Source organism: Setaria viridis, chromosome 9 (assembly GCF_005286985.2).
Source record: "Setaria viridis chromosome 9, Setaria_viridis_v4.0, whole genome shotgun sequence".
Lineage (NCBI taxonomy): Eukaryota > Viridiplantae > Streptophyta > Magnoliopsida > Poales > Poaceae > Setaria > Setaria viridis.
The window spans coordinates 14,026,429-14,096,740 of record NC_048271.2 but is presented as its reverse complement, the minus strand read 5'-3'; the positions used below and the strand labels follow the sequence as shown (position 1 = coordinate 14,096,740).

At 47.2% G+C, this 70,312-nt stretch overlaps 6 protein-coding genes and 4 pseudogenes across 7 annotated transcripts in view; 6 read left to right on the top strand and 4 right to left on the bottom strand.

The window, feature by feature from the left end:
• LOC140221098 (uncharacterized) overlaps positions 1-162 on the top strand; it is an 858-nt gene extending 696 nt beyond the window's left edge. Inside the window, exon 2 of the mRNA XM_072290423.1 lies at positions 1-162. This exon is cut by the window's left edge and continues 411 nt beyond it. Within this exon, the coding sequence (XP_072146524.1) occupies positions 1-162 (162 nt within the window).
• Positions 163-9,913: 9,751 nt separating this feature from the next.
• On the bottom strand, positions 9,914-11,128 carry LOC140221097 (uncharacterized; annotated as a pseudogene).
• A 193-nt stretch (positions 11,129-11,321) lies between these two features.
• On the bottom strand, positions 11,322-13,202 carry LOC140221096 (uncharacterized; annotated as a pseudogene).
• A 4,566-nt stretch (positions 13,203-17,768) lies between these two features.
• LOC117835306 (non-specific lipid-transfer protein 2G) lies at positions 17,769-18,427 on the bottom strand. Its single transcript, XM_034714665.2, has one exon. The coding sequence runs from the start codon at positions 18,312-18,314 to the stop codon at positions 18,012-18,014; it is 303 nt and encodes a 100-aa protein (XP_034570556.1). The 5' UTR covers positions 18,315-18,427; the 3' UTR covers positions 17,769-18,011.
• A 14,573-nt stretch (positions 18,428-33,000) lies between these two features.
• Positions 33,001-40,256, top strand: LOC117835305 (uncharacterized). The gene is made up of 3 exons (XM_034714664.1): positions 33,001-33,132; positions 39,274-39,621; positions 39,711-40,256. Exons 1-3 carry the CDS (start codon positions 33,001-33,003, stop codon positions 40,254-40,256), a joined length of 1,026 nt encoding a protein of 341 aa, XP_034570555.1.
• A 1,198-nt stretch (positions 40,257-41,454) lies between these two features.
• LOC117835304 (1-aminocyclopropane-1-carboxylate oxidase 1-like) lies at positions 41,455-42,589 on the top strand (annotated as a pseudogene).
• A 2,760-nt stretch (positions 42,590-45,349) lies between these two features.
• On the top strand, positions 45,350-47,997 carry LOC117840155 (uncharacterized). The gene is made up of 5 exons (XM_034720615.2): positions 45,350-45,697; positions 45,814-46,107; positions 46,204-46,383; positions 46,475-47,515; positions 47,638-47,997. The coding sequence occupies exons 1-5, from the start codon at positions 45,634-45,636 to the stop codon at positions 47,727-47,729; spliced, it is 1,671 nt and encodes a 556-aa protein (XP_034576506.1). The 5' UTR covers positions 45,350-45,633; the 3' UTR covers positions 47,730-47,997.
• Positions 47,998-52,587: 4,590 nt separating this feature from the next.
• Positions 52,588-54,556, top strand: LOC117840572 (uncharacterized). The gene has a single exon (XM_034721089.2). It carries the CDS (start codon positions 52,791-52,793, stop codon positions 54,291-54,293), a length of 1,503 nt encoding a protein of 500 aa, XP_034576980.1. The 5' UTR covers positions 52,588-52,790; the 3' UTR covers positions 54,294-54,556.
• An 837-nt stretch (positions 54,557-55,393) lies between these two features.
• LOC117840573 (heavy metal-associated isoprenylated plant protein 39) lies at positions 55,394-56,839 on the bottom strand. 2 transcript variants are annotated; one of them, XM_034721091.2, is made up of 3 exons: positions 56,623-56,839; positions 56,462-56,540; positions 55,394-55,805 (listed from the first exon to the last, which is right to left on the bottom strand). In XM_034721091.2, the coding sequence occupies exons 1-3, from the start codon at positions 56,629-56,631 to the stop codon at positions 55,564-55,566; spliced, it is 330 nt and encodes a 109-aa protein (XP_034576982.1). In that variant the 5' UTR covers positions 56,632-56,839; the 3' UTR covers positions 55,394-55,563. The 2 variants fall into 2 exon arrangements, with proteins under 2 accessions (XP_034576982.1, XP_034576981.1); XM_034721090.2 differs by having other exon boundaries at positions 56,462-56,543; positions 56,623-56,829.
• Positions 56,840-68,370: 11,531 nt separating this feature from the next.
• On the top strand, positions 68,371-69,559 carry LOC140221095 (uncharacterized; annotated as a pseudogene).
• The last annotated feature ends 753 nt before the right edge of the window (positions 69,560-70,312 follow it).

Below are 70,312 nucleotides of genomic sequence, written 5' to 3'. Positions count from 1 at the left end.
GGCGACTCCAACACAGAAAAGAAGAAGATGTATTGGTTTCGGAAAGGGCTTCACTGGGGCATAGAGATTCACTTGTCCGCTCACGACTGTCCTACTCTGCACGCTCTAGTGGGCAAGGCACTTCAAGTGGAGAAGTTGAGACTAGAGTACGAGGAGGTCTGAGGGCACAAGAGGAAGTGCTAGGACCAATTTGGACGCTCAGGGCCATCTCAGAGGTTGAGGATAGGACCGCCACAGTTCTAGCAGTAGAAACCTCGCAACTACCCTTCTCAGCCGCAGCAATACAGAAACACCAGTGGAGAAAGTGGAAGTTCTAGGACTTGGAAGCTGAGACCCCAGCAGCCTGCTGCTCCTGAGGGTGCAAAGTCGATTGTCTGCTACATGTTTCGTCAGCCCGGGCACAAACCATTCAAGTGTCCGCAGAAGGCTCAGGAAGGAGGATAGAACCGCACCAACCTATACGAGACACCATCTAAGACACCAGCACCAGGAGGACCCCAGCAGAGGAACCCAGCAAGGACCGCACCGCCACCTACCCAAGGATGCCTAAACCACCTGACCGCCAAGGACGCTGCAACAGCCCCAAATGTTGCTATTGGTGAGTTCCTTGTTGATTCAGTCAAAGCTATAGTTTTGTTTGATACTGGTGCCAAATTTTCTTATGTTTCAAGCAAGTTTGTGGAAGAATGGTCTCTCCCCACTATGCCTCGACCAAGGCCTATTATAACTAGTTCTCCCCTAGGAGAGGTTGAGAAGCAATAGTTCCAAGCATATCTAACAGTACTGAAGTCCTTAGGCATTGCTGTGATTTTGGGAATGGATTGGTTGGCTAAGCACAAAGGACCGGTCTCGTGTAACCCCCGTTTTGTCAGGTTGGAACACCCAAGTGGAGTTCAAGTACAGTTTGAGCCGTTATATCCCAAGATAGCCCCTATGTTATGCTACTTGAACCCCAAAACCATGAAGAGGTACCCGTGGTGAGTTAGTTTCCATATGTGTTTCCAGAAGAGCTGACAGAACTACCCCCAGACCGGGATGTGGAGTTTGTGATTGAGCTTATGCCTGGCGCAGGACCGGTAGCACAGAGGTCGTACTGGATGTCGGCCGACGAGCTGGATGTACTCAAGAAGCAGTTGAAGAAGTTGCTAGAACAAGGGTTCATTCGACCGAGTGCTTCACCCTGGGGTTCGCCCGTTCTGTTTGTGAGAAAGAAATATGGGTCGATGAGAATGTGTGTGGATTACCGAACACTCAACTCCATGACCATCAAGAATAAGTACCCGTTGCCACGGATTGATGATCTGCTTGACTAGCTCAAAAAAGCTATTTACTTCTCCAAGATTGACTTGAGGTCGGGTTACCACCAGATGAAGATTCGAGAAAGTGACATATCCAAGACCGTCTTCACCACCCTGTATGGTTGTTTGAGTTCACAATGGTTTCTTTCAGCTTGACCAACGTACCAGCTTACTTCATGAACATGATGAATAATTCTTTATGGAGGAGTTGGACAAGTTTGTGGTGGTGTTCATTGCAACATTCTGATCTACTCTTAGACAGCAGAAGAGCACAAGGAGCACCTTCGGATCATGCTAGAGAGGTTATGCCAACACCAGCTTTACGCTAAGTTCGGCAAGTGTGAGTTTTGGATGGAGGAAGTTGCCTTCCTAGGGCACGTGTTGTTAGCAAAGGGAGTAGCCGTGGACCCTGCTAAGATTGAGGCAGTTATAGAGTGGGAGCAATCTCGCATCATGACAAAGATCAGGAGCTTTCTTGGTTTGGCAAACCGGAGGTTTATTGAGAACTTTTCCAATATTGCCAAGCCCATGACCGAGCTGTTGAAGAACAATGTGAAGTTTATATGGTCAGAAGCTTGTGAAAATAGCTTTCAAGAACTTAAGTCGAGACTTACCACCACCCAGTGCTGACCCTACCTAATAGCAAGAAGGACTTTGTGGTGTACTGTGATGCTTCCAAGCAAGGATTGGGATGTGTGTTAATGCAAGAAGGAAAGGTCATGTCCTATGCATCTAGAAAGTTAAAAGGAGCATGAGGAGAACTATCCGACACACGATCTGGAATTGGTAGCTGTAGTGCATACTCTCAAAATTTGGAGACACTACTTGATTAGCAACAAGTGTGAGATCTACACGAACCACAAGAGCTTGAAGTACTTTTTCACATAGTCCGAGCTGAACATGAGGCAAATGAGATGGATGGAGCTAATCAAGGATTACGAGTTCGAGATTCACTACCACCCCGGAAAAGCCAACATAGTGGCCGATGCTCTGAGCAGGAAAGCCTATTGCAACAATTTGATGGTGAAAGAAGAGCAACCTGACCTATGTGAAGAGATGGAGAAACTTAAGCTGGAAATCGTTGATCATGGACAGCTATGTGAACTATAACTCACCTAGGACCCGGAAGATTGAATCAAACAAGCACAAGCCCGATGTTCAGAAATTGAAACCCTTCGAGAGCAGATGAAAAGAGGCAAGGCAACTGACTACCGAATGGATGACAAAGGCACTGTTTGTCTGAAGGACAGGATTTGTGTACCCAAGGATCAAGCTATACAAGAGTCCATCCTAAAGGAAGCCTACGACTTGAAGTACTCTATTCACTCAGGATGCACCAAGATTTGAAGGAAAGGTTTTGGTGCAAAGATATGAAAGTGGTCATAGCCAACCACGTCGCCTGTTGTGATACTTGCAAACGAGTGAAGGCTGAGCACCAGAGACCGGCAGGACTGCTTAAACCACTTGAGGTACCAGTTTGGAAGTGGGAAGACATCTCTATGGACTTCATTGTGGGTTTGCCCAAGACTTAGAAGGGAAATGACTTAATTTGAGTGATTGTGGACAAGCTCACCAAGGTCGCTCACTTTATACCGGTGAAGTGTAACTACAGAATTGAAAAGCTCACAGATCTGTATGTGGACAACATCTTGAGGCTACATGGAGCACCTAAGATTATTGTGTCCGACAGAGGTTCACAGTTTGTTGCCAAGTTTTGGAGAAGCTTTCACAGGGCTATGAGTACTACCTTGGAGTACAACATAGCATTTTACCCACAGATCGATGGGCAGAGTAAAAGAGTAAAATAAATCTTGGAAGATATGCTGAGAGCTTGTGTACTTACCTACGGTACCGATTGGGAGAGCAGCTTGTCTTTTGCTAAGTTTTCCTACAACAACGGATACCAAGCTAGTTTTCAGATGCCACCTTTTGAGGCTCTCTACGGGAACAACGGATACCAAGCTAGTTTTCAGATGCCACCTTTTGAGGCTCTCTATGGGAGGAAGTGCAGGACACCTCTGATGTGGTCCGAGGTTGAGAGAGGACTCTCTTTGGGCCAGCAACTATCAAAGAGGCTAAAGAGAAATGTGACCAGGGTTAGAGAGAATCTAAAGATTGCTCAGAGTCGCCAGAAGAGCTACGCAAACAAGAGGAGGAGAGACTTATCCTTTGAAGTTAGAGATCACGTTTACCAAAAAGTCTAACTACTTCGTGGAACCAAGAGGTTCCTGATTAAGGAAAGTTTGCGCCGAGATTTGTGGGACCTTACAGGTGGTTAAGTGAATTGGAGATCTCGCTTATAAGGTTGCCCTACCGGAAAGCATGACTGGAGTGCACATGGTGTTTCATGTCTCACAGTTGAGGAAGTGTCTAAGAGTTCCCAAGGAGGAGATTCACATTGAAGCACTAGACCTACAGGACACCTTGGAGTATGCAGAACACCTAGTCAAGATCTTGGCTCATGCAAAGAAGGCAACAAGGAGGACATCCGTTCCATACTGTAAAGTTCTCTGGAGCAACCACTCTGGGAGAAAGGCAACTTGGGAGAAAGAGTTTGATCTGAGAAAAGAGTTTCTGCACCTGTTTGAGGAGGAGGTCGAAGCTTAATCTCGTGGATGAGATTCCCATAGGGGGGAGACTATAATATTCCAAAAATTTGTAATATTTATTTCAGTGAAATTTGCAAAAATTTAGAATTTTTGTTTGAATTGTGTGCTTGTTTGAAAATGATAGATAAATTTTGTCCTCATCCCAAGGATTCCATTTCAAAACCTGTGTGGATTCATTTGGATCTTTTTGGATTTCTATTTGGATTTCATATTTGAGTGTGTGTTTGAATTTTGAATCTAATTAAAACTAAATATAAATCTAAATCTAAAAATGAACAAAACTTACCTAACCTAACTTACCAAACCAGGCCGATGTAGCCCACCAGCCTGACCCCCTAAACCCTTTGACCTGGCCCGCTAACGCCGCCCCCGCTCCGGCCCAGCTAGCCAGCCTGGCCGCTAACCGCAGCGCGCCCGCATAGCCCAGTGACCAGCCAGCCCCGCAGGCCGCTTCGCCGGCCCAGCCCGTGCCCCACTCATGCCCCGCTCTCCCTCTCTCTTTCTCTCGCCGACACCCCGGCCCCGCCTATCAGCCGCGCCCCTGTTTCCTTTTCTTTTTCCTCCCGCTCGTACGCTCTCGTGCCCAGCGCGTGCGCTTGCGGAGGGGATGGGCACGCCGTGTTGGTGCGCACTACTGCAGCCCTGCACGCACCTGTGACCCCTTCGAGGGCCTTCTGCTAGGGGGAATTGCCTCCTTTACCCCCACCCGCGCCCCCGAACCCTAGGACCCAAGCCGCCTGATGGCTGCCACACCATCCCGCGAGCATGGACGCCGAGGATGGCCGGCGAGCCAAGCTTTGCCCTTGTACCACCTCGCCGCACCTATAAATAGGGCTACTCGGAGCTTTCCCTAGCCGTCCACCCGGGCTCCGCTCGAGCGCCACCGTTCACCCGAGTGAGGAAGGGGGAAAGAGCAGAAGGGAAGGAAGGAGGAGGAGAAGAAGAGGAAAGGGAAGAAGGAGGAGAAGAAGAAGGGGAGGCCACCCGAAGGAGGAGCTAGAGCTGCCCAAGGGAGAGCAGCCGCCCGACACCACCTGACGTTGCCGCCTCTTCTACCTCTCCCCACCATGAGCATTGCCGCCTTTCCCCTTGCCATGTGCCCAGCCTTCGAGCGGCATACAAGAGCAGCGCTGGTTATCCTCACCACCAGCCACCCCGGACACAGGCTACTGTTGCTCTACTTGCCTCCGCGAGCGGGGGCAACCCCGTGACCGCATGCACGCGCACGCCTCGCTTGCCGTGCCCACACCAGAGCACGCACCTTGCTGCGCCATGCTCGCCCGCCGTGCGCTGGCTGCGCCGCACCGTGACGTCGCATTGCGCCGCGATGTCGTGGGCGCGGTCACATGGCTGCAATGTGGCGCTGACGTGTCCAAGGCCTGAGCCCACTGGTGGGGCCCACTAACAGTCTAACAGGCCCACTTACCCGTGGGGCCCACTGACCTATGGGCCCACCGCTGACCGGTGGGACCTAGTTGACATTGATTGGTCAACGTGGATCAGGTCAACGCTGACCGTTGACCGGGTCAACATGATGTCAGCAGACACGTGGCGCACCCTCATACTACCACTTGGCCCAATCATACGCTGACACATGTCACCAGTATAATATATATTTTTGAAATTATTTAAATAAATAAATAAATTCTTTAATGTTTAAAAATTCATAACTAATTCATTTTAACTCAAAAAATATGAAACCAGTTGCATTAAATTCGTAAAATCGAGCCCGTGCTGTTTATTGCTAGTTTGGTGTTATTTGGATCTTCTAAATTTAGCTTTCTTGGAGTTTTTTCCTAGTTGTAATGTCGTTTAATTTACTTTTTGTCGTATCTCGTTGTGTTCAGACCCGAGCTACGACCCGGAAGACTCTCAAGACCTCGACTACGCTGTGAAAGATCCAAACGACTATGGACAAGGTGTCATGTCACTAATAATCATATAGATCCTATGCATGGTTAGTTGCTAGCGGTTTATTTATGTTGCTTGATGATGATGGATTGCATAGCCAATATTTTTAGCCATGCCTTGATAATTGTTCATCCTGTTTTTCTTGTTTACCTATTTTGGGGACTAACTACAGACCCTTAGCTAGTCCACCGTTCTTACATCCATATACATGCTTTTGAGTTATGGATGGACATTTGCTATGATTTTGGTGATGGGAGTCCTTGAACACTCTCGCATGTGTTTTGGGTAAGTGAGACTCCTTGATGTGTTTTGGCGGGAGTGAGCCATGGTTGGTATTGAGGAGTGCCTTGCCAGGAGGGAGCATTCTGGACTCTCTATCTATTCCCTGTACCTGTGGTGGGTACCTTGTTTGTTACTAAGGACCAAGTGATGTACTTGTACGTTGCAGGTGCTTCGGCACATACTTGTTGGTAGAGTACTCGCTCTCAGCCGCTTGAGGACCGAGACAATTTACCACTAGTCACGACAGCTATTTTTGTACTTACCGCTCGCTTACGTTATGGGCGGGGTTCGGTCCGAGACTAGTGGTGGATAGTGCTCTACCTGTAAGCAGATTGGAGGAACATGTAAGGAGTTCAAGGTGTTGCCCTACTCTGACAAGATTGCACCCCGACGCGGGTAGGTTTCACAGCTTCGAGGTCCTCTCTGGTGACGGCGTGCCCTACAGCTGAGGACGGTTCCAGATGCGAGGAAACAGGAGAGAGCTATCCACCTACTAGGGCTCCGGCTGTTAGGTGGAGTTTGGACAGATCGCTACCATTCAGGCTCCATCCGTGCGGGTGCAGTTGTTCAACCTCTCCAGAGTGTATAAAGCTATAGCTATAGTCCGTGTCCACTTGTTATGGACAGTGCTGTTGGCTACCGCTACTTCTGACTAGACTCTTCTTGTTCTTCTACCCTCCTTTTTGAGATAGGCCGGCGTTTGCCGTTGAGATGTGAGGGGATGGAGCTCTCACCTCGCCTAGTGTGTTTTGGGTGCTGGACCCTTGGGTGAAGAATCTGGTGATTTTTTGGCGACTTCCTTGTTTGAGGTGTTGACCTCGGAGATGCTATTGCTTTGCTGCTTCCTTGATTGCTGCTGGTGCTGCTGCATAAACCTCTATAGCCATGTATAGGTTTTACTCATGTATATAGTATAATTTCCCCATTTCCTTAGTTTGCTGCTTTTGAGAGTTGACATGGCCTACCCGCTTCTCGGGTAGATGGTGGCTTTTTAGGGTCGGAGCCCAACAATGATGGATTGGAAGATTAGGGATGGTTCTTCGCTCGAGTTGCCTCTGGAGATGGAGTTCGCCATAGCTTATGTTTCCGCTGCGTAGATGTTTTACCTTTGTTGATTCAGTCATGATGGACTTGTACTAGCATGTGCCGATGAGATGTACTCATTACTCATGTTGTTAATGATATTCGTACTCTGTTATTGCGTTATATTTCTGTATTGGTATGGATTTGTACTATTGAGATAGGAGTTCGCTTGTGATAGCCTTCCTGGGACTATCATCGAGGTGTGTAGACTTGAATTCTCAGAAATGGGAATTCAAGTCCATTTCAATGTGAATCATGCCCAACACTTTCCTTTTCGCATGTTGTCACTACACGAGGGTACTCAAATATTCAACGATAAGAACATGGCTTGATGATCATTCTAGGTAAGCAAATAAGCAACGCAAAGTAGCGCTGGCCGACCATTACATGAAAGAGCATCATCAAGATATGATAAATAACAAATAGATCTTAAATAAGAGGTTCAACGATTACAAATCAAGATCTCCATACAACCCTAAGGACAAATAGAGACTTTACCCCTTGATCTTACACATGTTGATAGAATTCTGGGTAATAATCGCTCTGTAGATCAATTGGACTGAAGTCGACAATGAACAGGGGTAGAAAAACCCCAGGCCGATTGGCCTGGGCACCTCCAAGCCGATTGGCTTGGAAGGTTTCTTCCTCCTCTAGTGCTCCTCTTCGTGTGGCTTCTTGTAGATCCAATCTTCTCTCAGTTTTTCCTCCTTGTGGCGGTGGTGGATGGTGTTTACGTGGTGTTTTTCTTCTTTCTCTCCCCTCTCTCTTCCTTGAAGTTCATGAGGGGGTATTTATAGTCTCCCATAGGTAGCGGCTCTGGGTCAATGTCGGTGAAAAAATCCTAGACATCATCGTAGACTTCACACTGAAGAAACGGGAGGTAAACGGGACCTTGAATGGGCTAGGCCGATCAATCAAGAGGGCCCAGGCTGATCGGCCTGGGCCCTTCCTTGCCATTCTGGACTTCTCCTTCCTCGTGCTGTCTTCCCTTGATGACCCATGTCCAAATATCCATTAAGCTCTTTATGCAAACCCCCTTGATTATCATGTATTTCCTGTCATATTGTAATATATTCCAAAATACTACACATATGCAATAATGGAGTTATTTCAGGTGCTAAGTGGTGGGTTAGTATAAGATTAAGTATGAAAATACTAGTTAAATAGCACTAAAAGTGTGTCAATAACGAGCGTCAACACTGACATCATCGATCAAGGTGGGGGGTTGGGGGCTTACGTACGCAAACGAAGGGCTGAGGGTGCGGCGGTGGAGCGGAGGTCAAAGCACGGGGTCCTAGCGGCGGCTGACAGTGGTGGAGGCTAGAGCGCGAAGTCTGCGATGAGGGCAGAGGCGGTCGGGCTAGGGGCGGCTGGCGCACGGCGAGGATGGGGAAGAAACGCGGTAGAGCACGACGAGCTTGGGGGGGCAGCTGACTAGGGCGGAGCGACGACCGGCATTGGGAAGCCTAAAATCCTGCGGGGCAGAGTGCGCCGCGGTGTTGGGGGAGCTCCGAGTGCGGTCGGACGTTGAGGATGTCGAGGAGGACCCCGGGCCGCGGCCGGCGAGGAAGGGGGCCGGTTGGCCGGGACGGCGGGCAGTGTGGATGTCGAGGAGGAGCGTGGAGTGCGGCATGGCAGAGTGCGCCGCGCTACCGAGGAGCGCCGGGTGCGGCCGGACATCGAGGAAGTCGAGGAGGAGCCGGGGCTACGATCGGCGGCAAAGGGTGCTGGTTGGTCGGGACGACGGATGGTGCGGACGTCGAGGAGGAGTACTCTGTGCGGTGGAGTAGAGTCGCCGCAATGCCATAGAGCACCAGGCATGGCCGGGTGTCGAGGAGGAGCCGGGGCGGTGGGTGATGGTGGACAAAGACGGTGGCAGCGGCGGAGTGGCAGCGGGATCGGGAGAGGAACGACTACATGGCTAAGTGTTGGAGAAGAAGATGGGTGGAGTTTTTGTAGGTTAGGCCAGATTAGTAGCGAGCGGAGGCTTTGCTCGGTACAAAATGACTTTTAGTACCGGGCAACGCTACTGCCCGGTACTAAATTGTTTCATTTAGTACCGGGCAAGGCCACTACCCGGTACTAATCTGGCCAAAAAGGCGGGATGCGAAACTGGAGGAATTTAGTGTCGGGCAAGGCCTCCACCCGGTACTAGTCTTCCCCCAGCGTTTTGTTTCCAGCCAGCACTGTATTTTCATTTGCTATTTTCTAAAATTGCTGCTATATTTGTTTATGCTTAATAAATGGAGTAAACTTAGGAAACAAAATTGAAAAAAGTTTCATACCTTACGGTTGACTATCTCTACACCATACAACAATTTATTATATAGTAAAATTAGAAAATTTTAATTACTAATAGGATATGAAATGTTTCCATACGGCTGTTAATCCAAGAAAAAGGAAAAAAACTACTATTTTGCACATGTAAAAATATTAAGAAATATTAGCTATACTAAATTTGACAATTATGCCATCAGTATATAATGTACTTGTGTAATTGCCTCTAATTTAATGTTTCAAGACTTTTGATGATCCAAAATAGTGCAAATATTTAATATTTTGATCATGCAAAAATAATTTTATCAATTTGTGTTTGTTTTATTTGATCCAAATTGTACTAATAGTCTCGTTAATCGATAGAAATACCACATAATTGTTGGAATTGCACAAAATACATTACATAGTTCATCACATGACCACATAATACCACATAATATTCAAATTCTAAAGCTACTCATCATTATTCAATGGAACATTGATAATCTTTTTCTTGACAAACGTCCCTTGGTCATGATCACTGTGTAAGTACGGAGCGTCTTCTTTGCATAATAGGATGCTAGGGTCAACCTCAACTAAGAATGGAGGAAGGTCATCAAACTGATCAAAATCTTCTAACTTGTCCAAAATGTCCTCAACTCTAATGATTTTTCTTTTCCCTGGCAGAACTATGTGGTGTTTTGGCTTATCTTTTGATTTTTTACCGGCCTTCGTCTTGGGTTTGCTTGACATTTCCTTCACATAGAAAACCAGACTCGCATCCTTGACTAGGATGAATGGTTCGTCTCTATATCCAATCTTGTTGAGATCCACTATTGTCATCCCATAACGGTCTTTCATTACACCTCCTCCAGCAACCCATTGGCAGCGAAACAGAGGGACCTTCAAAGGCCCATAATCACATTCCCATATCTCCTCTATGACACCATAGTAGCTGTCCTTATTCCCATTATTGTATATTGCAACTATACGTATACCACCATTTTGGTTGGTACTCTTTAGATCTTGGGCTGTTGTATAAAATGTATACCCATTTATCTCGTACCCTTGGTATTGCAATATCGAGATAGCCAACTATTGAAGTTGTTCATCAATCATCTCGTTACCCATGTGGTGTTGTCAGATCCATGTTGCGAAAGTATCTATGTGATGCGGTGTAATTCAGGCCTCAAACTTCCCTAGGTTTTTAGACTTATCCTTGTGCTCCTCCATATATGGAGCCACCAAGGATGAATTCTGCAGCACTGTAAAGTTTGCTTTGTGGATTTCAGTCTCATGTATGTTCATATTAGCTTTCTTTCCGAGTGTGCCCTTTCCCTTCACGTGACCCTCATGGCATGACACGGGGACCCCTATCGGACTAAGTTCATCAATAAAGTTAACACAAAACTCAATGATCTCATCTGCTCCATATGCCTTGGCGATGCTTCCTTCTGTACAGGCACGATTTCGAATGTACTTCTTTAGGACCGACATGAACCTCTCGAAAGGCCACATATTGTGTAGGTATACTGGACCCAGAATGGTTATCTCTTTAACAAGGTGAACCAAGAGATGAGTCATAATATTAAAGAAGAAAGGGGGAAAGACCATCTCAAAGCTAACAAGACATTGGACCACGTCATTCTATAGCTTTATTAGATTGTTCGGATCGATTGCTTTCTGCGAAATTTCATTGAGGAACGCACATAGCTTTACGGTTTCCAATCGCACATTCGCTGGTAGAATATCCCTCAGTGCAACCGGAAGCAATTGTGTCATCAGGATGTAGCAGTCACGTGACTTTAGATTTGTGAATTTCTTCTCTTTCACATTTATTATTCCCTATATATTAGAGGAGTACGCGGACAGGTTCGTCATACTATTCAAGCAAACAAACATGCTTTCTTTCTCCTCTTTGCTGAGAGTGTAGCTGGCAGGACATAAGTAGTGTTGTCCAATCTCTCTTTTCCAGATGTAGGTCCTCTTGTTGTTTCATACGTTTCAAGTCCTGCCTTGCTTCCAATATATCCTTTGGCATCCCATAAACACTGAGGAAGTCTAGCAGGTTCACACAAAGATTCTTTATCAGGTGCATCACATCAATTGCATTGCAGACCTCTAGAACTTCCCAATAAGGTAGCTCCTGGAATATAGACTTCTTCTTCCACATGGTTGCACATCCATTATTATCGTTAGGAATAGGTTGGCTACCGGAACCCTTACCAAAGAATACCTTCACATCCTTTATCATAGACAATACACACATTCCGTTACGGTGCAAAAGGCTTAACACGAGTGTTAGGTTCCCCTTTAAAATGCTTTCCTTTCTTCCTTAGAGGGTGATTCGTAAGAAGAAATCGACGATGGCCCATATACACTACCTTTCAACAGTGTTTCAAATACATGCTGTCGGTTTCATCTAGATAGTGGGTGCATGCCCGATATTCCTTGGTCGTCTATCTTGATAGGTTACTAAGTGTAGGCCAATCATTGATGGTTACAAAAAGCAATGCTCTGAGAATGAAAGTTTCCAGTTTGTCCTCATCCCAGACAGATACACCTTCTTCCTTCCAAAGCAGTAAAAGTTCATCAACCAATGATCTTAGGTACACGTTAATATCGTTGCCAGGTTATTTTGGGCCTTGGATAAGGACTGGCATCATGATGAACTTCCGCTTCATGCACAACTAAGAAAGAAGGTTGAAGATACATAGGGTCATACGCCATGTACTATGAGCACTACCGAACTCACCAAATGGATTCATTCCATCCGTGCTTAAATCAAACCTTATGTTCATTGCATCCTTCTCAAAGTCTGGGAATTCTCTGTCAATGTTTCTCCACTGGGAACCATCCACCGGGTGTCTTAACTTCTCATCTTGCTTATTTTTTTTTTGCCATCGCATCAACTTAGCATGCGTCTTGTTTCTGAACAAGCGCTTCAAACGTGGTATTACAGGAAAATACCACATCACCTTTGTTAGAACTCTCTTCTTCACAGGATGCATCTCAACATCACCAGGGTCATCTCGCCTGATCTTATACCGCAATGCCTCGCAAACAGGACAAGCATCCAATTTCTTATATTCCTCGCCGCGATAAAGGATACAATCATTAGGACATGAATGTATCCTCTGTACATACAATTCTAGAGGGCAAACAACATTTTTTTCTTCATATGTGGTTGAGGGTAGTTCGTTACCCTCAGGAAGCATGTTCTTTATGATTCTCAATAGGTCCCCAAATCCCTTATCGGTGATACCATTTGCTGTCTTCCACTCCATCAATTCCAGTGTGCTACCCAAATTTTTGTGGTCCTGTTTGCAATCGGGGTACAACAACTTTTTGTGATCCTCCAACATCTTCTCAAACTTCTTTGTCTCCTTCGCATTTTTGGAGTCTTTCTTTGCATCTAACAACACCTGACCTAGTTCGTTAGCTAGTTCATCTTCTACAAAATCTTCTTCAGCCTCGCCCATTTTAAAATCTGCAAAGACACCACCTTTAGCCCAATCAGCTGAAATGTTGTTATCATCATTTTCGTCACCGTCTTCAAATACAACTCATCTTTCGCCGTGCTTGGTCCAAATAATGTATTTATCCATGAAACTCAACGAAATATGTGGCTGTGTAGAGTTTTTCCATTAGAGTAATCATTGTTATTTTTGCACATTCTGCATGGACAACACATGAAACCCTTCAACGACTTGTTGGCCTCTGCCGTTTCGAGAAAAGTCTTTAGGCCATTAATGAACGACATGGAGCACAGTCACCGTACATCCATTGTCAGTCCATTTGCAAAAAGTTTTTAATTTAACTCTCCATTTGTAAAGCAACAAATGTAAAAAAAAACTTTCTCAAAAATATTGCTGACCTTTTATATATGGACCACTTTCGATGAGCAAATTAAATCCCTACAAATTTTATGGGGAATTTTGGCAGCAACTCTCTTTGTCCCAAATCGTCGTTAGTTTGAGCTCAACTATGTTATTAAAGCAACAAAATTAGTTGATTATTTTTGTTTCAACATTGTACTTATGTTATTTATGTAAAAAAACAAAAGTAATTAACACAACACATATTTGTCAACATTCAATATGAATTTCTCAATATCGAACAGACTTTCATAAGTAAAAAATTCTACATTCTACATTCTACATGCATGTATAAATTGAAAAACTCTCCATTCATCCTTACTCTACAAAAGCACAAATTTCTCTAGGTACAAAGCATAAAACATAGAATACTAATCATGAGAGGAGGGTGGATGAAGTTCCTAACCTTTAGAAAGTTGGAAGAGTGAAATCCCCCCAAATCGTGGGAAAAATGGGTAGCACCTCCCCTAGGTCACTATGGGAGTGAAAAAGCCCGAGCTCTCAATCAAATTGTTGAGCTCGGGCTCGGAGAGGAAGAAGTAGCTTATTTTATAGTTTGTATGTTAGTATCGGTTAGTGGCTCTAACCGGTACTAAATTGTGACATTTAGTGCCGGTTGAAGTTAACAACCGGTACACACGTGCGTGAACACCATTTAGTACCGGTTGAAGCTACCAGCTGGTACTTAAATGGCGTCGTCCCCATACCACCATTTAGTACCGGCTGAAGTTCCAAACCGGTACTACATGGTTCCGGTGACACTGTGCGTGATGACCGATACTAACGCGTTGGACGAATGCTCAGTTTTCCGACAGCGGTCGCCACCAGCCCACCACATCCCATTCCTTCTCGCCGCTCTCGGACCTCGCTCCTTCCGGCCTTCGTCGACGCCGTGTCCTGCTCTTGCACCGTCGTCCACCCCGCATTCACCTCATAATAAAGAGCTGTTCCTTTGTATTAGGCATAGAGATAATAAATGCGAGTACAAACAGCGTGCGGGGACACAGTGCTCACGGCAAAGGTTTGTAGTGCTACACGTAGTTGCTGTGACTTTCAAAATGCTAAACTGCAGATTGAGAATATGTTTTCCGCATCTAAGTACCTGCAACAATAATTGAATGAAAAGTGCTATAACTTTGATCTATTTCTCTACGGAGTTTTAGTCTAACCATTTTTTTGTTAGTCTTCACATATACATTAGCTTCCTTGCTATTTTACTCATATGGATCAGTTGTTGCATTTTTTTGCTACATATACAGTATCATTCTATCAAAATTGATCATATAATCTCCTTTATAACAGATTAGATCTTTGTTTTGTGGAAGGGATGTTGGATTACCGACTACAGAGACAACTACTGTGGAAGGGCAACATTATTCGACATTCCTTCTATTTCAAACATTGTTAACAGTTATATTCTTATCAGTTTGAGTGATTGCCTGTCTTTTACTGTGTACTTTCTGTGTTTGCAAAATAGGATGGTTGCACCTATCATATGTTTTCCAATCGATTTCCAAAACACAGCTATTGTCGTAATTTCTTATTCTTGATTCACTGCAACTGTAACCTGTTTAGTGGATTCTACTGTTTTATGAGGAAACCACCTATGTGTGCCCACGCACAGCGCGGGTTTCCAGCTAGTTCTAACTATGGCTTGCATAAGGCTAGTCCCAGTGCAAGGTTTTATTGCACTGTTTCCAAGGATGCCACATCATCCCATGAGGTGTATTTTCATGAATGAAACAGGGAGTCCCAGTGCACAATTTCATTTCATGATTTCATAGGATGCCCATGACATTTAATTGTGAGGCATGTGATTGGATATGGTTAGATGAAATGAAACTCTATAGCCCCCAATGCAAGTTTCAATAGGTTTCATAGTCTTGGAAACAGTGTATACACAGTTTCATCCTGATGAAACTCCTTCCCTCTCTCACTTCATAACTACCATGCCATGTCATCACATATGCTGATGTGTCACCGTATTTAATGTGCATGAAACCTCTATGAAACTCCCACTAGGATTAGCCTAAATGCTGTTAAGGGAAGCTGTTTGAGGATTGCTGCAGCACGTACAGCAGCAATAAATGAAGTAATTAAGCAGGATTGCAAAGGTCTAAGCGCAACTTATCATTGACAAATACTCCCTCCGTTCCAAAATGTAGGTCGTTTAAATTTTTCTAGATGCATATATGCACCTAAATATAGGGTTATGTCTAGATACGCAGTGAAATATATGTATTTAGAAAAATCAAAACGACATATATTTTGAAATGAAGGGAGTACTGCTTAGTGTTAGTCAGGCGTTTAGATATACGTGTTCCAGTTCATAAATGAAGGGAGTACTGCTTAGTGTTAGTCAGGCGTTTAGATATACGTGTTCCAGTTCATAGATGTGTAGACGGCACTTGTGACATTTTGATTCGCTCTAAGATACACCTGGCCTTCGTCCTAAAAGAAATGTTAATCTAGCTTTTGTCTCAAGTCGTACCGTATAAAAAATACTAATATTAGTTTATGATATCTAATAATTATCATTAGACTTATCATATAATAATTTATCTTGATTTAGAATAAACTGAGATGATATTCAGAGGAAGCAATCAATTCAATCAATGATGTACGCAATCTCACTGTGCCCATGACCAAACAACGGTTCAACGGCATGTGGCTCGAAGCAAAGTCAAATGTACCCTCAAATCTAGAGTACCCTCTCACGCAAGACCGCAAGAAGAGAAGCATTGCCTTGCAACACCGTGCATTTTGTCACTCCGGCAACTAGTAGCATATGTGGTACTCTGTAAATACTCTCTTCGTTTCAAATTATATGTTGTTTTACCTTTTTAAAATTCGTAACATTTACATATAAGAATATATCTAAGTGCAAAGTTAGAGGGTGTTTGGAAAGTAGGTGCTAAATTTTAGACACATCGGATGTTTGGACACTAATTAGGAGTATTAAACATAGCCTAATTACAAAATTAATTGCACAACCCCTAGACTAAATCGCGAGATGAATCTATTAAGCCTAATTAATCCATCATTAGCGAATGGTTACTGTAGCACCACATTATCAAATCATGGACTCATTAGGCTTAATAGATTCGTCTCGCGATTTAGCCTAGGGGTTGTGCAATTAGTTTTGTAATTAGGCTATGTTTAATACTCATAATTAGTGTCCAAACATCCGATGTGACAGGTGCTAAAATTTAGCACATACCTCCCAAACACCTCCTAGAATTATGTACTTACACGAGGATCTTGCTGGAGTTCTCGAGTCTAAAAGCTCACCGCCGCCGCAAGGCCGGTAAGATCCAGATCGAGTTCATCATTTCCGCCTCCAAGCAGACAACTTACGTCACAAGCTGCTCACATCACATCACACAGATGCCCGTTTCATGGGCCAACACCACTTCTTAGCCCAATTCGGCCCAGTAATGCGGACATTGGGCTTCTTGGCCCGCACAGGCTTCTCCCGAGACTTTGAGATTTCCATGTGAGCGTCGCGATGTCGGCATAGTGGGCTGCTTCTTTGAGATCTTAGGGGCCGCAGTCAATATTTGCCATAAACCTAGCTAGAAAGGCTGCTGACGCGGAGCCCACCGGCGGGGCCTTTTGCTGGCGTTCGCACCGGCCCGCCTGGGGCCCAGCAGCCCTGCGGCGCTATAACCGCCTCTCTCTTCACAATCCGGGTTTGTTCGCTTCAGCTTATTTAGCCGGCTTATCAGCCACCAAATAGTATTTTCCTCTCACAACAAATCAGCCGTTTCAACTTTTCAGCTGGCTTATAAGCTGAAGCGAACAGGCCGAGATCCGAAAAATTCTATTTTTATGTGCATCAAGGCTTCTTTTGTCCCGTACCGGTTATACAAACGACGTCTAACCTGTTGATAGGCTGCCTTCCGGACACGACGAACACCCATAAATTATTATTCAAGTGGTGTGGCTTCATGCAATCATGCCCCCGCCCCCCGCAGGTAACTTATATAAGTCCTAAACCAGCCATTACTACTGTGTGCCCTGACTTCCCGCTAACCAACCCGTTACTGATGGAAATCTTCAGGTTCTAACCAGTTGCTTCTGGTGCCTGGCTTTCCTTCTACGCTGGCTATAATAATCCAGTAAAGCACACGACAGGATGTGCTTAGCTTTTTTTTTAGTTTCGAGTTCTCTGAATAATTGATTCACTCAGCTTGTTGGAACACCGCATCACACCAGGCGGAGACCAAGCAATGCAAGGCCAAGATTGGTCGAACCTATTGATAAGCTGGTTTCAGTAAGTCCGGTCCCATGAACCGGCTAAGGCCACGGCGCAGGCTCAGTGTCAAGTTTTTACAGCTTAACGTTAGCTGATCTTTTGCCAGGAAGACGTTGCTTTGGTAAATGAAATGGTAATTTTTGGCCAGGAAGACGAGGTTGCACGCACGGTAACACTGGGAAAAAGTGAGAAGTAACTTAATATGTATAGTAGTAGTTCATCACTCTGTAGTAATCTCCATTTATCTCAAGCGCAAATACTATAAGACCGACCGATCGACATGCATATATAGTATATGCTCTCCCCGGGGGATCACCTGGTTCGCCCCATTTATTCAAATCCATTCGTCACATCACACAAGTACGTAGTAGTAGTTGTTGTATATAGATGCGAGGCAAATCGCACAGCCCGCACGCGCACGGCGCGGCGCGGGCGCCTAGCAGCTTGGGTAGGCGACCTTGCAGTAGGCGAGCGCGTTGCGGACGGTGGTGCTGGTGGTGAGGAAGCCGCTGTACTGCGGGTCGCGCGCGTACACGCAGAGGCACCCCTTCTGCTCCTCGCGCAGGCTGTCGCAGCACGACTTTAGGGGCGTCGTCCCAAACAAGAACGCGAACGCGCAGTCCGCCAGCCTCGTTGCGTCGCACTGCTGCGCCGGCGCCGGCGCCGGCGCCGCGTCCGCCACGCCCATCGCCGCCACCAGCAGCACCAGCGCCGCCAGCACCGCGACCGCCTTCGCCATGGCGCGCGGCCTCGTTCGTTCGCTGCACGAGTCGCGAATGCGGACGCAGGGTGAGGTGCTGTGTGTAATGTGTTAGTGTGTAGGCCGGTGGTGCATGGGATGGGAATGGAGCGCGTTCTGGCGTGGTATTTATAGGCACTTCGCGCGGAGAGGGGTCGGAGACGTCGACACGGCGTTGCAAGGCAATGCTGCTTCTTGCGTGAGAGGGGTACTCTAGCTACGTTTGAGGGTACATTTGACTTCGCTTTGAGCCACATGCTATTCGATCAACATTGTTTGGTCATGGTAAGATTGAGTACAACATTAATTGAATTGATTGGTACAAGCACCTAGGTACATATCATGTGGATATATCATCTTAGTTTTGTCATAAGTCAACAGATGTTAAGTGCAACCAAGCTCATAACATTATATTTATGATGCTAAATATATACGGTAGAAATTATTATATGAGAAGCCTAATGATAATTACTTAGTATCATAAATATTAGTATTTTTTATTTAAATTTGATTAAATTTAAGGTAGCACGACTTAAAGACAAAGCTAGATTAACATTTCTTTTGGGATGTATCTCGGGCGAATCAAAATGTTAACTCGAAACGAGAAACGCCGTCTACACATCTATGAACTGAAACGTGTAAATCTAACCACCTAGCTAGCTAATACCAGTAGTAGTTGTCAACGATAGCTGCGCTCAGACCTTGAAATCTTGCATAATTATTTTTGAGTATGCTTGAAATCAAACGTCGTGTGTACAACCAAAATAGTAGAGCTCAGCTGGGTTCAAGTTCTCGACTAAGCACATGTACTCGTATTTTTCTGAATTTATTTCAGGGTTTAACCGCCTAAACTCAGGCATTTTTCTGAATTTATATCATAATTTAATCAACACTATTATTTCAGTGGTGAGATATGGGTGCGCGTGAGCATTGCGCCTGTACTGTATAATTTGAAAAAAAAGAACAGCAGAATGGGTCATCGTTGCTTGCTTTTGTGAGAGAGCTCGACGAAATAATAGTACTGTAACGTACTCTGCCGCGCCGACATGCGGTGGACGTGCGCCTGGACCGAAGGGTTACGCTGACAGACTTTTCTGTTCCTTACTATTCGCTAAGTCGCTATAGACGGAGGACGTCCTGCAGATAGGCACTAGGCAGCCAGAGAGGCGAGAAGGAATTAGTACACACGCATGGGCATGGTGTGCTTCTTTGGCAGATCGATTGGCGGTTCTACGTTGCAGTGATCGGTCCTGAATTTAATGTACGATATACCATGACTGGCGGAGCTGTGTACGAAATGAAAGCTGATTTGAATTTAAAGACTGTTATTGTGGTTCTGATGGCTAGACTATTTGTCATTCAGCGAATGCCGCCACAGCAATTCGATCTGATCAGTGATCAACAGATAAGCTACTTGTTATATATAACGTATCTGATCTTGGACCTCACGTGTGGTTCAGTCACTCTTGTAGTACAATGGGCGCCATTTCTAAGCACGGTAAAACAGAACTGCACCGATCTGAAAGTATCGTGTTGTTGTTCTTGCTAACGATCCCTCCTACTGTAAACCAGCATCTCAGGCCCCGTTCGAATCAAAGGAATTCTTCAAGAATTATGCAACAATTGTCATAGAAAAGGTTATAAATGTACAATTAACCTAGCGTCGGCCGTGTTCAAATTTTGGAGGATACTGGCACAGTGGCACTGCCAGTGCCACCTGAGCATGCCAATGTAACTAGCACCGGGAGTGGTATCTCGAGTCGCATTTTAGTATTTCAACTTTTTTTCGAAAAGGGAGAGCTTTATTTATTAAGGGAGTTTAGAGTACACCAAAGACTGAGTACACTCCGGGACATCCGCGAAGGATACCCGACACTCGCTAGTGCGGATGGCTAGGTGAGCTAGCTCATGCGTAACCCTATTCTGCTCTCTCCTAATTTTGACAAAGCTCACTCCTTGTAGATGACTCGCATCTCCCCGGATATCAAGGATTATAGGCGCCACCAGGGACCTTTCTAAACCCTCCACTCGAAGCTTCCCTATAACAGTCGAACAGTCCGACTCCAGAATCACAGCGCGATCAGGCCACCGAGACGCCATTCTGATCCCTTCAAGGCATGCCAGGGCTTCCGCTTCCTCAGCGTCTCGGCACTGTCGCAGCCAGCGCCAGTCCGTTAGGAGAGGATGGCCTTCCCCGTACCTGACAATTACTCCCACAGCTGCCTTTCCTGTCTCCTTGATCAAAGCTCCATCAACATTGACTTTGATCGCCTGCCCTATCGGAGGGGTCCATTTGCTATCACTCCCCAATCTTCTGGTACTCGCACGCGCCAATCTGCCCGCCACCAGTTTCTGCTTCCCTCGAGCATCCCCTACTTCGTTCTGTTGTCGGATTTGGAGCAGTGCTTCAATATATCTTGTCAGGAACAGAACAGACTCAGCGATAGAAATTCCTTCTCCTGCCTGTAGGACATTATTCCTGACATTCCAGCACGTCCAGATTAGCATAAGGAAATTCGAACAAACTTCAACATCATACCTGTCCAGGATCATCAGGAGCCAGTCCGGGCCTACATTCCTCAGGTCCCTCTCCGTTGGGAGCACTACATGCTTCCTCAGGTCATGACGCAGTGCTGCTGCATGGGGACAAGTGATAACTGCATGGAAGCAATCTTCCACTGTGGAACCGCATAGCTCACAACTGCGCTCCTGGTCAAGATGTCAATACTCCTTATTCGCTCTCGTCGGCAGCCCAGGCATTTCCTGACGACCTTCCATGCGAAAACTCTCACCTTGGATGGAACAGCCGCACTCCATACCTTCTTCCAGATGCCTCGTTCCCCTTCTGCGCTTGAGCTGGATCCTGTGGCACCCATCTCATATTTATCTCTCATGGCGAGTCTATAAGCACTCCTGACCAAGAAAGATCCCAGTTTTCTCGTAGTTCCAAGCGATCCAGTCCGTGCACAGTGAAGACGGTAGCTTGATTTTCAGAATTTCATCCACATCACACGGGTGAAAGAATCTTCTCAACCTTTGCTTCATCCCACGTGTTGGACTCCTGATCCACGCTCCCGATTGGTTTCATACCACTAGTCCACCAACCCGTGCTCCCGCACGGGCTAATGTTTTTAGAAACTATTATATTTAAAAATTATTTAACTCTCTTATTTTTTTAATACTTCAACATAATACTTATATAGATATATACCTATCTTTGTTGTGATTGTTTTTAATTAATAATTACTTTATGCACTTTTTCATCCATATTCATACTTTTTCCATTTTGTATTGCACCTCCAATCCTCCATACATTATGTTTAGCATACAAATCAATATTTTTCATCGATTCCTCACATACATGTATAAATGGTCTACATGGTGGGATTCATCATGTGTATATACTTTAACTTAGTATTTTTATATTAACAATGATATAAATAGGTAATTTAGAATCATATATTAATTTACTTTTGGACATATGATGCACATGTTTAGGTTATTTTTAATAACGACGTACGTGGGTAACATAGATAAAATTTTAGAATGACAGTTTACGTTATGCTTTATAATGATTTATAATGATAAGTATTAGTAAATTGGATGAAGATTATGGGGTTACTTTAGATTATTTTTTATAATAGCTGAGCTCGATAATTTAGATATAGGTTTAGAGCTCATTATTTAATATTTTCACAATGATAGTGGTGGGTAATTTTTTAGAAAATGTAATAGATCAATGGCTATGATTATTAGAGTTTACATGATTGGTGTTTGATGTTTTTAATTTTTATGAGAATTTATCTCTTTTTTCTAGCTTGTCTCATGGGAACTAATAGGGAGCCTCCAATGGAAAAAAAATAAGACTACATTGCTACAAAACTATTACCATAAGCTACCTCTCGTTTGTTAAATATTCGAACACAATACTTATATAGATATATACTTGATATCTTCATCCAATTGTAATAGATTTTAGTTAGTAATTACTCTATAATATTTTCATCCACATTTATAATCTTTAACTTTTCACTTTGCATCGCAGGTATGCGCTTGAATTTATTTAATGAACCCTAAGTTTGAGATACAATTTTAACATAGAAATCTATATTCACATCACTTTAGATCTTTATAAATGGTGACACACATCATGCGTATAGACCTTAATTATTATATCGTATACCAATATCGCAAGATATATGATTTAGAATCATATATTGATGTATATTTTTAATTAAGGTTATTTGATTCAAATATAGGGTTACCTTATGTTATTTTTAATAATAGCATGCGTGGGTAATATAGATGCAAATTTAAGGGGTTCCTTTAAGTTTTTTAAGTAATAGTGGTGGGCAATTCAGTTGCAAATTAGGGGGTTATTTTAAATATTGTTTATAATGGCATAAGTGGGTAATTTTGATGAAGATTAGGGGTTGCTTTAGTTTATTTTATATAATGGCATAGGTGGGTAATTTATATATAGATTTAGGGGGTTACTTTAGGCTATTTTCATAATGGTATAGGTGGGTAATTTTTTAGAAAATATAATAGATCCAATGGCTATGATGATTTGAATCTATCAATTGATGGTCGGATATTTTGCTTTTTTGTGAGAATTTCTAGGATTTCTCTCTTTTTCTAGAGTGTCCACCTAGGAATCCTAGGTGGCTTCACCTGGAGGCTTTAAAAGGAGCCTCCAATTAGTAATAGTAAGATAAGATAGGGCCGCGGCAGCCAGTTATCTCTCCATATGCGTATGGACGTGCCATCACCCACCCTCAAATTCTATTGCCCTCCAAGTTTGTGATGCTTCCCCGGCAACCACAGTATAAAGCAAATTCCCTGCAGGGAAATATTTCGCTTTCAAGACCTTGGCACATAAGCTCTCTGGATAGACGATTAGGCGCCACGCCTGTTTAGCCAGAAAAGCTTGATTAAATAACATGAGATCCCTGAAGCCCATTCCACCCTGGTTCTTGGGCAAGATCATGGTCTTCCATGGAATCCACTGGAACTTACGCCGACCCCTTTCCGAACCCCACCAGTAGGCGCGGATTGCTTTCATGAGGTCCTCGCAGAGGCCGCCCGTTAATTTGAACACGCTCATAGTATAATTCGGAAGGGCCTGGGCCACTGATTTTATAAGCGTTTCTTTACCTGCCGCCGATAGTTCTTTCTCCTTCCACGCTGACATCCGCTTCATGAATCTCATTTCAAGAGGCTGGAAAACACCTCTCTTGAAGCGACCTTGGGGGGTAGGGAGACCCAAATATTTCTCCTCAAACTCTACTCGTTCCACTCGCAAAATATTTCGCACCTGTTGGACAGTCGCCTCATCTCTTCCTTCCCGGACTAACATGGAACATTTGCTTGGGCTTAACAGTTGACCGGTGTTCCGTTAAAAAATGGACAGGGCAGTCCTGACATGTTGCGCCTGCTCAGCGTTCGCTCGAAAGAAGGCGGCTATCATCAGCGAACAGCAGGTGGGATATGCTTGGCGCCGTTCGACACACCTTGATACCCTCTAGTCTTCCCAGGCTTTCGAAATGCTTTAGCAAAACAGAAACACCGTCAGCAACTAGAAGAAATAGATAGGACGAAAGTGGATCGCCTTGTCGTAGACCTCGCGACGGGGTAAAGGGTGCCAATGGCGCCCCATTGAAGCGAATAGTGTAGCATACAGAGGACACGCAAGTCATGATCCATTGTACCCACTGACTTTGAAAGTCTAGTTTCTCCAACAGATTCTCTAGAAAACCCCAGTCCACTTGGGCATACGCATTCGATAGATCCAACTTATACACACAAAATTCCTCCGTGTCACCAGCTCCCTTCTGTATTGCATGAATACATTCAAAAGCAATCACAGCATTGTCTGTGATCATACGCACAAAGGCACTTTGCTCTGGTGAAATGATTTCTCCCAGGATTGGTCTCAGCCTATTCACCATACATTTCGAGATCACTTTGTAGATAAGATCTCAAAAAAAAAGATCACTTTGTAGATAACATTGCACAAGCTAATGGGCTGGAAATCTTTCAGCTCTTCAGGATTGTTACCTTTTGGAATAAGCACAATAGCTGTATCATTAATCCCTGGGGGCATGATCCCATCCGTAAAGAAATTCTTGACTGCAACTATCACATCCTCTCGCAGCGTATCCCAGTGCTTCTGGAAAAAATGCGCTGGGAAGCCATCCGGCCTTGGCGCCTTTAGTGGTCCCATTTGAAAAAGTGCATCTGAAATTTCTTGATCTGTGAATTCCTTACATAGCTGCTGGTTCATCTCCTCCGTGACCTTGACTTCCGTTAGCTCCAATAGCTCCGTAGGGATAACTCCCAGATCGGCCTCATACAATTTCCTAAAGAAATCCACCGTCATATTCTTCAGGACATGTGGATCCTCCCACCAATTTCCTTCAGCATCTTTCAATTTCTTGATGCGATTCTTCCTTGACCGCCACACTGCTTGTCGGTGGAAATAGCTCGTATTTCTATCACCCTCCTTCAGCCATGCTACACGTGAGTGTTGCAGCCACATCATTTCTTCCCTATACAGCAATTCATCCATTCTATCTGTTATTTTCCGAATATCATACCTCCCGGCTGACGGGTCTGTTAGGAGCATGCCTAGGATCTCTAGATGCATATCTAGTCGGGATCACAATCAACATAAAGGTTCTTGGGGTTTCTGGTGTGTACCGAGAGCGAGCGAGAGAGAGAGAGATAGGAATACCTTCACCCCTAGGGGTGGTAGCAGCAGAGCTGCTGGCCATCTCATGTTCGCGTGGGGAAGTCTGCACAAGGCAGCGATGCGCAGTGCCGTGTCGAGTCGCCGGCGAGGTGGCGGTGGTGCTTCCCGCCGCTACTGCGCAAGACCTAGATCGGTAGGTGTGTCGGTGGGGCGGCTGGCTGCGGCGAACCTCATGAGCCGAGCCGTGGCCCCCACCCTATTTATATAGCGCAGCGCGATAGGGACCCACCACCCAATGCTAGGGTGGGCGCCCCCGATCAGGGCGCGGATTAGGATCCCGATGAGCCTTTGGGCCCATTAGGGAGGAGATCAATCTAACAGGGTCTCCTTTTAGCGCTTCCAGTTTAACTCTCAATTCTTCCAGCTCGGTTGTGACCGACCCAAAGTTCTTCTTACTCCAGGATTGTAGAGCCCCTTGAACCCGACGAAGGGCTGCCACCACTCCGCCCAGCCCTTCCTTGTTTGGGGCTGCACACCAAGCCTCTTTAATCTCATGCGCCAGCGACTCTAGTCGTCGTTCCCACATAATCTCATACTGGAAAATCCAAGTCTTATGTCGTTCCCAATTTTCCTTCCTGATCTCCAGCAGTAAAGGGTAGTGATCGGATTTGGAAGACACCAAGTGATGCACCGTGCCATCAGCAAATAAGTCTCGCCAATTAGTGTCCGCCACAGCTTTGTCAAGCCGCACCTTAACGTTAGCCGCCCCCTCTCTACCATTATCATAAGTAAAAGGGAGCTCGACGAAACCCAAATCCACAAGGTCACAGTCATTCAACGCATCCCTGAAAAGGGCCATTTGTCTCTCAAGTCTTTCGTATGAGGAAAAATGCTCAAAACCCCACATAGCTTCGTTAAAGTCACACAAAACTAGCCAAGGTAACTCCGACTGCGAGCGCAAGCGTCTAAGCGTTTCCCACATGTGATGACGGTTCTCCATCCTGGGCTCCCCATACACGAAGGTGACCCTGAACCAGGGGTCACTTGCACTAGCACGAGTAGAGACATCGATGTAACGAAAATTCTTCTCTAATAACTTGACCTCGATCAACTCATGCCAAAAAAGGGCTAAACCTCCACTCCTACCATCGTTATCGACTGCAATACAGCTCTTTAAACCTAACCTCCATCTCAAATTGGCTACTCTATTTTCCAAATTACGAGTTTCACATAAGAAAACCATACTCGGGCTTCTGGCTCTAACTAGAGCTGATAACTCTTGAACTGTCCGAGAGAGCCCGATCCCTTGACAGTTCCAGCATAGAGCATTCATTGCCCCTGTTGGGGCTCGCCTTGAGCACCTACTAGCAGGTTGTGAGTAGCCATTGTTGAAGATCTCGCCATGGGATCTTGAATCTCCTGCGCCTCCTCCTTCTCTTCCAAGCGCACACCATTCCTAGGACCTGCATGCAAACCCGCACCCCCTCAAAGGTGCAGAAAGGCCTTCTGGTAGCATCCCGCCATTACGCATCTCCTTCAAGGACTGGGCGATCGCCTCCGGCTTTAAAGCTTTCTTCTTCTTTTGCTTGTTAATATCTTTCACCACGCCCAGGCTCCTCACCAGCGACTTGAGCTCCTATGAACCCCCAGCTTTGGATTTGGCCAACAACAGCTGGTCATGGAGGCTAAGCGGGACGCCAGTCTCCAGCTTCTTCGCTGCCTCCTCCTGAGCGGCCAGAGAGCCCTCACTAGATCCCATATAGGAGTCGATGCCCAAAACCCTCTCCTAAACATCCACCGAGGTATCCTGTGCACTTGTGCATGGCAGCCGCCACAGGGGCAGCAGTTTGCCCAGGGTTGTCCACTGCCATTTGCTGTACTCTATGTGCTAGCTCAGCAGCAACATCAGGCATTACAGCCACATTGGCTATAGAGCTCGCCTCCACCTGGCCATCAATCCTTCCATGTTCTGTCTGCCTCTTGTCCCTCCCAATTGGAAGGTTTTGTTGCTGCTGCATCTTCCCCTGATGGCCCGCATTCAGAGATGACGAACCAGAGAAGGAAGTCACCCTCTCCTTCTGCGAGCCACTGAAGTTGAGACCCCTCCTTGCCGATTGAACCGACGACTGGAAGGAGAGCATCCTACCCACACTTTTCTTGAAAGGCAAAGTACACAGCTCCGTTCCAATCCTCACACCTCCTTCGTTTAACTTTTCATCCAGGCACTCCTGTTCCGCATGTCCGAGACGACCACACAGTAAAAGCAAAAGTACGGGACGTTCTCATATTTCACCAAGAACTCCATAAGCCCTCGGCCTCTGACTCTTATCTGCACATTATGCTAAGCATCACATAGTGCAAAACCAACTTGCACTCTCTTGAAGTCCTTCACAGCTTCACCCACTTCCAGCACTCATCCTACCTTTGCTCCCAAGGCTGTGACAAAACCTGTAGTCATTATAACCACAGGGATAGATTCAATGGTTACTTCAGAGAGCCTGGACAGGCCATCATAGCGAACAACAATAATTGAGAGAGTTCTCAGATGTGAACTCAAGCAAGTATATGTTGTCGCTCAAGTCCCTCGAGCTCATATTCTCCCACACATTGCTCAACTCTAAAAACAGCATTTTTTTTATTTGAAAGTACGACCAGAGTAGTACCTTGCCACCGCATACCACTTCATCCGCTCTCCTTCCACGGGTTGTTCTTCCTCGAAGCTGTACTCAAATTCTTTTGCCTCCAATTCTTCCCCAGCCGTGTTTTAGTATTTTAGGCTTAGAAGTTAGTGGTTGTCAGTTGGCGTCACGACTATATGTCGCATATGTGACAGATAACTATCCATCGTATATGCATGGGTCCCACCTGTCAGTGACAGTTCCGTGGGTCCCACCTATCAGCTCCTTCCTCTTCCTCCATCCGTGCGCCGCCCATCCACTCGCCCCCTCCCAAGCTGCTTCCTCCTCTCCCTGGAGATGAGCTCCCCAGCGGAGCCGGGTTAGGGCAGCGGAGGGTGGTGGTGGTGGATGTGGCGACGGGGATCGGAGAGGAGGAAGGCGGCACGGGGGAAAGCAGAGGAGAGGAGGTACGGTTAGGGTTTGGGGTTAGGGGCTCGCCGCTAGTAGGGTTAGCGTTCGGGATGGGGGGCTTTGGAGTTCAGGTTGCCGGGGTGGGTCTCCAGTGACCTCTGGATGTAGAGGGAGGGCCTCGGCGGTGGTGGACCAGCGGCGGCGACGGGTTGTGGGCGGGGCGGTGAGGCGGCAGGTGCTGCCAGCCGCGGGTGGCGGAGGATTGTCGGTGGGCGGCAGAGGAGGTGGGGGAGTGACAGCGAGCATCTCAGCGGAGCCGGGTTACGGCAACGACGAATCTGGCGGTGGGAGCCACCGGAGACGGTAGAGGAGGACGGCGTGGGGGTGACTGGAGAAGGGGAGCAACGACGCGTGGTCGAGCTCCACGAGAAAGATGACCTTCTCGTGGGCCGCTTTGGTGGGCCGGAGGTGGTGGCGGGCAGCGTGCTCAGTGAAGGCGACACCATCGCCTTCAGCGGTGCATCGGCAACGCCTAGACGCCCCCGTTAGTTGGGTCTAGTCGTAATGGCATACTCCACGAACAGCAAAGGGAAGGGTAAGGTACTGGTCTTAGGTGCCTTTGGCAGGGATTCTGGAATGGCTCCGGCACCGGCTTCTTGAGAAGCCCTGCCAAACGGTCATCCCAAAATGGGTTCGCCACAGAAGCTCCGGACAACGCGCTCTCTGGAGCAATTCGACGGCAGGAGAGCCAAAAAAATTGGCTCCCTACAGCTTCAACCTCTGCTACAGGGGCCATCTTACCCTTTTGCTCATCGAGCGACTGAATGGCACGGTGGATCACCATAGCCCGCGTGCATAGCACCTGCGTGGCGGAGTAGAGGCAGGCCACCACGGATGCGCCGAGAAGGTCGTTATACTCGTGGTAGCGGGAAAACTCTATCCAGTCCCCGTGGTGGCACGACGCGGCGAGCGTGATGCCTACAAACACTAGCAGCACCACGGCCGCGCACAATGCTAGCACCACGCCGTCGAGCGCCCGGCGTTCGCCCGACTTTGATGCAGCGAGTATCGGCGGGGTTAGGCAGATGTGGTGCAGGGCTAGAGTGACTGAGCATCGCGGTGGCAAGGAAGTGGCTCGGTGGTGGAGTAGCTCAACAGGGCCCGGGTAGAACAGAGTAGAGGGAAGCGGTAGGGCAAAGGCCGGAGTGTGGTGGCTGGGAGGAAAAAGACGGTGGATAAGGACCATAGAAGAAAGAAGATAAAGGAGCCGGACGGAAGGAAAAATATAAAAGAAAAGAAAATGGTTGATAAAAGGAAAAAAGTACAGATATTATTGACTACATAACAACCCACAAAATCATTGGGTAATCTATAATTTTATTTATTAGCTTTTGTAATTACAAGGCACACTAATCCCTTTAATTTTATTTTCATAATTTCTAATGAACTCAAATTATAAACTAATGTTAAACATTCAATTCATCTATTCAAACAATCAACATAGCCAAAGGCATATAGGACATTAACCTCTCACATCCATTCCTAAAAATACAGGAGAAGCCATTTTGCCAAACACTTTTCAGAACGGCTTCAGCTCCATCAGAGAAGCTGCTCCACCAAAGAAGCTGCAGCTGGAGTAGTTTTAGCCACAACCACAGCCCTGCCAAACAAGCTCTAAGTCTGAACGTCCATGCGTGTTGGTATAAGAATGGGGATGGCGTATGCCATTCCAATTACAGAGGCCAGTAGGTGTCGGTGTTTTATACCCGGCAACCTACCAAGGGTATTTCGAGGTAGTATATTAGTTGGTGGGGGATCGTCAGACCTGAAACTCAAAGGTAAAAGTGAGGACACAAAATACAGATTTATATAGGTTCGAGCCGCCAGAGTAGCGTAATACCCTACATCCTGTTTGAGATGTTGTATATTGTGCCTTGCGCTTGGGTGTTGTTTGGTGTTGCAGCATTTTTGAGTACTTTTTAGATCCTCGCCTAGTAGTTTTGGTGCTCTTCGAGTACTTTGTTTGGCTGAATCTTCAAAGTTCCTCAAAGCTGCCATGAGGCTATGGTGTGCTCAAGCCCTTGATCATCTTGATTTTGTAATCTTTATCTTTGGAATGTGATATGGAGGGCGGCGGAAGTAGCACTTCATATGGAGTAGCCCCCGAGCCTTAGATTGAATCGAAGAATTAGGCTGAGGGTCAATAAAATCTCAAATCTTCTTCTTTCATCTTGAAAAAAATCAACTGTTGGGTGACAGCCCCCGAGCCTTGGAATGATTAATTAATCAATTCGAGAGTCTTTAGTCTTCACAGTTCACACAAGTCATCATCCGAGTAGTTTTGGGGCGTCTAACCCCCGAGCTTATGCGCCAGGTGAGCCATAGGAGCCATGTTGAGTAGTTATTGGTGCTTAGCCCCCGAGTTTGAGAGCTAGCAGAGCTATTCGAGTAGTAATTGGTGCTTTAACCCCCGAGCATGGAAGCTAGCTGAACCACTAGAGATATTCCAAGTAGTAATTGGCATTTAGCCCCCGAGCCTGGGAGCTAGCGAAGCCATTATAGGTACGCTAAGCGTCTTGGAAAGTAGTCGCTGAAACTTGACCTAAAAAAAGAAATGCATACATTATGTAGCATATTTGTAGAATTTGGAACTATTGAAATTTACTCAGTGATGAATATAATGTCAATGTTATGTGTCATGCACTTGTTTTGGCCATATTTCTCCCGAGTAGTTAGCCTATTACATTTAGGCTCTCAGTCCCTATTTAGCCATTGCCACTGCATGTGAGATCTTTGTCTCGTGTACGCATACTGGCACTGTTGCTATGGAGATCTTTGTCTTGTGTCCTAGCATTTAGGCATGATAAAAGATCTGAGGCTTTTAGGAATTGAGGCGTGTTCTACTCGAGTAGATTAACAACCGCTAAGAGAAGACTTTTAAAATAAGTAGTTGGCATTGCAACAAAAAAACTACGCGATTGCACTTAAAATAGTCGTTGAGACTTTTCTGCCTTTAGGCGAAGAGAGTGCGTGTTACCGCGCAAAAGATTTATGCCTCCTTAGGGTGTAGCCGTTGTGATCCTCCAGCACTCAGTGCACCAAACCCGTGGCCGTAGCCTTCGAAATTCGATGTACCAAGTCTGTTGGCGGAGGAACTTAGTGCACAAAACCCATGGCTATAGCCTCCGTAATTCGGTGTACCAAGCCCATGGCTGTCGGTCAACATGCCCCAAGAATAATTGGTAAAGTGTAGCTCTGGAGGGTAATTTCTGTTGAGAGGCGTACACAAATTAGTAGTCGGCGTATTGCCCTACATGTGGAAAACAAGCTGAAAAAATTATATTAAATAAATTAAAAAAGTGACTTAACTTAATTCATGGACAATTGCCGATGAAGCCGCGGCGGTCGTCATGAAGCCACAACGGTTGTTGATGAAATCGCCTAGTCGGAGTTGATTCTGACTAATCGTCGATGTTGAGAAGTCTGCCCCCGATTAGTTTTCTTGTCGAGATGAGTAGTCGAAGTAGTCATCGGTGAGTTGATGTGGCCAGACGTCAGTGTAGTAGTGTTCGTGTACATCTTCTGTGTATGTTAGGCTATGATCTTGAGGTCTTGTGGTAGCCTTCCATGTGCATGTAGCACAAATCCCTCAAAATTGATTTTCATGAAGAGTAATCGGAGTTGATTATTTGCTTCAATCTGTGTGTGATTGTAACAGACCTTTGTCATCTTGGGAGTTATGATGTGGATCCCTCCGTCTGCTTGATCTTCCAACTCAAATCAGATTTGCCTCTGCCTTGATCGACGAGCCGCATGTAGCAGCCTGCGTCAGAAACCGACTTGATCTTCGACTGGAATGTGGAGCTTATCGATTCTGTCTCAACGTAGATTTGTCCGCTCGAAACTCTGACTCGGCGACTTGCTTCTTGTCGAGTAGATTGATCTTGATGATGAGATCCTTCGAGCTCGTTCGATGATCTCGACAATCTCCCTTACCTAGCGCGCCAGATGTCGGTGTTTTATACTCGGTAACCTATCAAGGGTATTCCGAGGTAGTAGATTAGTTGGTGGGGGATCACCGGACCTGGAACTCAAAGGTAAAAGTGAGGGCACAAGACATAGATTTATACAAGTTCTGGCTGCCAGAGTAACGTAATACCCTACGTCCTGTTTGGGGTGTTGTATATTGCACACTGCGCTCGGGTGTTGTTTGGTGTTGAGGATTTGATCCTCTGTTATGGTTCTATGAGGTCTTCGCCTACCGATCTAGGGACCCCTGCCCTCTTTTATATACTCAGGGGGCGGGATTACTAGTCGGTTACAAGGTATGAGTTCTAGTAGGATTACATGGTATGAGTCCTAGTAGGATTACAGAGGAATCCTAGTAGGATTCCGTCTTCTTCCTTTCCTTGCGGGTTCTAGGGATCTATCCCCGACAGTAGGGTAGTGGTGACTTGCGACTTGGGATCAGAGCAGCTCCAGTCCTTGTTCGACCATCAAAATCCATGGAAGACGAATGGAGGTATGGTTCAAAGGTTGCAGTGTAAACATCGAGCTGTAGGAACCGCATTCTCAGTAAATAATGTGCCAACTACCCATCCGTCCTCCCTCTGCATGGTTCGATTGAAACAGCCTCTCACTTTTTCACATCGCACTGGAGCTGCTCTCAAGAGAGAATGTTCACTGTAATAGTATATAGTACCTGACCAATCTGATCATTGAGCATGCTCAAGTGGTTGCTCTTTACGAGGCTACAGCTGGTAGAAGAACCAGATGGCAATTGCAGGCTGCACTTCACAAATCCAGCAGGCCGATGATGACATGCGTCGATGATCGATCGTGTTAAGCTACCGCACTCCACGGTGTATCGATTCACGCAACCTGTTCCTACACCGCATCGCACACGTGAGGAAAGCGAGGCGAAACCCCCCTGCACCACGTAGATTGGCAGCGCGGGGTGGCGATGCCGCAGGAGGCGAGCGCGCAGCAGGCCTCGACGGTCGACACTGCTGATGTTCCCGCGTTACGCTGGGTTGCTGCGCGCGTATTGGCAGTGGCAGAACCACAGAAGCACCCCTGCTGCGCGTGCAGGCAGGTGCAGCACGATGGCGTGGGAGCCATCTCGCTTCAGATCTGTTGTTCCTCCCTCACTTCCCATCTGATCTCTTGGTTGATCGACTTCCTGCTGTTGTTGCGGTACAGAAAGCACTAAGCCCTCCTCCTATCTCCTCTCACAAATCTTGTGGTCGCGCTTATATTATTGTGCGGTGCTCTGGATGCTATTTTTGTGATGAAAATATTGTTGGATTTGCCATATTCATGCATGATGGGAAAAGCTTATTCAGTGATGATTTGTTTGTTCTGTTAATTTGAGCATTTGTCCATGTCAGTGATGCCTTGTAATTCTGAGCATACTTGTCCATATCTATGATGCCTTAACTATTTAATCTGAGCATACTTATCCATGTCAGTGATGTTTTTTTCCTGATGAAATGAGCACTTGTCCATTCATGTGTGGTGCTTCATGTTAATCATAGCAATAGACCATTTTTTGTGCATACACTTAGGCTATGCTAGTTTTTCTCATTTATATAGATGGCTTGGGAAGACAAGAGGAAGCAGCTCATTGTTCATGCAGCTGCTCTAGTCATTGCTATGTATGCATTCTTCATGAGTAGGATTAGAATGGGTCAACTTTCACGACCTCGGATTACCTATGCCCCAATGAGTGCTATGGCTGAGGAAAGGCAAAAAAAACTTAGATAAAATTTATAACTGCAATGATGTAGAGTGTGTAAATGTGCTTCGCATGAGAAGCGCCCCTTTCTTTCATCAAGGCAACATGCTTTTGCAGCTCCATTGTTTGAACAAGGCATGCAACTTCAGAAAAAAGAAAGATCTGAGAAAGAGATTTCTCAAAACCCATGTGAGGATGAGTGTACACAGCCCCAAATTCCACAAATTGAGAGTGCTGAAACTTGTGAGTTGTGTGATTCCACTATATATGAGGCTGAGAGCATCCAATTTGAGATTATGAGAGAAGAAGATGAGAGGAAATATGATGATATTTCTGAAACTAATTTAATCTCTACTTCTAGTATTTCCTACTTTATGCAGGTTAATAAAAGTGGGGAGCTTGAGTTGTTCGAAACATAACCAACATCACTTGATGGGAAAATGCAGCAAGAAACGGTACAAAATTGTGAGTATATACCTGCTGCATTGAACTTGTATGAGCCTATGTGTAATGATTTAATTGATCCACATTCTGAACTACGAAAACAAATATGCTCATGTGGATATTATTGCTCATAAAGAAGTGCTTTCAAGAATACCCCCTGCTGATTCCATGTATTATATCATGCTTGACAAGCCTATGGAACTACCTTATATCATAGAACATGTTTATGAAATTAAAACCATGCAATCTTTGTCTTCTACCAACACCTGCAATTATAAATTTATTTTGATTGGGAAATATGGTGTACATGATAAGTTCTGTGTACAGAATATATATTGCAACAAATGTGAATATAATTGGAGGCCAAGCATTTGTAAACTGTTTTGAGTATAATGAGAATAATTTATATTCTATAAATTGCTGGTGGAAAAAAAGTATAATGATATCAGAGTAGCACAGTTGAAACATGGAAGGCATTTAATTACATTACCAGCATACAAAAGTCAAGGACGACTTTTCTTCAAGGGAAGGGGAATGATGAGGATAAATTGTATATATTTCCTGATTTAAAATATATGTATGATGGCTGTAAAAATGATGATGATTACATATACGATGCATATACGTTGTTCTCTTTCTCTAGTATATTTTCAGGCTATCAAAAGCCGAGGATGGTTTTTCTTGAAGAAAGGGAGGATGATGCGGATATTCCAAGGAATTCTATTGCATCAGATTTTGTGAATGCTTCAAGTACATCCATAGAGCATGAACTCTCCAAAAGAGCTGAAAAGTGTCAAAAGGTGACTTCTTTCCAAACTGAATATAAATATTTAATTCATAAGAATATGATACTACCTCATATTTGTTATGTTATATTGTTCATATCAGATGTTAAGGAATCTTGAGCATGCACATATAAATGGTGGGTCAGCGGGAGGCGAAGGAGGTACGACCGTGCATGCATAACACATGTAGCAGTTATGTCCATCAAGATGAATGTGAGTTCTGCATCAGCTCAAAAGATTCTATGATGCAAGGCTGGCATATTTGCAAAGGAAATTATGTCTTCTTTCCAACAAATCAAACGGTGCATGATTTGGATCATTCCACAAGGAGATATGACGATTTTGGCAGAAGATGTACAAGCTGTCCAGGGCAACGCGCGATGGTTCTTTATACGAGGAGTTCATGGTTTATAAGGCATGTCAAGTATATATCTACTAGCAAAATGCCCGTGCGTTGCTACGATAAAAGATCAATTATGTTTTTCAAACTAATGATATTTTTTATTTCCATCACTAAATTTTAATTCTACTTATTGGATGTCCACACATTTAATAGAAAACCAAAAGAATTTTGACTTAATTATTTCCTTCAACTCAAATACCCATTAAATCAAGCAAGAGAGTTAAATTAGCCTCCGATGGGGGCCTCTTTAGTCCTTCTGGCCATGTAATATCTTTTCACATGCACCGTATTTCATCAAATAGGAGACGGTGCGATCAAACTTTTTCCATCATGCACATCCCATTGTAGGTACAATGGCTTAGGTTAAACTTTATTTGGATGTGCTATAACTACCTTTTAAATAGTTAATTAGGGGGTGTTTGGCAACACTCCACTTCAAATTTTTTTTCTCCACTCCACCAACTCCACTCAACTTCAACTCCACTTTACCAACTCCAGAAAAATAATGGAGTTGTCCACATGTTTGGCAAGAAGCATGGATCAAACTCTATAAATAGGTGATCTTATTGTGAAAAGTCTATTATACCCTTGTGATTGGGACCCATGTATCAGTCTCCCTTTATTTCTTCCCTACTCATCGTTTGCACGTCTTGCAACAATTTGCTCGGACATGGATTGTAGTTTTTCTTGCACAAACCGCTCTAATCCCATCTGACCATAGTGTTCGACATCAATAAGGTTGGCCATAACCTTCTTTTGCTGACAAGCTTCACGACGTTGTTTTAGTAATTCATTCTTTTGCTCGTGAGACATTCGCGCATATCAATTTCTTTCTCGTTGCCTCTTATGTTCTTTAGGGTCAGTGAGTAGTGGCTGGTCGCTCAATATCATCGACCCTCCGCCCTTTCTTCTTCTATATAAGTAAAATGCTAAAATTGTAATAGTAAATCGTATAAACTATTTCCATTCGTGACAAATACATATAACTCATCTAGTTGTATCCTACTTTCCTAGTAACAAGATAATATTTCATAAGGCGTACTCATAATTTTATAAAATCATTTTGATTTCTCACTGTACGTAAAGGTAAATCTACCGCTTTGTACTAAAGCATATAGACCTCGCAAGACTGCAGGATGCTGTCCAAGTAGTTCTCTTATGCAGACTCGGTATATATTGGTTTGGATTCACATTCACATAATTACGATGGTGATAATTGGTGACAGCTATGAAATAGAAACATATCATATTATAGAACAATGTAAAATGTCATTAAGTCAATAAATCATAATGCAATCAGGTCACAGAAATTTAGACTGGGCTAAAAAAGGAGAATGAATCTAAGGCATGCAAAATTCTACTGAACCAAAGATTATGATTTCATAGATCATTGAAGTAACAAAAATGTCTGGAACAAGGCTCCAGCATTGAGAGTATGAGGCCCAGCTTTATGCTTGGTTTGTGTCTTTAATTGCTGGCATTAGTATGAATTCAAGCACATAGGGTTATGAAAATCAGCATGAGGCCTTACCTGTGCCTGATAATCCCAGATGCAGACACTCCCCTAGTAGAGGCTCAACAGAATCCGGCACAATGCAAAACCTCATAAAATTAGCAACAAGTAGAAGTAAATTAACACTGTAAGCACAAACAGTAGAAATGGCTGAAAATCAGTGAACGGGCCCAAATCAGAACCGAAACTTACCATGGCTCCGTGGGGTGAAGATCCACCGACTTGACCCTCTCGGACCGTTGCGCAAACTTCCGCTAATCAGCACCAGAAAACAAAATGAAACCGAAATTAGCACAAAATCAAAGCGACACGAACAATACTCCGGCGACGTGGGGGCCGAGATCCAGTGAGGTCTGGCAGACGCACCTTGATCTCCAACCTGAGCGGCTGCAGCAAACACAGGCAGGAAACAACATTGGTCAGATCTCTGCGCATACATCGCGAGCTGAGCTCCAGGAAAACCAGTGAATGGATTGGAGATTCGGGAGCGAGTAGGGTCAGATCCGCGTACCATGGTTGCGACGGCGAGGATGGTGCCGGGTCGAGCCGAGTGACTGGGCTAAACCCTAGAGATCCCTAGCACCGACGGGGTGGGCGAGCGGGCGGTGCGGGCGGCCGGGGCCGAGACCAAGACCGAGGAGAAGCATTTTTCCCTTAACCCCCTCCCTTAGATTCTTTTTCCATCTGGGCCCTCTCTCTTCAGAATTTGGACTGCGGGTTTATTTCATGAAAGTCTGAGGGTTTTTTTTGCAAAACGAGCGAGACGGACAAAAATTGCTGGCAGAGACGTTACTCGCTTTAATAATAGGTATAGATATGTTCTAGGTCCTTCCTAGGATGTGGGAGGCCTCCTTGGCATGTTCAACTTGGATTCATGGTGATCAAATCACGGGGAAAGAAGATAAGGGAAGTTGAAATCAACACGGACTCGCTTTGGTGCAGCCAAACAGACCCGCACAAAAACATGCATAAGTTCCTCATATGGAATCGGTTTAGGCTGTATAAGTACTCGTTGGAAAGCTTATCCCATCTCTTTTCCAATGGATCTGGACCTGCTATCACATTCCTACCGAGTCGGCTTCAATCATCGAAGCAAAATGTCGGATGTAACTTAGGTTTCTGTTTTGTAACGTAGTCAAGTCCAAGTCGGCCCAAACTATTGTGGGGTCATATATACGCATGTACATGACCTAACAGGTCAGACCACATTTATTATTCATCAAAACTTGTAGCATATGCTCTTATTCTCATCTAGGGTTTAGCATCTTGCAAACCGATAATTAGATAGGGAATTGGGAGTTCTTGCCATAAGATTGTTCTTGCTTTTCCGCTGGGAATTGAGGGGGCAATTCAATTCACTCCTGCGTGGTCGAGTGGATTGCCTATCAACTGTGTGGTTTTGCGAATTCGAGGTGAAAGGTGTGTTGCACGGGCAGCATGTTGTTCACCCAATTCGTCGGATTTCACGGTATATCTAGATTCTACTTCGAGAAGGTCAGGCACCTCGTATCACCTTCTTTGTCTGCTCATTCTAACATGAAGAACACACCTCTAGAGGCCATTAGAGCTCTCCCCACTCCCTCTTTGTGAGTTCTCTTGAGAAATCTTGTGAGTTGGATTAAGAGGGTGAAAGATTGGGTGATTGGAAGCATGAGTGAGCCATTCCCATCCTTGAGCACTTGTGCACTTCATTAAGTAGTTCGTGAAGCATTTGTTACTCTTGGAGGTGAAGTCTCCTAGATGGCTAGGCGTTGCCCATGAGCTTCCAACCTTTGTGGTCAGCTACGGGAAGTTTGTGAAGGCGTCGATCTCGCCTCCGCAAGGGGAGAGATCAAGATAGTGAAGCGAGGAAAAGGGTTGAAAGAGACCCGGCTAAAGAGCTACTGAGCCCCTCAACGGAGAGTAGGTGCTTCCGCGGAAGTAGCCAAACTTTGGTAAACAAATCAACGTGTCTCCACTCTCGGTTTGCTTGTTCTTGAGTTCTTGTAGTTCATCTTGTTCATATTCTTGCTCTAATTGACTTTTGGACTCATAGCCTGATCTCTTTGTTGAGTGTGGTTTGAGTAGGTGTTCCACGGATCTATAAGTATACATCCTTACAAGGTCATGGCAACTCGTAGATCTAGATTTCATTGGCTAAATCTTTGTGGTTTTTGAAATCAATATCTCAGGGTTGGCTGCGCTAGTTAAAAGTAGGCTGAGCCGAGTTGAATCGAGTGAGCTAGTTTTGAACTAGCGCCCGTGCGACAAAGTCAGCTCACCACCCGGTGCTCCAAGTCAAAGTCGGCTGAGCTGACTTGACCCGGCTGAGCCGGGTTTGTACTATCCGCCACATATTGTGTTTGATTTTTTAGGAACGCCTATTCAACCCCCCTCTAGGCGACATCAAGGGACCTTTCAGGCCTGCAATGAGATGGACCAATGTGATGTCAGGATTTGTGCTTCGCAGCATGTGCCAGCTGATCTCCACTGGAGTGAGAACTGACAAAGGTTTTAAAGAGGTGCACTTGAACCAAGTGGCCAAGTCTCTGCATGAATTTTCAGGCAATGAGGTCACTAGCACCCAAGTTTATAACCATCTGCGCAAGTGGAGGCAGAGGTGGATTAGGGTGACCAAGGTTAGAGAACTTAGTGGTGCTTTGTGGGATGAGGATAACTTCATGATCACTTTGGAGGATGAGCACTACAAGGGCCATATCAAGGTGTGTTGGGCTGACCAAAGTTAATAAATTCATGAATTTCCTTGCTTTATCTCCTTTTCTAATCTCACCTTTTCATACATTCATTTCAGGCACACCCCAAGGATGCTGACTTATTGAACAAGCCTATTGAGAACTACCAGCAGATGCAGATCATATTTGGTAATGGGTTGGCTACATGCAAGTTTGCCATGGGGTCTGGTGAGGCTTTGGGGTCCCCATCTAACTTTGTTGAGAGCTCAGTTAACGTTGAGTCAGATGCTATGAAGGTTGATGATGTCCCAAAGATATTTGGAGAGGCACCCAAGACTCAGAATGCTGGTGTTGGGTCTGGTTCTAATGCAGGCAACAAGAAGAAGAGGTGCATGCTTAGTGAGGGGGACATTGTTGTCATGACTGGCATGACTGATGCAGTGAACAATGTTGCAAATGCCATTCTCCAGACCAAGATTGAGGATGTCCACCCTGAGTTGTATGGTGTTGTTATGTTCATGCCTGGGTTCATAGAGGAGGCATTGATGGCAGCCTATTCACACATGCTTGACAACAAGGCTCATGGCACTGCATTTGTGAAGATGAATGACTCTCACCGTGTGCTGTGGCTAAGGACCTTCTTGGCCAAGCACTACTACATTTAGAGGATGATGGTCTAGTGCTGGTTGATCCATCTTTTGTGTAGTGAGCCTACTGATCAAATCATAGCTTCTTTTGTGCAGTGAGCCTGTTGATCTGCTAGTGCATTCTTTTGTGCAGTGAGACTTGTGCTCTCTTGGTGGCTTTTCCAGAGCAGTGAGGATGATCTTCTCCTTCCTTCACTTGCGCAATTGATCTGATCCTGCATTCTTTTATGCAACTAACATGCCCTTACCTTTTTACTAACTATAGATTATAGTTAGTAATTGACTATATGGCACTCTAGCTGCTGCTACTTCTAAACCAGACTACTTGATGTGCATGAGACACTACTCTGGATCAACCTTAGCTTTATGATGGATGTGACATCATGAACAATATGGTCATGTAGTTATTATGAGCATGTGTCCACTGCTAGTGCTGTGTATTGAACTGAGCATATGTCCATTGCCAATGATGACATGTTCACATATTTATAGTGTTCTCCATCACTTTCTTTATGGCTCTTGCTTTTATTTCAAATATGTGTTATTTTGCTTGTCTGTACTTGTCTATTGCTAGTGATGTTGATGTGTTGAACTGAGCATACGCCCATTGCCAATAATGATGTTGTTGTGTTGACATGAGCATATGTCCATTGCCAATGATGTCATGTATCACTTTCTTTCAGGCTCTTGGCTTTATTTCAAAGATGTGCTATTTTGCCTTACCATACTTGTCTATTTTCATTCAGCTCATGCTACATCTCACATTTGTGTGAACTGTTTTCATGTTTTCTAACTGTTTAGCTAGCTATGTCCTAGTACATAGCGTGTTGGTCGATAGACTGGTGTATTTGGTCTCATGGATTGCCTGGTGGTAACCTCACCAGATCATGCAAGAGGTGACTCCACCAAATTGTATCAAGCCAACCAAACAAACTGAGGTTGCATCATATTTTTAAACTTGGTCTGTATCTATGCAACCAATCACCATCTCCCTGTGGCCTACCTGGAGCGAACCATGCAACCAAACTAGCTGGTGTTGCATGCACAGGGTCTAGCCACAGGGGCCTGATTCTCTGATGCGAGCCTGGCTCAGTAGGGAAGACAATCAATCAAGCCCTCATGTGGAAAGGTGGTGTACGTGAACCTTATTCGTTCGTGGTATTTATTCCTATTTAAATTTATAGGGCGTTCGTGCTTGTTCAAAACTTTAGCCATCATGTCGATAATATTCACAATTGACACTTCACGGATGGGTACGATGACGCCTTGAATCATGTGTAATAGTTGGGTTAGCAAGCATTCGTTTCTAAAAATGGTATTTTGACTTTTTAATTCGGCCGATTAATTGATCTAGGACGAAATGAATTAGATGATTAAGCTAATCAAAATTTTGCCGGAATTAGTTACCTTTAGCTCTCTTAAATGGTTTTGAATTGAAATTGTTCAAAAGAACAACTCAAAGTATGGTATGGATCATTTCATAGATTACGGAGAAGAAATTTAATTGTGACGTTGGAACAATCCAAATATAACATGAAACGGTTAGAGCAAAAGACCCCTTAAAACCTTCCGAAAACATGATTCAGGGAGAAAAGCAAAAAAAAAAAAAAAAAAAAAAAAAAAAAAAAAAAAAACTCCAACGGCTTCTCTATCTACGCCGCAAAAATACATGAACGCGGATCCATCCGCGAGTGCCCCACAAATTTGCGCGAGGTCGGCCATATCCCAATCGGCAATCGCCCCCTCAGCCCACTCCTTTCCCGCGCTCTAATCCATTCTCGCGACTAATTTTGCCCGCGCGCCAGGTTCTGGGACGAGGCAACCCGTGCGTGCGGCGGCGGCATTCGGGCATCGAGTGCTCCCCTCCGATTCCCCCCGTTCCTCCTCCTCCTCCTCCGCCCCCGCCGCCGGAGGCTGCGGCCGCAACGAGGACCACCCCGAGGCCAAGTTCTACGCCTCCGACCTCACCAAGAACCTGTCGGCCGAAGACGGCGGCGGCGAGCCCTTCTCCAAGATGACGCCGTCGGCGGGCTCGAGATCCTCAGGGGCGGCGCCGAGTGGGTAGCCGTCGGCCCCACAAGGGGCGGCAGGCTTCGTCAACATCGGGGACCAGATCGAGTTCATCAGTGGCGGCGCGTACTGGAGTGTCATGCACCGCGTCGCGGCGGGGAACAAGGGACGGCGGCTGTCCGTGGCCACGTTCTACAACCCCGGCCCCGACGCCGTGGTGGCGCCGGCGGCGCTCGCATACCTCAGGCTGTACAGGTTCGCGGCTACCTCGAGTACTACCAGGGCACCAAGTTTGGTGACAAGGACGCCAGTTCCAGGCCGTGAAGAAGCTGCTCGGCTAAGCCAGCAATTAACGAACTTTCGTTCATGGATTGTTCTGCGTTTCGATTCCGTGATTTGCTTCTTGAGCCATGGCCTGCATGCATTAGGGTTAGTTGCGTGTTTGTTTTAGCAAATCTTTTACGTGATGGTTAGTGCCTTCTCCGGCCGCTTCTCCTGGCCATCCTCCGCCATCGCTCCTGACTCGATGGGGGGCGAGGCAAAGACGCTACTCCTGGCGGCCGGGACAGCATCACCCGGAGCGAGCTGGCTGGCTCCGATCTGGATGATGGCTCCACGCGGCTTCGGGGTGGTGGTGGTTGTGGGGGAGAAGGGGGAGACGGGCGAGGAGGAGGAGGGAGGACTTCTCGCTCGGGGACGCGGTGGGAGAGGCGAGTGGCGGCGGCGCTACGCTAGGCACGCGACGCAGAAAGAATAGATCGTGAGGGAGGGGAGGGGAGGTGATGGGCTAGCTGATGGCATCCCAACAAAAGGACCCACATGTGGTGCTGATGTGGCTAGTTTTAAATTATTGGGGATTTAATTATTGGAGATCTGCTCTAGGGTGTTATGATTGTAGGGAAATAATTTTTTAGTAGAGTCTCCAATAGATGATTTTGGGAGGGGGGAATTTAGCATATTTTTGGAGTTGCTAGGTTCTTTCCTTGAGGGAAAAAATTATGATGGCTTAGAGCAACTCTAAGAGTACTCAAAAATTCTTCCCCAAAACTATATATTAGGGGTTCTTCCAAAAAAATTTCCCCCAAAAACACATCAATCCACAGCAGATCGCTAATAAATAGCCCCCAATATTTAAAATAGGCCACGTCATCGTATTGGGCCTATCGGAAGGGACGCGCGAGCGTGCGGGAATCAGGATTGGGGGAGGAATGACAATGCTAAAATATACGCGGTGGTAGGCTGTTTTTTTAGCGTTGCTAAAAAATTAGGAAAGATTTCCGTGGACTGTTGAAGTTCGTTTTTTCTCCTTTTTTCTTAAAAAAATATTGGGAGTAAGATTAGCAGCCTCTTGAAGTTGCTCTTAGCCGAACATAGAGCCCCTAATACAAGTTGGTCGACCTATTTGAGTTGCTACCTAGAGAACAATCAAATTATGCTAGGTTTTTTCCTTGGGGGAAAAATTACGCTACCAATAATAGGCGGACCACATTGTAATGGACCTTGGGCTGTTGACCTCGTATCATCATTCCCGGGCCTCTCCCTCCACTCAGTCAGACAGATAAAGGAACACCTACTGGCCCGGGATGAAAGCGGTCGGGAACACTTTAACCATTTCCGCTCCTACATTTTTTGATCGGGAACAGGAGCGGGAACAGGAAAGCTGGATGGGAAAACGAATTTAATATTACGTGATATCGGGAACGGAATATTTCGATCGGGAACATGTCGATTACGATCGGGAATCAATAACACAAAACGCAAATATCGACACATGTAACCACTTCAAACAGTTAGCTTGATACAACAATTGCAACCATGCATAATTCATATGCAAACAAATGAACAATACACAGATAAGTCTCATAGATGCACATGACTACAGTGGTTCAGTGAAGCACATCCATATAGCACATAAGCACAGGTGCACAGCCTTCCAATTCCATTCCCGTGAAGCAATGACAAGAGTGTAGACAGCCAACATCACAAACTCACAAGTTCAAATTAAAAATTCAGATTCAATATTCAAACTACAACATGACCTGATGTTCAACTTCATGTACTAACACTAACTAATAATTACAGGTCCTACAGCTGAAGCTTTTGATGTTCAATGTTTCAAGTAAGTACATGATGTTCTACAGGTTCTACGGCAGTGGCGGCTCTAGGATGAGACGGCCCTTGTTCTTGGTTGCCAATGAGCCAGCAGTAGAAGGGGAACCTCTAGCACCCTCCGAGATGCTGAGATCCCGAGAGTCGAGAGTCCGTGAGAGGCAGCTAGCGACACGGTCGGCGGAGGGGCGTGCGCTCGTACATGCGCGGACTCCTGCTCGGTGCCCGCCTGGTGGCGACCGGCCACGGCCAGCAGCCCAGCACCTAGCAAGCGGGGAGGGGCGTGCGTCCTTGCGCGTGCGGACTCTGACCCAATGCCCGCCGGGTGGCGATCGGCCATGGCCAACTGCCTAGCACCCAGCAGGCAGAGGAGGGGCCTGGACGCCTAAGGAGTGTGGCCATGTGGGGAGTGGGGATGGTCGGACGAGGGTCTTCGGCAGCTCGCGGTGGGAGGACTGGAGGAGACTGGGAGAGCAGAGAGCTAGAGAGTGAGAGAGGATGAGGAGAGATGAGAGACTGAGAGTAAGAGAGAAGGGTGTCGGGTGCGGCGGCGGCTAGGGTTGGGAGAGGGGTTGGGGGTGGGGGAGGGACTTGGCGTAGTTGGGCTAGACCGAGTGATTCACCTATACGCTGAAATGGAGGAATCGAGGTCCACGAATACGAGAATTCCTGTGGGAATATTCCTGACCGAACCGAGAATCCCGTCGGGAAAATATCCCAACCGATCCCGCCGGTTTTTACAGTTTCCCGTTTTTCCTGAGGAAACGGTCCACGGTGACGGGATTTCATCCCTAACGGCATCACCCAAAATAGAAGCACCGGAAGCCGGTTTGACACACCGTACGCCGACCAAACCGGCAGCGATCGACGCGATTCGACGGCGTTGCTGCACCCCCGTCCAAACCCCGCCACCTGACAGAGACGCCGAGACACGAGCGATCAGGCCTGATCATTCTCCTAGTCGGCCCGGCCTCTTCCACAGGTGGTCCTTCCAGCGGCTTCTCCCTCCCCAACCGAAGCACGGCACGGCAGCACCAGAACCCGCCACGCGTCCCGCCGGCCTCCCCGCCATGACCACGTGTGCGTCGAGGTGGCGCTCGCCTCCCCGGCTCCCTCCTATTATATCCTCGTCGAGCCCCTCGCCGCCATACCCAACTCTGCCACTAAGCTAGGTAACAAGCAGTCAGAGATTCAGGATCACGACCCAGCTTCGTCATCTTCCATCGCGATCCGCAGTACGATCAGTCGGTAGCGAGGTCCCGGCGTCGACGGCGATATGGACGCGCCGGCCATGCTCACGCGCAAGCACGTCCCCGAGGACGTGGGCCTCCGCAACGCCGGTGAGTATTCTACTACCGCGCCGGCCACCGAGCCGGCCGCCGCCGCACCGGCACACGTTCCGCGTCGCGATTGTTCCGCCTCTTACCCTGCTTGGTGATTGTGTTCGCGCGTGCAGGGGAGGACGAGGCAGGGGCCGGGGGCCAGGGGCAGCTGCACCGCGACGAGAAGCAGCACAAGCCGGTGCTGAAGAAGGTCAAGGAGAAGATGAAGAAGATCAAGAACACCCTCGCCGGCCACGGCCACGGCGGCGACGAGCCCGCGGGAGATGCCGCCGGCAGCACCAGCAGCGAGGATGGGTCGGAGGACGCGGCGGAGAGGGAGGCCGCTGTGGAGAAGGGCGGGTACATGGAGGACGTCGAGGACAAGCCCGTCGTCACGGAGTCCGACCCCGAGGTGCACGGCGCCCCGAGTAAGTGCAGCGCTACCTGTTCGCGGCGAGGTTGATTTGGTTACGCGTGCCCGGTCTTGGTGTACTCACATGGTGCGCGCGCGCGGCACGTTGCAGTGTACGAGTCGGAGCGGGCGCCGGCCGTGCAGGACCTCGTCGCCAAGTACGATCCGGCGAGGGCACCGGCCGTGCAGGAAAGGGAGGGCGACGGCGCACCCTGGGTGCGGCTCGGCGACCTCGGCGGCCCCGTGGTCGAGGACCCGGCGGCGCCGCGCTCCACGACGCCCGCGGCGCGAGGTATGGAGCACCGAACACTGCTCGATCATGTCTTTGCCACTCTGCTCATGTCGATTCAAAAGTTACACGCTGTCGATGTGCTAATTTGCAGAGGGTGAGGACATCGGCACGACGCCCGTCGTGCAGCAGTTCGAGACCATGAACTTGTCCGACGACCCGACGCACGTGGGCGCTGGGAAGGAGGACGCCAAGGTGGAGGAGTGGAAGGACACGGCCGCGGACAAGATGGGCGGCGCGACCTACACGGACAAGCTCAAGAACGCGGCCGCGGGCACCACGGAGTACGGCAAGAAGCTGGCGAGCACGGTGTACGAGAAGGTCGCCGGCGCCGGCGCGGGGAAGCGCGACGATGAGCGCATGGAGGCGGCGCCGGCGTCGAACACCGGCACGGAGGAGTTGAAAGACGCCCACGCCACCACGGGCGCGACGAACGGCTCGTCCGGCGCGGGCTACACGGACAAGGTCAGGTCGGCGGCCGCGGGCACCACCGAGTACGGCAAGCAGCTGGCGTCCACCGCGTACGAGAAGGTCGCCGGCGTCGGCGCCGCCGTCGCGCCCAACCTCCGTCCGCAGGTGGGCGCGGGGAAGCCGGACGACGCACGCGGCGAGGCAATGCCGGTGTCGGACACAGGCGCCGAGGAGTGGCAAGACGCGCCCGCGGCGGCCACGGACGCGGCTGGCGGCGGCGCGTCGGGCCCGGGCTACACGGACAAGATCAAGTCCGCGGCGGCCGGCACCACGGAGTACGGGAAGCAGCTGGCGAGCACCGTGTACGAGAAGGTCGCTGGCGCCGGCACCGCCGTGGCGGGCAAGGTCCAGCAGGCCACGCGGTCGGCCGGCACGGCGACGCCCGGGGTCGGCGCGCAGCAGCAGGACGCGAGCGCCGGCGGGCAGGACAAGGGGGTGACCGTGACGGGGTACATCGCCAAGAAGCTGCAGCCGGGCGACGATGACCGCGCGCTCAGCGAGGCGATCTCCGGCGCCGTGCAGCGCCGCAAGGAGGACGTCGGTGGCACGGTGACGCAGCGCGTGCCGGCGCCCGGCCAGGTGGTGACCAAGGCGCGCGAGGCCGTCACGTCGCTCACCGGCGGGAACCGCGTCTCCGAGACCGTGCAGCCAAGCACGGCCACAGGTACTGAACTCTATTCTGTTCCATACATAGCACAATAATAATTCTACACGAAGAAAAAGGAAAACACTTGCTGCCCGTTGCGATCGATCAGGAGCTGACGAGAGATGAGCTCTGCGATGCAGGGGAGGAGGTGAAGGAAGGCTACGCGGCGGAAGCGCCGGTGATCCACGGCGAGGAGATCGGCGACGCGAGGCTGAACACGAATACAATGTGAAGTGCGTCGTGAGAGCACGGATGCTCTGTGTGACTGTCGATGTGTCGATACACGTGTGCGATGTGATTAGTTCCGTGGGGTCTCGTCTGACGTCTGGAATAAGCGCACTGGTTGCGCGCTGTGTGGGGTCTTCTCTTCCTGGGTGTACTTTTGGGCTTGGATTTTTATTTTTTTTACTCTGTTCATGTGATGGTCTCTTGTAAGCATACATACGCGTGCCTGTCTGTAATCTGTTTGTTCAAAGTAGTTCTGTTCCTTTGCTCTGTTATTTCTGTCCTTCGTCTCCAGAATTGCCTCGTGAACTTCTTAATGCAAGGTACAATTTATGCTACTCGACTCTGTACTTCACGTAGGAATCACGAAATCAACATCGAAACATTTTTTCAAAAGAAGATGACTATTGCCACTGCTTGGTCTGTAAACTAAAATTTGCAACACGCCTGACTGCCTCTATCCTTGGGAGATAATTCAGGCTCAGGCTCATGTGATGACTACTCCAATCTAACCAAACTCCCTCTCTCATGCTCGCTCCCATATCCCCTGTTAAACCTAGTTCTTGTTAACTCCTCTGCGATCACTTCAGTGCGAGGAGTTGCGAAAAGGAGCTGCGGGCGGTTAGGCAAAGAAGCCGGCACCCACAGTGAAAGGAAGGGCACGCAGCCGTGCGAGGCAATCGGCCGGACAACCTGCCACATGTCGGCGAAGGGAAGAAGGATATCAGAGCGGAGTAGAAAAACGCCGCCACCGACACGACGCAGGGCGCAGCCGGCGGCGCGAGCTACGCTCAAAGCTGCTGCTAGAAAGGAAGAACATCTTCAGCGACCGCGTGACGCAGGCCTTCACGGTGGCGCAGGCCTTCTTCGACAACATCGTCAAGCTGCACGGCCTGCTGCGCTCGATCGTCAGCGACCGCGACCCCGTCTTCACCAGCACCCTCTGGACGGAGCTGTTCACCATGGCCGGCGTCAAACTGCGCTTGAGCTCTGCCTTCAGGCCCCAAACGGATGGCCAATCCGAGGTGACCAATCGCGTCCTCGTCGTCTACCTCCACTGCTTGGCAGGGGATCGTCCGCGCAGCTGGCTCCGTTGGCTTCCTTGGCCGAATAATGCTACAATACCTCCTACCAGTCCGCGCTCCAGACCACGCCATTCAAGGTGGTCTATGGTCACGATCCACCGGCGCTGCTGCAATACCAGCCGGGGCTGGCCCGGGTCGTCGCGCTGGACAAGCAATTGCTGCAGCGTGATGAGTTCCTGGCCGTGAGCGGCTTCTCCAGGCGCAGGACTACATGAAGGCTGCCCACGACAAGGCTCACCGTGACTTGGAGTTCGAGGTGGGCGAATGGGCATGGCTGCGGCTTCACCAGCGCTCTGCGGCGGCCGTCACCGACAAGTCCAATGCCAAGCTGGCGCCGCGCTACTACGGGGCGTTCCAGGTGCTCGAGAGGATTGGCCCTGTCGCCTATCGGCTCAAGCTTCCCAGAAGGCTCGCATTTATGACGTCTTCCATGTCGTGTTCCTGAAGAAGCATCATGGCGAATTGGCGACCCGCCGGCTGAGACCGTCGCCCTTCCTCGCATGGTTCATGGTCGGACCGTGCCCACGCCTGAGGCGGTGTCGCATGCAAAGCCGTCCAAAGACTCTTGCGACCTCCTGCTGATGCTACTTGGAGCCACTGTCACAGTTCAAGGAAAGGTAGCCTGAATTCAAGCTCGAGGACGAGCTTTTCTGTCAGGACTGCGGAAGTGTCGTGGACACGTTGGAAGGAAGTTCCACCGCAGGAAGAAGCCCCAGGCGTCAACTAGTAGTTAGGAGATTTGCTTTATCTGGGATTTGGCTCTAGATTCAGTTTGTTAGTGCCCGCTCAGGATTAGTTAACATGTGTTTGGTTTTGGGATGATACGGGTTGGATCGGAGCCGACCTCTTTTGTGGGTTGGAGTCGACCCATCTCGTGTTTGGATGAGAGGGATGGGTTGGACCAGTCTTTTGTTTGGTTGAAGGGTTTGAGAAGGATAGGATGGATGACATTTTAACACTATTAGTAGCGAGTCCCACCTATCAGCTGCGGGTCCCACATGTCATTCTCTTTAATTTTTTTACTCCATCTTCTTCCCCAGGTCCTCCCGACGCCTGGCTCCCCTCGCCGCTAGCTCTGCTCCCCCGGTGCCTAGCTCCCCACGCCGATAGCCTGCTCCCCCGGCGCGCCGGCCGCTCCTCCCTCTTCCACGCTGGCAGCCGCCCCTACTCCTCCCTTCCCGCGCCGGCTGTCACCCCCTCCATCTCCTCGCGCCGCCGGCCGCTCCTCCCTCTTCCACGTCGCCGGCCACCCCCTCCCTCCCTCTCCCACGGCAGGGATCAAGCTCGCCCCACCGGCGGCAATGGGGCTCGAGCTCGCTCGCCCGGCCGGGGGGGGGGGGGGGCTCGAGCTCACCCGGCCGGTGGCGGCGGGGATCGAGCTCAGCCGGCTGCGGCAGAGGTCCCCCTGGGCGCTCGTTCTCGCGCAGCCGCGCTCGCCTCCCTCGCCTACGCCCGGACGGAGCAAGTTGACGTCAAAGTGTGTCGAGATGGTCCGGTCGATTTGGACGGACCATCTCGACCCGGATTTGAGGGGAATATTCCCATATGGGTTGGACCCAACCCACATTCTTTTTGAACCAAACACAGGATGACGTGGGTCGAACCCGTTCTGATTCACGTCGATCCAGTAACCAAACACTACCTTAGACCGGCTAGATATTCTCGAAGGTTGTTAGGGAGCTTATAGCTCTATATGTACTAGGGTCTCAGATTCATTTAGAGGATAAGTCTAAGCTCAGAGCGAGCAGGTTGTTTATCCATCTGATAATTGTGTGCTAAGCCAACAATCCAGCCATATCAGAGGGCAAAATCAATATTTAATATGAAATTAAATATTCCTAATCAAAATTTAACCATTGTATGAAAAATAGTTAACACAAAGACAAACAATAATTTTCTAAAACACTGAAGGTTGTAGTCGTGGCCGAATATGTTACCATCATGGCACAAATATCAATGGTTAAATAATGCTCAATAAGTTGTTCGGACGCAAACATTAGCAATTATGTTGTTTGTTATAACATTTGGACTGCGAATGCACCAATTTGAGAAGTTATTGCACCAAATTGACTATTTTACAACTTCTTGATCAATCTGCACGCACCTATCGAGTTATTATACTAGATTGAGCATTTTACAAATTGTTGGACCAATCTGCACCCACCTGACAAGTTATGGTATGGTGGGTGCAATTTACTCTTATAATAAACCAGTAAATCTAATTGATTTTTACTCGTGAGCTAGAAAAGAAAAATAAACTATGTTATACCTGAGTATACAGCTAGATTCTGATAAACCAGTAAGTCTAACTCGTGCTGCCTTGTGTTCTTACTGTAGCAGACATTAAGGGCAAACCGGCAAAACCACTGTAAGACCTTAGACGTATTCAAATTGTCTCATCATTTTTTTTGAATTTTGTGCAGATGCTTGGCAAGTATGCAGCTACGTTGACGCGAGCTAGAAGATGGGGGTGACTTTGGATGTGTATGTTTATGGTGCCTGATAATCATGTTGGTTGGCATAAACCTTTTGTGTATGTTACCACCTTGTTAACCCGATGTGTATATTCGGTCCGAAACTACTAGTACTTTATCCGGTGTTTAAGACTGGCTTGCTGAAAACGATTTTACTAGTATTTTGTGAAGGCACATGGGCAGATTGCTGAAAACGATTTTACTGTCCAACTAGTATTTACCACCTGCAAGGCGCATGTAATTGCTAGTCCCCACTAGCCGCATTCAGTTCAATTTTACCAACAGTCAGCTCATCATGTCACCTCGAAATGGTTAGCGTCTGCTTAATAACGACTCAAATTTAGAAGCAAATCATCATGCACAGTTTGCATCTTTGGTGTCTGTAATTTATTCAGATAGCTTATTGATTGTCGCACACTTGCACGTGCACTAACAGATTAAAGGTCCTATGAACCCTGTGTTAACCTTTCTTTTCTTTTTTTTCTTTTTCTTTTTGCAAACCTACCTTTGACGATGTATAATAAGAACACATATTATGTGTTATTGACATTTCTTATTGAACGTTGCTGTATTTTTGACATTTTGCCTCGTGGCTATTATTGGCATTCGCGAAGAGAGGGACTGCTACTGTCAGTCGTGCACTGCCGTTGTGATTGTGCTCCAGCTCCACCGGACGACCCGGTCCTCTTTCATCAATAGTGCCCGGCGGTGTCCGCTCGTTGCCATGACGCAATGAAATACTAGTGTTAAAACTATCCCTTTTGATTTATAATTTATGTTTTGATTTCGTAGACTCCACATAGCATTTAATTTTATAATTGAATAAGAGCGGGTACATGTATAGTGGTAGTTTCATATAGATGTTTCATCTTTCACTTCTTAAATTTGATACCGCGTTATAAAAAAATCGTATGTGGCATGCTATTTATGGCTAATCCCGATGGGATGGGAGGGAGGGTTCAATGTTCCTTTTCAACATAAAAATTTTCGATCTTAGCCATATAAGTAATAAAACAATGAAATGGTATTTAAAATTATTCCTCCAATGTATAATTTCAAATTGTGGTTTCATGGCCTCTACATAATATTTAATCTCATAACTCATCAAGAGTTAGTATTTGTGTAGCAGCGGTTTCGTCTTGATAAAACTGGTTCATTCTGTTTTATTATTTTTATTAATGTCATGTTATTTTTTTAGAGCTAATGCCATGTTATTAGAAAATGTAAACGTTACACGCTAATAGGAGTGAAACCCGAGTAGCATAGCACTAAAGGGCCCAATAACCAGGCAACGACAATTCAGCCCAGGATCGAGTTTTCATTTCGTGGGCGGAACCGAGCGCACGACGGCAGCAAAGCACCTCGACTCCCCACTTCCTCTGGCGCCGCCGCGCCCGCGCCCGCGCCCACGACATTGGCGTCGCCACCGCCAACCTTAGAACCAAAGCTCGGCACCACCACCTTCCTGCAGAGCCTCTCACTGGCCATGCGCTCGGGCGCGCGCTCCCTATGATCCCGGGCGCTCACCTACCTCCGCTCCGAGCAGTCCGGGCGCTCTCCGCCCAGCTCTGCCCGTCGCGGCATCTCTGCAGCGGCGGTTCCAGAAACGGCGGCGAAAGTCCCCCTGTACAGAGCAATGGTGATGGAGTCCGTGAGGGAGAAGAGGTTGTGTCAGGCCTGGATGCGGGCCGCTTCCCGCGGGAAATGCTCCTCCGGCTGCCGCCGCCCGGAGGTCGGCCGGAGAGCGATGACGGCGAAAATTGTTCTCCTGGTCACGGTCAAAGGAGACAGTTCTTTGAGGATGTGAGGCTGGAGGCAGACAGGATCTTCAGGATCCTGCTGCAGGACGGCCCGGGGTTCAGTGCCCGCCAGGCGCTCGATGAAATGCGCCCGAAGGTGTCCAACGCACTGGTGAGGAAGGTGCTGTTCAGGATTGTGGTGTCCGTGGACAGTGTGAACCGTGAAAGGTACCCGAAGCTTGCGTACAAGTTTTTCGTGTGGGCAGGGCAGCAGGAGGGGTACCGACACGACACGAGCATGTACAACCTGGTCATGAAGGTTTTCTCTGAGTGTGGGGAGGTGAAGGCAATGTGGCGGTTGTTTGAGGAGATGGCGGAAAAGGGGCTGCCTGTCTCTGCCCGGACGTTCCACCTCCTGATATGCACATCTGGGAAGGTTGGGTTGAGGCGGAGGCTGGTGGAGAGGTTCATCAAGTTGAGTACTTTCAGCTACCGCCCATTCAGGAATGCGTTCAATGCAATACTGCACACGCTTCTGACAATAGAGCAGTACTCGCTGATTGAGTGGGTTCACGAGAAAATGATCCTCGAGGGGCACTCACCTGACGTCTTGACATACAACATAGTGATGCGTGCAAAGTATATGCTTGGTAAGTTGGATCAATTCCATCGTTTACTTGATGAGATGGGGAAAAATGGGCTTACACCGGACCTCCATACTTACAATCTGCTGCTTCATGTGCTTGGTAAGGGAGACAAACCCCTCGCAGCTCTCAATTTGCTGAACTACATGAGTGATGTTGGATGTGTACCAAATGTGCTTCATTTCACAAATTTGATAGATGGTCTTGGCCGTGCTGGCAACCTAGAAGCTTGCAAGTATTTCTTTGATGAGATGGTCAAGAAAGGTTGTGAACCAGATGTTGTCTGCTACACTGTTATGATCACAAGCTATGTGGCAGCTGGGAAATTTGAGGAAGCCCAGAGGTTTTTTGATGATATGCTGGTGAGAGGGCACCTTCCGAATGTGTACACATATAATTCAATGATACGGGGGCTTTGCACAGTAGGAGAGTTTGATAAAGCATTCGCGACGCTGAAGGACATGGACTCACATGGATGCACACCAAACTTCTCAGTGTACAGTAGTCTAGTGAGTAGACTGCGTAACGCTGGGAAGGATTCCCATGCTAATAATGTCATTAAGTACATGACAGATAAGGGTCATTATCTTCATCTGCTGTCAAGGTTTGGGGGATACAAAAGATGCTGAGATGAGATGCTCCATGATTAGGTGCAGAGTTGTTCATTCCTTTCATCTGTTTCCATTTTGAAAAGATGGACTAAGAGGGAGATACACTATAATTTTTTATACTTGATGTAGCACATGGGATTATTTATTTGTTGCTGAAGTACAGAAGTGTAGTGTTGTATGCTACTATTGTTTTATGTAACATCTAAATGAGATAGGGTGGTCGACACTAGTCATGAGTAATGAATAAATCCTGGTTCACTGGTCCTAGGTTGGACATCCAATCTTCTTTTTGTTGCACTAGTGTATACACAACAATTGTTTTACTGCTAATCCTAGGTCCTAGCCTTCCAACTCCCAAGCCAGATGATATCCAATTACTTATTGTCATTACACTGTTTTTAGTGCCAATAAAACACCCTAAGTAAATTATCTGGCAATTATGTTATTCTAAATGGACGACGCAATGAATATTAGGGTGTTAATCAATCCACCTTTGGACTTTTACTGCTCCTCTGATTAGATAGAATGAAAAGATTTATATTGCTCCCTCAACCTGATGTGCTAAAGAAAACATACATTGAAAGTTGCATGATCTGTTAGCCAATTGACAAAAACATTGCTGCAGTAACTTGTGACTTTTCCCAGTTTGGGCTCCGCACCGGAAGTCATTTCTGCCAACCCTAGCATAGGATTAGTAATCACATGTCAGAAATCAGATAAGATCCGAGAATGCATTGTGAATTATCTTTTAGCACTAAGAGGTGGGTGTATATGCACTATCGCCACTTTCTGATGCTCTTTAAGATACTGGCAATATCTCATCACTTGATTGCTTTATCGGTATTCATATCTGTTAAAAAGTTTACCTTTTCTTTAAGGGATAGGGATCGGTGCAACATGGCAGTTTAAGTATTAAATATTATTCAAGTAATTTTCAAGATTCAGTTTGACCAGTCCTCCATTACTTCTGATGTTAAGAGAGTATTCATATGATACAGGTATGCCAGGATTCTGCAAAATAGCCATCCTTTCTGTGTTATTTGAGTTCCCTGATAAATGTTAGTTAGGTTGAGCATCTAGTCATTTATGAATACAAGTTGTTGAGGTAGGGAGCAAGATGCTAAAAGAGATGCACAAATTGTGCTTTTATTTTTAACTAATCTCTCTGTAGTATAAATATTGCATAGTAACTTCACATAGAAACATCAGTGCAAAGTCAAAGGCTCAAAGCTATTGCAACTGCAGATAAGAGAGGTCACACAATGATATTATATGCTTTATAGTTTTTTCATTTCTTCTCTTCTTTCTTCTCCTCTTTCTTCTCTTCTTTCTTTTCCTCTTTTTTCTCCTCTTTCTTTTCTTCCTTCTTTTCTTCCTTCTTTTCTTCCTTCTTTTCTTCTTTTGCAGGTCCAACAGATACAATGTCAATTTTCCCAATCTTCTTTAACTTCTTGGCAATTGCCACAGCATCCATGTCTCCTATGATGGTCATCTTGTTCTCCTTCAGATCCGCTGCTATGGAGTCAATACCTGTGCATGAAATGAGGTATGTATCTCAAATTTTGTTGCTGACACAGTAATGATTGTTCTTTTGTTGTTCTTGTTCACCCCTTTCTACAAGTATAATATTTTCCATTTTATGTGGTGTACTTGTGTTATGGCATGATTGGGAAAACATTTCTTTCAAGATATAATTGTCATACAGCTAAGGAAAAAAAATATCCCCATAACAATTAGAATCAAATAGACATTATGCCAAATTTTCTTCTATCTAGATGGTTTTTCAAATGTTTATGTACTGGATTTTTCAAATCCATTTCTTTTTTGAAACATATACCAACCTCATGTATGACTGTTCACCTGCAGAGGGCACATATAACAGCTTTCATGCATAAAGAATAGCCCTTTGGATCATAGCATATTGAGTGGTCCTCATCTGTGTTAGCATGTGTGATAAACAAACTCCACCTAACATGATTCATCCTCTCAAGCGGTCAAGCCGCCTAAAACTGATGCTAATAATTCAAAGTATGTGTCTTAAAGATTAAACAATGGGCAAATAGTATACTAGTTTGTGCAAATACCATATCTAGTGTCTTTCTTTGTTCAGAATATATTTTCCAAGTCTAGACAGCAAAACAATCCATTATCCAGAAAACAATCGATCAGAGGGTACAAAATGTTACCGTAAATGTCCGCAACAGCTTCAATTGCCTTCTGCTTGATCTTGTCATCAGTCATGGTTGGAACCCTCAGTACCACCTTCTGCTGCGAACCGATCAAACAACAGAGGTATGAGCAAGTGAAGGAACTGAAGAAGAAAGTCAAGAGAGAGTGGTCTGCATACCTGAGCCATCTCAAAGCTGTGGAGGACGGAGTGGGGGAGAGGAAGGGAAAGATAGAAGGCTGTGCTCGAGAATGCGTTGCAATGGGAATGTACAAGGAGAAGAAACCAAAGCTGATGCTGGTGGTGGGTTCCTTTATATAAAGGTGGCTTACCCGTCTGTTCTTGGTGCTGAGTAGCCGAATAGGCCAGGGAGCTGTTTTGGTTGACACTGGGTGTGGTTTTTTATTTCGCCAACTCTAGTTCCATATTCTCCTTTTCTTCTTCTTTTTTTAAAGAAATCTATATTATGTATCCGCATACGTGCGGTCGCCCTGCTTCAGCGTTGATGCGTGATGAGTCAGACTTGTATCGCTTTTGTGCTGAAAGTGACCATTAATTCCACCTCGTCGACATCTGCATCGAAGAAGAGGAACGGAACTGTCAATCCCAATTCATGATATTTTAACGTCAGGATGGTTGATTGCTAATACAACTCTTCCTGGGCACCTGCTGTGGAAGTCCTCTCGTCCTGAAGTCTGAATCTGTGTGCCTGCAGCTCCTGTGAGTGCAGAACTGTGGAGGCCCCGCGACAAGGCGACGCCAACCGACCACGCCACCGGACGCGCAAAAAGGACACCGGGGTCACGGTCGACGGCGGCGTCGGCGTCCGCGTGACGGGGTCGTGACGGTGTGGACGGTGGCACTACGCCTGATACGGTTTTCTTCTTTATCCGATTCCATTTTGAGCGGGTGATGTGACTCAGGCGTTCGATGGTGCATTGGAAGTAGGGAACTTGCGTATGGCACTCATCCAGGAAGAACTGTTCTTGTGCGGCTAGAGATGTTTGGCAGAAAGGATAAGATTAATTCATAAGTAGTAGTGCAAATTATGTGAGATAATCTTTGACTCCAACCAGGAACTCGCCAATCACAGTACAAGCTCTGTAAAATTCGTCTGAATAGATCATCGCAAAAAAAAAAAGAAGAAGAAGAAGAAAGAAAGAAAATTCGTCTGACGGTCTGAGACTCTGAGTAGTTGGATGCACAATTGGGCCGGGCGGCCGATGCAGTTTGAGCCTGGCCCAGTGCAGCAACAAACAATGTTCGCATGTGGTCTGGTTTACCATTTACCAAACAGATTAGCATCCTTTTCTCAAAAAAAAAACCCCGACAGATTAGCATCCTTTTCCCCTAAAAAGAAAACAGATTAGCATCCAATTATGCAACCTTCCTCTCGAAAAGTTGAGACTTTGCAAGTTGCAGGAATAGTTTGGGCCTGTTTGGATCAAGGGCTAATTTTTAGCTCTGCACTTTTAGCCCAAAAATTAGATCTTGGGATCCAAACAGGTGGGCTAAAAGTGAGAAATAGCTAAAATTTTGGAGCTAAAATTTAGGGCCTGTTTGGATCCAAGGGCTAATTTTAGCTCTGCACTTTTAGCCCAAAAATTAGCTCTTGGGATCCAAACAGGTGGGCTAAAAGTGAGAAATAGCTAAAATTTTGGAGCTAAAATTTAGCCCCCAAAGAGACCCTAAAAGGAGCTAAAAGTGAACCTGGACACTCCATACCCCTCCCCTCGCACACGACCCTAGGCACGCGCCCCTCCCTCATCCGCACCTGCCCCTCACCCTCATCCGCACCTCTATCCTCCCCTGCACTCTCTCCCTCCCTCCCCGCGTGCTCCTCCCGGCCCCGCCTCCTTCGCCCGCCGTCGCCGGCGCCGCCTCGCCGGCCCCGCCACCTCTGCTCTGCCCCACGGCACCGCCGCCACTTCCTCCGCCTTCGCATCTGCCCGTCGCCCTCATCCGCCACTCTCTCCTCCCCCGCACTCCCTCCCTCCCTCCCCGCGTGCTCCTCCCGTCCCCACCTCCTTCGCCCGCCGCCGCCGCCTCGCCGGCCCCGCCATCTCTGCTCGGCCCCACTGCACCGCCGCCATCTCCTCCGCCTCCGCACCTGCCCGTCGCCCTCATCCGCATCTCCCTCCTCCGCGCAGGCCGCCGCCAGCTCTCGCACACCCCTCGCGCCGCCCCGCTCGCCAGATCTCCACCGCCTCCGCCCGTCTCGCCCGATTCCCCCCGCCTCCCCTTCTTCTCACATCGCCGCCGTCACCACCCTCTCCCACATCGCCGCCGCCGCCCCTCTCGACGCCCCTCTCGCCAGATCTACACCGCATCCGCCCCTATCGCCCGACTCCCTCCGCCTCCCCTTCCTCTGACACGCTCCCGCATCGCCGCCACCACCCCTCTGTGTTGAGTTCACCGCCGCCGCCCCTCTCGCCAGATCTACATCCCATCCCCTTCCCTTCGCCACACCAGTCGCCGGACCACCTCAACCGCCTACAAGCTACAAGTTTCGCATCCGCGCGCCGATGGACAGATTCGGCGACGACGGCACCAGGGAGTTCTTCTCCGGCAACTTCGACCTCTTCGCCGGCGAGGGCAGCCGGTATCCGGGGTCGGGATCCGTCAGTGGTCCCCGGATTGGCATTGAGGCACTGGACCTCAACTCGCAGGCGAATGACTGGTCGTCGATGGCGGCGTATCAGGGGATCCTCCAATCCGGCGCACTGGCGGCATCGGAGAGCACAGGGCCTCATCACTCTCAACCGCGCGGTGGCAGAAGAGGTAGCTCTCGCGCACTCAGTTTACGAAGTGCTCGGAGCTGTGGCGGAGCCGTAGGAGGCCACGGCGAATGGTCGCCGTCTAGTCGCGGCCGCCGCGGTCGGTTGCCACCGGTTCCCGCCGCCGGCCGTGGGATGTGTGGAGCTTCTTCGGCGGCGACTTGTGCATCTGTAGGCCGTGGCCGCGGTCGACGTGCTGGACGGCAGGGCAACGACGACGACGACATTGAAGACAACGAAGTCGGAGAAGTTTTTCCAAGCCGTCAGGTATGAGTCCTAAACCCTTGATCTCAGAGAAGTTCATGAGGTTCAGTACTGCTGTTAGAGTAATATGAAATGCTTGTTCTTGTGATGCATATGGTAGAATAAATTTGACAGAGGAAGTTGGTCATCAGAGCAGAATAACAACTTGTTGTGTCAATTACTTGTTGATCAAATTGAAATGGGTAACTACATTAAAGGGACTATGACAGCAAGAGGGTATAAACTCGTCATAGATAAGTATTACTGCGGTTCAGGGCTGAGGCATGATAGGAAACAGATATCTAATAGGATTAGGCAGCTCAAGGGAATGTATCAGTTCATAAAAGACATCCATTCCGACAGTGGTTTAGGCCATGATGAAAATGGGTGGCCTACTGCAACCTTGGAGTGGTGGGAGACTGCAACAAAGGTACTTGTTGATCTATTATATGTGCAGGCTGCAAGGATCCATCTGATTGCAATCTAACTTCACCTACTACATGTGCAGAAACATCCAGAATGGATGAAACTAATGTATGGGCCTCCTGAGTATCTACCACTGCTTGAGCGTATATTTGATGGTGTAGTTGTGGATGGTTCAAGTTCTTTTGTGCCAGGATGCACCAATGCAGATGATCAAGAGCCTGAAGAGCCTGAGGAGCCCGAAGAGCATGAAGAACCTGAGCAAGAGACTCCTGAGCAAGAGCTACCTCCAGAGTATCATCACAGCCCTATGAGTACAAGCAGCCGCAAGAGAACTAGTAGTACCAGCACAACAGCTTCAAGTCCAAACAAGAAGACCAAAAGCCCAATGGTGAAAATGATGAAGGATTACATTAGTTTCTCTTCTAAGCAGCAAGCTGAAAGGAATCAGATCATCAAGGAAGCTGTCTGTAATAGGCAAGACAAGAAGCAGGCTCAGTTGTCCAACAACATTAAGAAGGCTCAGCAATTGGTTTTGGAGTGTGGGGTGGATGAAACTAGTACTGAGTACTATGCTGTTTCTCAGATCTGCTTAAATGATTCTTTGAAAGAGTTGTTCATTAACATATCCACAACTGAAGGAAGGCTGACCTTCTTGAGGAGATATTGCAAGCAGCACAACCTAGATTAGGATTATATCTTTCTGATGATGCTTTTGTCTTGAACTGAACTGTCTGTATAATTGAAGTTACATTTGAAATAAATTTGTTAGAACTCTTTGTGCTGAAATGAGTTTATTTGACCTGTTAGTGCTGAAATTATTATGCTTGAACTATTTGTGATTGAGTCCTATCTGTATTGAATTTGTGTGGTATGTCACTGATTCAATTTTTTTATTATGTCAGTGATTAAATTTGTTTATTATGTCACTGATTTCATTTTTGTATTATATCACTGATTTAATTTTTGTATTATGTCTCAGGATATGGATGTGGACAGTGAGTCAAGTGATGATAAGGTCTTGAGGCTAATTACTGAGGAGGACAGTGAATATGAAAGGCAATTCACGAAGGATCTACTTGTGACGACCGACCCCAAATCTTTCGAGTTAATCAAATCTGAGTCCCTGATCCCCTATCTCAGCTTCCTCGAGTTGACTGCTCAACCTTCAGTCCCGGCCCCGACCCCTAAGAACCCGACCCCTCTCTGCCGGTTCCCAGCTCTGACCCCTACCGACCCCCAACTCACCCCTCCGGATCCTTTGAAGTCTTCCCAACAGTGTCTCCCTTCAATCTGAGCAGTGGACCAACCGAGACTGACCGGTGGACCCGCAAAAATCTTTTCCCCGATCTCCTGGTGCAGACGCACTCGAGTGGCATGCCCGCTTCAGAGCTTCTCCGCCGCGTGGCTCAATTCCTCCGACCCCCGCCGCTCCGCCCCGTCGCCGGCCACGACCGGATGGATTCCTGCGCCCCCTTCCCCAATCGCAGCGGAAGCCCTCTGCAACCCTTTTTGCAGCGCCTCGCGGCTTGCGCCCATCATCACCTCGCCGGACCCCCGGCTGCAAGGCCCGATGCCTCCCGACTTTTCTGCCGCCTCTCCACAGTCGCGCCACCCCAGATGCGCTATGCGACGATTCCTCCTCCGCCAACCCCGACCCCGGCCGCGACAACTCCTTTTCCGCCTTGCCAGATCTGCGCCCCGACAGACAGTTGCTTCGCGCTCGCCCGCGCAGCCGCAGCCCGCCTGTCTTCTCACCTGTGCAACCTCGCTTCTAGCGCCGTTTCCCCTGTCACACCCATCAGATCCACTGCACGACGACGCCCGCCTCCGCCAAATCTCAACCACTGGCAAAACCGCGCCTGCGCCGCCCTGTCTCTGGTGCCCAATGGCCGACGGTGTCATCCCCGAAGTCCTGCTCCGCCGCCCCGCTGCTCAATCGCTGCCATAGCAGCGCACTCCATTGCTCCTTCCCGTTCTTCGCGCTGCTCCAACCCTCTCTCTTCCGCGCAGCTATAAAAGGGAATGCCCGAGTCCCACCGGAGTTCCCTTCGCCATCGCTGCCTTACCGCCGTTCCTCTGTTTCGTGTTCAAGCGCTGCCACCCAAGTTCCTGAGGAACTCTCCTCTCCGCTCAACACCCGCCTTTTCCAATCCACCCAGCTGCTTGCTCCTCCGCGCTGCACAAGAGCTTGCTTGTAGTCCACAAGAAGCACCGCCGCCGCCGGAGCACCGCCGGGTATCACCGCTGCCCAAGTCCTAGTGCTTCCATCCTTCCACCCAAGTCTGCTCCTTCCCGACTGTGGCGGAACCGCCCAACTTAAGCTGGTTTAAGTGCGCCTAATCACCGTCAGAACGGCAATTATCCGAAACGCACCTAAAACAGCATAAGTCCGGTAGTCCGTCGAGTGTCCCTAGGACTCCTCGAAGGATCCACGATGTGTCTCATAGCCATACATCAGGATAATATCCGCGATGGGATAATATCAACAAACATTACATTTTTACATACATAAATAAGAGGTACGAGTTATTACAATACATAAGTTGAGGCAAACTTAGTGATGCAGTGTTAGACAAGCTCTAAGATTAAACATAAATAGTTCAGGAGAAGATGCGTCGATAAACTGTTTTCTAGAGTATTGTGAGACTTAGGTCAATACTCTAGGTCTTCGGAGTCTCCTCCTCGGTAGCTTCCTGTGGAGCTTCTGAAAGATAACCACAAGGGGAAAACCCTGAGTACGGGGTACTCAGCAAGTCTTACCCGACTAACCAATATAATAGTTTTTCTTTGGAATGCATGTTAGCCTTTGGGTGTGCTTGGTTGACACAATTTTTGCCGAAAAAGCTTACTATGAGTGAGGCCTTAGTTTTATCTTTTATTTGAGTTAAGTCATTACCTAACCATTCTAGATGATAACAGAAGTAAAACAATCACAGCTGTTAATTCATACAGTACTTGGCAACAGAAGATTTTATATCGCATGAGTTCATATTACGAAGCTTAACAGCGATCAAGTGCATTCATAACCGAGAATTGCGGCGATCCGGATCTAATTACATCCTGCAGGAGAGTACCCTGATCACCAGCATTATACGACTGTCCAGGTCGTACTAACAACCTCTCGATTAGTAAAGTCAATGATTAGGAATACAACTACCCGGACCCAGGGATGCACCCCCACATGGGACCCCACGTCTGGCCTGATCTCCATGTGAGTTTCAGGCTACACCCCTGCCAATCTCCAGCACGTCAAGCGCGGGTACGAAGCATTCCTGATCATAGAATTTACTAACCTACTGGGCTTTACTGGTCCCATACCCAATAAGTGATCAGAGGTTATCACTTGATCAATGGTTAAGACACGGATCGGTCCTTAACCAGATTAATCTAGCAGACAGAACTACATCTCTAGCTTCTGTCTGGTTCCATGTTCCAAACTATCTTTCATAAGCAACATGTATGACTTAAGTGTTTGCCTTAAGGTTGGTAAACCAAGCATGTAAGCAAGTAAGCAATGCTAGACTTGGGTAGTTTCTAAGGTTTGAACAAGTGGCAAAGATGTCCTTAAAACAAGGTATGATCATACACAAGAATAGGTTTCAATCAACTCCTAGACTTAGTGCATGCGATAAACAAATAACCTATAACTAGTTACATGAAATAACGACTCCAAAATAGATAGGTATAAATGCACCGGGGCTTGCCTTGATCGTTAAAAAGATTACTAGAAACCGACGGATTTGCTTCACAAGGAACAAATTCAAACACTTCGTCGGACTCCAAGGGTCCTTCTGAAAATTCCCAGTAATCCTCTTCCGGTGCTTCTGGATCTACGGTGCATATACATGCAAGGGTTAGAATGCAAACCTTTTGAATAAAAGACTATACAACTTTCCTTCATGATAAAGTTGCAAGCCAACAAGGACTATACGACTTATCATGATAAAGTTGTAAGCCAAACACATCAAAAATCTAAAAGATTAACCTATATTTTTATTTTTCTCGTTTAACCCTTCCTATAGCTTTTCTTTTAATTTTTAGAAAAGGTGGTAAATAATTTCTAACTTGAAAATCTAATTTCCTATGGGTTAAGAATTATTTGTGATTGATAAAGTATTATTCATATTTTTATACATTTTATAAATATTAAGTGTTTATTTAATTACCTTAAAAGGAAGGCATTAAATAAATACCCAAATTTTTATTATTTTCCTAGGGTGTAGAAATTTTAATGCATAAAGGAAAATAAAATAAGCCTAACAAAATTGGTTTCACTAATTTTGGACACTCCTACAAATTTCTGTGATTAAAATGGTATAAAACAAATTTAAACGAATTATTTTGCTAAAGAAATCTAACTTTTCCCGAAATTCCCCCGGAAAAACTTTTCTTACTCACCCACGCTCTACCCTCTCTCACGAACCCCTGGACCCCACGGCGCGGACCCCACCTTCCTATTCCTTTCTACCCGCCCGCCTTCTTCTCCTGACGGGCCCCCACGGGCCGATTCCTTTTTCCTTTTCCTTTGGCAGCCCAGCACCGGCCCACGGCCCCTTTTTCTTTTTCTTCCTTTACCACGCGACGCCGGCCCGTGAACTGCTCCGGCCTCGGGCCTCCTTTCCAACTTTCGCCGACCGCGCGCGCGCTGCTACTGGGCCTCCCACACGCTACGGCCCAGCAACCGCTTACGCTGCCCTGGCCTGCTTTCCCCCTCCTCCTCTGACGCGCGGGCCCGGGTGCCCAGCTCCTTCTTCTTCCTCCCGCCAAAAGCGTGACCGAGATAGGGGGCGGCGCGGCTCGCCGGCCGGCGCCCTCCCGGCGGCGGGACCAGGCGACAACACCAACCCTAGACCTACACGACCCCATGCGCGGCAACAGCTTCCCCGGAGATGGCCGGAGCCATCCCCTCCACGGCGACAGGCGGCGACACCCTCGGCCGGTGGTGACTACTCACGATAACGGCATAACCTACTCAAACATCTACCCCGACGCCATCCTAGGACCCTAAGGACTCGACTACGACTACTCAAGAAGGAAGAGAGGCAGCGCGAGGTGGTTCTCACCGTGAGCGGGTGGCGCGACGACGGCGGACAGAAGCGGCGGCGAGCACGGTTACTTTGGCAAGGATGTGGGACAACGACTGGCTCAGGGTGTGGCTGGGGTGTCTGTGGAGGAGTGAGCGAGAGGAATCGACGAGAGCTACTGGGAGGTGGTAGAATTTTGCTCGGCGGCGATACTGATCAGAGGAGAGCGGGCGGCGGTAAAAAGGGATGGCAGTGAAACGGTGGCGCGGGAACAGTAAACATTCAAGGGTTTCACCGCGCGCATGGGCGACACCGTGGCCTACCCGTAGGCTTGCGTGGTGAGGAGGTGGCCTAGCTAGCTGCCCTGGCGGTCGACCGACGACGGCGGCGGCGACACGTCTGGATGCTCTGTCACCGCTCCTCCCGCCCGTGATCTTTCAGAACCGCGTCGTGGTTGATCCTTGATCCAACGGCACACCGATGCTCAAAGAAAGTTACAGATAAACTCGAATTCTCCATCTTTTGTTTTGGCTCCATCCCGAGATAATCATCAAACCAGTGGAAATTTGGAGATGTTGCTCGCGTTGGTTCTGAAATCAACTGAATCAAAGGTTCAGTTCGTCAGTTATCGACAGTAGTGTCGATCTCACTTGTCAATCCAATTCAGTGACTTAAACCTTGTTTTTCCAATCCAACTTCTACCCAAACATGTTCTACTATGTCCCAGTGTTCCATTTTGCTCCTGAACAAGTACCTCTTTTGATCTAAATAGCTCTGAATTCGAGCTCCAAGTCATTGCCTTGCTGCTGTCCAGACTTAGAAAAATTCAGAGTTTCAGTCAATTTGTGAATTTGTGCTGAATTTGAGCTGGAATTTGACTCCCTTCCTGTTACTGATCCTGGCCAACAACACCTGATTATTGTAGTCCAAAGTCTATATTTCAACATGGTATAGTTGTTCTGGTGCACTTGGTTGAAAAATTTTCCAGAATTAAATTTTGAAAACAGACTCTGCTGCTGTTTACTGAGCTGCTGTTTTCGGACGGTGAACAGTAAACGACATTTCTCTTTTCTTTTTCTTTCTCTGATTCTTCTGTAATGTTTGGCACCAATTTAGCTCCAAACTTTTGATCCCCTACTTCCAAATAATCTTACACTTGTAGTCCACATGGTTGACAAATTTTTCTGAATTTCAAATTTGAAATTCAAATTTCGGTCAAAATTTGGCCGAATTTGGAATTTTTACCAATTTCCTTTCTTTTTCTTTTGGATTTCTTTCTGAATTTTTCATGGTCACTGTATTGCTTTAAATGGCACTTATTACACCGACCCCAAGCTTCACCTGTGAACCGAAGGTAATTGTCCGACCCCTTTTTCTGCCTCGTCCGACCCCCTCTAATCGTCCGACCCCTTTCCGCCTCGTCCGACCCTCTCTAATCGTCCGACCCCTTTCTGCCTCATCCGACCCTCTCTAATTGTCCGACCCCTTTCCGCCTCGCCCGACCCTGTCAGTCCGTCCAACCCCTTTTCCGTCTCGCCCGACCCTATCCGTTCGTCCGACCCCTTTCTCCGTCTCGCCCGACCCTGTCTGTTTCGCCGACCCTTTTTCCACCTTGCCCGAGGGCTCGATGGTATCCTTTTTCCTTGACCCGAGGGTATATGTGTAAAATCGGGGACTTCTCTGCGTTAAGTTTGAGGACCCCCGGCACATCTATTCCCCTAGTCTAAGGGTCAGATCACAAGTTTCTTCCCATCCGACCCTTTTATCTTGCCCTCCACCAACCCAAGCGCACCTCCCCACCTTTTCTGTAGCTTTGCTACCAGTGTCCGAGCTAAAACTTGCAAGTGTTGCTGTTGAAATAACCGTCTAAAGTGCTAACTCTTGCATTTACATTCGTGTAGAGTTGAATCTCGCTGACGGCGTCTACGAGCTGTACTCGACGCCAGAAGACGGAGTTGTACCCGAGCTACCGCTCCCAGAAGCCGAAGCCGCCCCAGTAGAAGACCCGTTCCCTTCCTCCTCGCTTGAAGGCAAGCCCCGGAGCATGAACCCCAGTCTTCCCAAACTTACGCATGCCTTCTTCATCATGCTTGTGCATTTATGTATAGGAGTTGTTTGTAACCATAGATGCATGACTTAGATCCCTTGATCTGAACACTAGTCTGTTGGGTTCGAGTAGTAGCAATGCTTAAATAGGAAGCGGTAAAAGTCGAGTGATTTCCTGTCACTCGCGAGTTGTAGGAGTTGGTTGTTTCTCCTTCTGTTACAACTATAAGGACGATGGACGGGGCAGGGTTTTGGTTAACTTTTGATGGTCGGCTGATCGCCCCGTCTGTCTATGGAACTTGTTAAGGCCCGACAGTGGTGGTGTTCGTGATCAAGTGTTTGAAAGTACTAACCTCATACTTAGTATGGGATGAGGAAGCCTAGTACCGGATTGAACCTAGACGTGAGCGGTCACCCCATTGTCCTTGGAACGGAGTTCCCCTGCGACCGCACGTGATGGCAAGTGTGGTCACAGAACGGCAGAGGCCGGGTCTGTGGAACATTGCACCAAAGGAAATGGGCCCGACACGGGTTAGGGAATTGATGGGGAAGGCCGACACAGGAAGCGACCTCAGTGGTGCGCGGATGTCGTGAGGTTAGGTTCACCATGCATGGTTAAAGAACTCGAATCGATTCGTCTGCCTCTCACAGTTTGAGACTGCTTGATCGCTATGCTACACTGAGTAATAAAGGAATCTGATGATGACATGGTCTTGATGATGTTATATACCCTCTGGTTGGTTCTATGTTTGCTTAGAGTAAGTTGCTAACTTAGACCGGATAATGAACTTAGAATCTGAGCTAAAACTTTGAAAATAAGGATATACATAGTGCTTTTGACAAACAAACCCCTCAGCCAGAACCTTGCATGTCTAGAAGTGGTGGGGTAGTTTTGCTCCCGGTCGGTTAAGTCTTGTTGAGCTTAGTAGCTCAGCCTTGTTGTGGCTTTCTTTTTCAGGTGAAGTTGCAGCTCCTGAGTCCACTCCCGTTGGCACTTGGCCACCCCAACTCCCTCCGGGGTTGGACGGTCGAGTGGGATCCCTCCTCGGACGGCGAGGACAGGGATCACTGATACCTTGGCTAGCCTCACCAAGGACGTCCGACCCCTACGTTTAGCTTCCGCTGTTTTACCTTTTGTTGTTTTCCTTTGAACCTTGTAAAACTCTGATGTTGTTTTGTTGTTGAACTAAATGGTCATTCTGTTTAACTCAGTGGAATTGTTGTATTCTCTGGAACCACTCACCTTCGTGTGGGTTTTGCTAAACTCGGTCCTGTCAAAGTGGTTAAATCGGAGGAAATCCGACGGCATCTCGAGTTAGCACGATTAAGGCCGAGTGTCGCATGTTAGGCGACTTAACCGTGCCTTAATTAGGCTAATCCGAGGTGGATCCGCCACACTACTGCTGTTTGGTATGTATAATGACACCTACTTCAATAAAGCTAAGAAGAGAAAGACGGTTGAAAGTGGCCATGATTGGGTGATGAGAAATCTAACAGATAGTGTGCAATGCTATAACATGTTTAGAATGAGTAGAGAATTGTTTGATCGTCTGCATGATCTATTAGTGCAATCTTATGGTCTAAAGTCCACATCAAAGAGCTCTTCAGTAGAGGCCTTAGGAATGTTTCTTTGGATGGTTGGTGCCCCTCAGTCAGTCAGACAAGCCGAGAACAGATTAGAGAGATCATTAGAAACAGTTCACCGTAATTTTGACAAAGTTTTAAAGTGTATCATAAAGCTAGCAGCTGACATAATCAAGCCAGTCGACCCTGAATTTAGAACAATGCACCGTAGGTTACAAAATCCTAGATTCTTTCCACACTTCAACAATTGTATAGGAGCAATAGATGGCACTCATATACCAGTTGTCGTGCCAAGTAACAAGGTGGTGCAACATCTTTGTCGAAAGGGCTTCACTACACAGAATGTGCTTGCGGTCTGTGACTTTGACTTGAGGTTCACATTTGTTCTCGCGGGCTGGCCCGGTTCAGTACATGACATGAGAGTTTTCAATGATGCAACAGACAAGTACAAAGACAAGTTCCCACATCCCCCTCTAGGTATGTTATGCCTATGTTTGCACATTCAGTACATAAACCACTTTGGTTGTAGCTTTTGTTTGTAACAATAATGTTTGTATTTGCAGGGAAATTTTACCTAGTGGACTCTGGATACCCCAATCGGCCTGGTTATCTTGCACCTTACAAGGGAACGAAGTACCATCTTCCAGAGTTTAGACAGGGGCCGATGGCCAAAGGTATGAAAGAGACCTTTAACTTCGCTCATTCATCACTTAGGAATTGTGTCGAGAGGTCATTTGGAGTTCTTAAGATGAAGTGGCGGATTTTGTTGAAAGTGCCAAGTTATCCAATGCCAAAGCAGAGTCAGATAATTGTGCATGTATGGCACTTCATAACTTTATTAGAGAGAGTCATATGGAGGATGAGGACTTTGATCGTTGTGACCGTGATGAGAGCTATGTTCCTCATGAAGCATCAACCTCGCAACCCCCACAGCAAAATACTCAATCAAGGGACGAAGATACAAATATGAATGCATTCCGTGATCAAATAGCATCAAGTTTGTATAATAGATCGTAGAGTTTTAGCTTTCTTGTATTGCCTAGGACTAAGGAGTTGTATGGTTCAACGATGATGTAATTGAATGAACTAAACTATTGAAGGTCCAGAAGGAACAGCAGCGTGTTCCTCCTGGCCGGCGCCTATGCATGGCCGGAATAAGGATGAGATACAGGTGCATGTGTATCTTCGGGTGTGCATGTGGATGGCCGGAGGAAGTTGTTTGTCAAGAGTGCATGTGCCTGGCCGGAGCAAGCAAAATACTCAAGCGTGCATGTGCAGCAGCGGGCATGTGCATGTGCATGTGAGGACAATGAATTTGAGACATGCATGTTGTTTGAATCATTAAATGAGGGCAAATCAGTCATTACCTCAAGGAAGACTACCTTTTAGCTCTTGGATCCAAACACCCCACAAGGACTAAACTTTAGGGGCTAAAATTTAGGGACTAAACTTTAGCCCATCAACTTTGGATCCAAACACCACCTTTGTTGTCAATGTTGCATGAAACAAAATAATGAGATGAGATCCTTCCATTGGGTGAGGCTGCACCGATGCAAGAATGGTTGCGCGCTTTGATAGCTCTAGAATGTTTTGGTTCCCAAGTTAAGCTGAATCAGAGGTAAAACTTTCATCCAATTAATGTGATTAGTAACTGTTTCTTTTCCTCACTATCCCTCATTTTCGTGGATCCGGGATGTAAAGCAAAGTTCACGTTGACCTTATGCATAGTTCATAAAAATTAAAAAGACTATGCAAATGTTGTTACATCCT

Bases quoted from the DNA above. Each gene is read 5' to 3' on its own strand.
- LOC117840572 (XM_034721089.2), top strand. From the start codon at position 52,791: ATGATCCCGGGCGCTCACCTACCTCCGCTCCGAGCAGTCCGGGCGCTC.
- LOC117840155 (XM_034720615.2), top strand. From the start codon at position 45,634: ATGGACGCGCCGGCCATGCTCACGCGCAAGCACGTCCCCGAGGACGTG. The intron at 45,698-45,813 runs GTGAGTATTCTA...TCGCGCGTGCAG, and splicing joins CGTGGGCCTCCGCAACGCCG to GGGAGGACGAGGCAGGGGCC. The intron at 47,516-47,637 runs GTACTGAACTCT...TCTGCGATGCAG, and splicing joins GCAGCCAAGCACGGCCACAG to GGGAGGAGGTGAAGGAAGGC.
- LOC117835306 (XM_034714665.2), bottom strand. From the start codon at position 18,314: ATGGCGAAGGCGGTCGCGGTGCTGGCGGCGCTGGTGCTGCTGGTGGCG.
- LOC117840573 (XM_034721090.2), bottom strand. The intron at 55,806-56,461 runs GTAACATTTTGT...TTTCATGCACAG, and splicing joins AGCTGTTGCGGACATTTACG to GTATTGACTCCATAGCAGCG.
- LOC117835305 (XM_034714664.1), top strand. From the start codon at position 33,001: ATGCCGCAGGAGGCGAGCGCGCAGCAGGCCTCGACGGTCGACACTGCT. The intron at 33,133-39,273 runs GTGCAGCACGAT...TTGATTTTTTAG, and splicing joins CCTGCTGCGCGTGCAGGCAG to GAACGCCTATTCAACCCCCC. The intron at 39,622-39,710 runs GTGTGTTGGGCT...CATTCATTTCAG, and splicing joins ACTACAAGGGCCATATCAAG to GCACACCCCAAGGATGCTGA.